Here is a 72,089-nt window from a genome sequence, read left to right as displayed (position 1 = left end):
GGGGAGACCAAGCGTCAAACTCCTGAGGATCCATGAGGATCCGTTCTTTGGAACCATGTTTTTGCACTGTGGTGGTGCCACAAAGTGATGGATGCATGATTTTTGTAGTACTGCCTATAGACTGAGACATGTTCTACAATATGACTGTGGTTTTATTTACTTTCAATGTAAAAATCACATTAATTCATCCGGATCCATTTAAAATACTCTAGCTCTAACTTTTACCCAGTCCCTGTTTAAAGCAGAAACCTTCTCTGGAAACACAATTTCCATAGATTTCTGGGGTTAAATGTTCAAGATAATATAGTAAATGCAGGTAGATAGTCTATTATGTTTTTTTCATGTAATTGGGTTTGAGTAAGAGAAGCCTAGTTGTGTGTCATTTTCTGAGTTTGTATTTCTTGGAGACTTACACTAAAACTGTCAGAGGCTGCAAAAAACGGATGCCATTTGCCTTGCCCTCTGTTTGATGTACTGCATTCTTTTAATCAACTGATTGGCCAGTGGGATTCTTTTTTCTTACTTGAATGTTCAGGGACAGGAATGGGTTGATCAACTAGGCCATGCTCTCCTCTTTCAGAGATCCGCAGTGTTCTTTGAGGAGATAGCCATCTTCTTCACGGAGGAGGAATGGGCTCTGCTGGATCCAGGACAAAGAAAGCTCTGCTGGGAAGTGATGGAGGAAAATTATGAGATGGTGGTCTCTCTGGGTAAGGAACGTTTCCCTTTTATTGTGAACACGGAAGAGAAGGGAGGGGGTGGTGTCTTCCTTTGTCACACTTGAACTTCAGGACACAGGTTTTTTTGCCTCAGAGAAAAGAATGGAGCTTCCCCACCTGGGAAACTTACAGTGCCTGCAAAAGAAAGCATTACTTAGATGCTGTAAAGAGAAATTTGTTGATGAAGAGGGCTCTGGTTGGGAGAGATGGACAATATCCAGTTAGGTTCCTGCTAGCAAATCCCTGCGGCTTCCATCTTCTTCTTCAGCTTTTCTGCTTTGAATTGGTGGCATCATTAGAATTCACCACCACAGAAGGAAGGGTTCTTCGAGACTTCCTGTAGAGTGTTTGGTCCGAGCGCCATTGTTTCCTGGGGGCTCCCAGGAAACACCAAGAGTCGTTTAGATTTGGAGTGCAAAAAGCACTCCAACTCGGTCCTAAACAGTGGATCGGGAAGCAGGAAATTCCCCTGCAGCCTTCAAGAGCGGCTTGGACTCCCATATTCTCTGAGAGAGCTTTTTTAAGCCTCTCGTAGAGTTGGAAGTTGTCCCCGCCGGCATAGGGGCTACCATTGCCACGGACGACTCTTTGGATTATAGGCTTTGACCTCCTGTATACATTAACATCAAATAATCTATGAAAAGAACAAGAAGCCTCACCTTTGGAAGTCAGAGTGAGTAAAAAGACACTTTTTGCCTTTATCTTGATTGAGAAGACCTGAATGACGATAAAAACACCTACGAAAACCGGCGACTCCCTGCCCAGCGTAACGAGATTTTTAAAATAAACAAATGCCATTGAATGAACTGACTAAGACCTTATCAACTTGATCAGTGAGTAGACGCAATAAAAGGGACTTTTGAATGACTTTACAACTACCAATTAAATGCTTTGAGGGGAGGGAGGGAGACGAAAACCTTCCCCCCCCCCACTTCCGGCTCTCTTTGATTCAATGTCCAGCCACGTCGCCTCTTAAGACCGGAAGATAATAAGAAGGGCTTTGTTACCATCGAAAAGACAGGGCAGATTGGAAGACTTCAAGTGAATCTCCCCGGTGTAACCATCAAATCGTTCCTACCACTTAACCACCGAGAGGAGACGACGCAGGGTCTATGATACTGCAGTTTCCTGTCTGCTTTCTTTTCTTTATCTGTGCTGCTTTGAAGCGTAATTGAGGATATCTTGAAAATTACAAAGCCTGCTTCTATATAAGAATACAAGCAGATATGTCAAACAAGAGGATGGAAGAGATGTTACTCAAACAAATGAACATGTTTGCAGTGCAACAAGATTTAGTCTTTGAAAAACAACAAGCGCTCTCACATCAAGTATTTCAACTAGCTGAGGTGATGAATATCCTATTTAAATCAATTAATGGAAAACTGGACACAATTATTGAGGAGAGCCACGATATGAAGACCCAAGATTTTAAAGAGGTAGCTGCAAGTGACCAGCTGGCAATGAGAGAGAGCAACATGAGAGAACTCAATACCTCTACAATCTACTTGTCTGAGTTACTGCCGACAGGAGGAACATTATTATCCCAAGAAAACACTTCCTGGCAGCCAGCGATGGAGGGAGACATGACGAAGGATTTTACCAAGAAGCTGCTGGAAATTTTAACAAGAAGCCAATGGATACAATCACTGGGATCTTCTTTTACATTTTCAGAGGCCAGAATTGCAGCTACTATATTGAAAAACGGGGGTTGGGGATTGGGAAATAAAGAAGGACTTGCAGATCCCCTCCCAAAACAAGATAATGGCTAAAATGATGCTTATTTTTGGGGTGTAAGGGAGCCACGGTGGATTTACTTTGATGAATTTCTAATGGGAAAATTTGTTTATGTATTGATCTAATCCCTTTATTATAGAATAATAGAATGTTATACAGAGGCAATGATGATAATATTATAACTAGGTAGGACTTGAAATTGCTCATAGAAGTAGTATAGATAGCTTAAAGCAAGTCTGTATGAGAGAAAATAAGGATTAGAAATTAATTTGAAATGCAAAAGTGTTAACCAGTAGAATTAGTGACTGAAGAAGATGCGGGGAAGTCACATATAGCAGATAGCATTGAATATTATAGATAACATATTCTCAGTAATAGCAATGAACTTTTTTTGTTACAAGCAGTTATAACTGAATATATTGTTGAGATATGTTTATTTTTGTTGAATTGTAGAAAATAATAAAAATAATTAAAAAAAAAAGAAGGAAGGGTTCTTCTAGTTCTGTGTATCAAGTCTCTGTGTTATATTATATTCTTCTCCTCTGGGCAAAACCTCAAGACTGCATTAAGGTTGAAATGACAGAATCCAAGAATTCATCCTTTAGCAAAAAAGCAATTTAAGGAAGATGTAGACAAGCTGGAATGCATCCAGAGGAAGGCAACAAAAATGGCGAGAGGTCTGGAGACCAAGTCCTATGAGGAAAGGTTGAAGGAGCTGGGTATGTTAGCCTGAAGGGGAGAAGACTGAGAGGTGATATGATAACCATCTTGAAGTATTTGAAGGGCTGTCATATAGAGGAGGGTGCCGAGTTGTTTTCTGACCCAAAGAACGCTGGTGTTGACTGATTTGAAAACCCAGGTACTTGACTTGCTTTTAGGTAATTTAAGCCTTTTATCTAGAAACCCGATAGCTAGTCTTCTATAAAATGGATGGCAGAGGCAGATATGGGTCCCAGGAGTACATATGGGTTCAGGACCATTGGGTGCAGAGTCACTGTGGACCTATTTACAACCTTGAGGTCCTGGGCTAGACGGTAATCCTCAGTCATTGGCTTCTGGACAGGTAGGAGAGGGGTATTTCAGGTAGACTGACAAGGTCGGAGGATGCCATGCTGCAGAAGGCAGTCAAGGTGCTTTTGAATTCCTTGGCGAGCCTTAAAGGGCAATGGATACTGGCGGAGGTGAATGGGTCTGGCCCCTGGCTTCAGCTCAATTATGACTGGGGGGAACATTATGCGCCAAGCCTGGCGGATTTTAAAGGGCAGATTATTACTGAAAAGTGTTATTTTTTTCAGAAAGGAGGGCAAATAGGGTCCATTTTTCAGTCAGTGGCATGGTGAGGGAGCAATTTGCAGGCTTTTGGGACAGAGTTAGGGATGCCGTTCCATCTGGTTCAAAAGTTATGGTAGCCCGCAATTTACTCAGGACATCTTGACCCAAAAGGGCTATGGGACATTCAGGTAAATACAGAAATGAATGAGTGACAGAGTGGTTTCCTAGCTGGCACTTCTGGCTCTGGAGGAATGGACGGACTGCTTTTGCCCCTGTGGCTCCCACTATAGTAGTGCTCCGGTTACTGGGGGGTCCCACTGGTCTGGTTACTACAGAGTGCTGAGTCCCAGTATCAGTCATGAATTTTACAGGATGGCCCCTACAGACATGCAGACCACGGGCTCCTGAGGGCCTAAAGGGATGGAGCCCGGTTGGCTTCAGTCTTGGAACAATGGCTGAAGCCCTTCAGGCGGGGAATACATGTTAGGATTATACTGGTGGAGCGTCATTTGGCCAGCTAGTTCTCTTTCTCGTTCATATCTGTCATTTTCACACGGCCACATAAATTTTTCCTGTTTTCCCCCCCTTGTTTAACACAGGTCAGGAAAAACAGCAATCAGAGCTTTAAGTCAAAAGTATAACATAAAAACCCAGTTTTTACCAGAAAGGGAGGAAAGCATAAACACCACCAGGCTTTTTTTTTTTTTTTTAAGACACCACACATTTTGCTCTATCTTAACCATAATGGATGCTGAAATCATAAGTCTTACAATATATTTTTAACAATTCTATAGGACTGAGCCTGTCTCCGCCAAAACCAGTTTACACATTTTAACCAGAATACAGGAAAACAATGACCTGCCCTTTTAGCTTCATCATTATTATTTTTTTCCAAAGCAAAACATTTTTTACTTCAGTACAACCTCCTCTATCTTCACCACACTTTTTATCCCTCTGTGCACAGAACATCCCCCTTTTCTATCCAACAACCAACTCCTTCCTACTTTACCTGTCTCCCCACTCCTTCAGTTTTCTACTTTCTAAAATCCATTTTTCACACCAGTTTATCACAACCAGAATCTGACAAGCAACTTTTTCCCTTTTCCCTTTTTTTACATCTCTTATAACAATCATATTAAATACCATATACAAAATTCCGTTATTAGCCCCACCTTTCTGCAACACTATCTTTTAGGCGGCCCTTCTGTTTTTCATATTTTTCAGCTTTTGCAGGAAAGAATAGCCAAACCAGTTTTTAGAAGTGAAGGTGGGGGGTAGCCAAAATCTGGCTTGGTGAGGTCTGGTTTGGAAATCCGCCTGACCTAGCTAATATCAAAGCTCTCTTCTGCAGCCATCCCACATTATAAGCCACCCAATATAATTTACAGAAAGCCTATAAAGACTTTGGGTTGCATTAAGGATAATTTTTGTAGACCTGTTTTATTTTTGGACCCCTGTCCTTTTCTATTTTCCCTTGAACACACATGAACACACAAAGCTGCCTTATACTGAATCAGACCCTCGGTCCATCAAGTTCAGCACTGTCCATTCAGACCGGCAGCGGCTCCCCAGGGTCTCAGGCAGAGGTCTCCTCCATTTCCTGCTTGCCTAGTCCCTCTAACTGGAGATGCTGGGGATTGAACCTGGGACCTTTTGCCTGCCAAACGGGAATTCTACCACTGAACCACAGCCCCTCCCCTTCTTTGGTGTAGGCTAAGGGCAGCACAATAAACACTTTAACACAATTCTTTAATTATACAGAATAAGAACACTAGTAAACACAACCCATTTTCCAGTTTTAGCCCTCCTTCTGGGCAATATAAGAGCTTAAACAGAAACTTCTTTGTTTCTGTACAGACCTCCCTTTTTACTTTTTAAAAATCTCTTTAGACACTTAACCTTTATTTTCAAACCAAATAATATTCACAAGACCTCAAATAAGTTTTAATATAGCCTCCTAGCAATATAAATGACTCACTGCTATGGCTGGATATAATTTTTAGAAGGAAGGGATGGTCAAAGGCAGTTGCTTGCCCACTGTCAGACTCTGGGACTCCGTTGCCTTTCAGGAATCATCAACTTCACTCCAGACGTTTGCAGAGAGTTTAAGAGGTTTTATTTAAAAGTAAGAGTACAGTAGTCTTAAAGGGACATAACGTTAGAATGGCGTAATACATTTGGAGGTCAGTTTTATAGGGTGCACAAACTAGAAATGTTTACAAGTAAAAGCTTTGAAATGCAAAACATCAGAGGTCACTCAACATCAAGAGATAGAGGATTCCGGTGAATTCACACCTTGAGATCAGGGCAGAATTACAATAGGGAAGTCACTTTGAAATGGGGATTTATACAGCCTCTGGCTATCGCACCTTTCTCCCACACTGGAGAGACTTTCTCACGGGAAGGAAAGGTGAAAGGAATTTCACGGAGCTTGCTATCCAGGACTCGATTGCATGCCCTCTCTGACACTCCGCCTCCCCAAAGACCCCCCCCCTGGGTTTCCCGGTTTGGCAGGGTATTGGCGATGGAATTCCGCTACTAGGGTGGGGGCTTGTACGTGTACTGCGGACACCCACTCATCGTGACTGGAATTTAGATGTTTCCAATGCACGAGATATTCCAGTCGCCCCCTCCGCCTCCGAGAATCTTAACACCTTGGAGATCTCAAAGTGCTGTTCTCCTTGCACCATGATGGGGTTTGCAGCTTCGGGCTCAGGGTGCCATTCGGGTGCCAGTAGAAAAGGTTTTAACAGACTCACATGAAACACCGGGTGCACCCCTTGTAGGGTTTTGGGTAGTTCCAACTCTACAGTAACCTCATTGATAACTCGGGAGATTGTGAACGGTCCCACAAACTTTTGACTCAGCTTTCTATACGGGCGTAAAGATCTGAGATTCTTGGTGGAGAGGTACACCTTCAATTCCAACTGGGGTGCTCTGTGTTTGTCTGCTTGCATCTTGTACCTGTCTTTTGCCTGTTCCAGGTTTTTTACAAGCCAGGGCCAAGTGTTCCTCACTGTGTGAGCCCATTTAGACACCTCGGGGGGATCGCCTTCTGGTGGGGAGGGTACGGCCCCCAAGGGTCCGAAATCCATCCCGTAGACCACTTTGAACGGGCTTATCCCGGTTGCAGAGTGTACCGAGTTATTGTAGGCATATTCCGCCAAAGGCAGCAGATCAACCCAATTGTCTTGGTGGTAATTAACAAAACAACACAAGTAGCATTCTACCACCGCATTAACCCTTTCGGTCTGCCCATCCGTCTGGGGGTGATAGGCGGAAGACAATCCCAGTTGTACACCCACAAGTCCTAAAAACGCTCTCCAGAATTTAGACACGAACACGGAGCCCCTGTCACTCACCACCTTCCGTGGAAATCCGTGAAATTTGAATACGTTGTGCACAAACGAGCCAGTTTGTGTGCAGGTGGCATTCCTTCGCACGGCACGAGATGAACTTGCTTAGAGAAAAGATCCGTGATTACCCACAGAACTGACTTCCCCTGACTGGACGGGAGATCGGTTATAAAATCCATCCCAATCACCTGCCAGGGTGCCTCTGGAGTTTCTAGGGGCTTTAGTAATCCCGGGGTCTTTCCCATCAAGCGTTTGCTAGTCGCGCACACAGGACAGGATTTGATGAACACCTCGATGTCTTGGCGCATCCCAGGCCACCAAAACTGCCTTCTTATTAGGTGCAAAGATTTCACAAACCCGAAATGTCCCCCCGTAGTTGAACTGTGGCTTATTTCCAATACCTCTCGCCGCAGCTCCATGGGCACGTAATGTTTGTTCTTACGGATACCATCCTTGTCCGTCACCTGGGATGGGAGAGATTCTTCCCCCCGCTCCCGCTGAAGAGCCTCCCCCCACTTTTTCTTGACGATCTCCGGGAGGCTTTCTGGAACTGTCCAGAGGCGGGAGACAGCAGCATCCGACTCTTGCAAGGAGGTGGGTACCGGTCCTTTAGCCTGGTAGAGGGTTCCCCTCCCTCCCCAGGGTTGTAGTCGGAAGTTCCCCGGGGACTGCCGGGGGTGAGGGGGCGGGAGCGACCACCTCTCGAGGGAGACTCGGAGTCGAGCCTCTTGCCGCAGTGCAGGTTTGCGCTCTGGTCAGAACTCCTGCGCTATTCCCCTCCGGAGTCAAGCCCAGGTGTTCCCGTGTGAAAAGAGAACACACCGGCCGCTCAACCTGACACTCATATTGTGGCATACGAGAAAGTCCATCTGCTAGGCAGTTTTCTCTCCCGGGCATGTGTTTGATAGTGAAGCGAAACTTAGAAAAGAAGTCCGCCCAATGCAGCTGTTTGGCGGACAGCTTCCGCTGACCCAAAATCACCTCAAGGTTACGGTGGTCAGTCAAAACTTCAAAAGGCTCGGCCGCCCCCTCCAGGAACTGCCGCCAGACCGTTAGCACATGCTTAATCGCCATGGCCTCTTTTTCCCCAATCGGCTAGTTGAGTTCAGGACCAGAGAACTTCTTAGAAAAATATGCGCAGGGTTTAAGTCTCCCTTGGTCATCCCTCTGAAGGAGCGCGCCTCCCATCGCCTTGTCCGAGGCATCTACCTGCAAGGTGAATGGTCTGGAATAATCCGGGTGAGCCAGAACGGGTTCAGAGGTAAAGCGCTCCTTAAGAGTTTCAAAAGCCGCCTGACACCGGGCGGTCCAAGGCACCTGGTACTGTGCAAAAGTGGCCTCTTGCCCCTTCCCTTTGGTTTTAAGCAAATCGGTAATTGGTAAGGCTATTTGAGCGAAATCTTGAATAAAACTTCTGTAAAAGTTAGCGAACCCTAAGAACTGCTGAACTTGTTTGCGAGTTCTGGGAGGTTCCCACTCCAACACTGCCTGCACCTTCTCCGGGTCCCTGATTAAACCTTGGGGGGATACCACATAACCGAGAAACGACAACTGGTCCTGATTGAACGCACATTTTGACAACTTAGCATACAAATGATTTTCCCTTAAATGACGCAACACCTCCCGCACCAACTCACGGTGCTCTGCCGGGTCCCTGGAGTAAATAAGCACATCGTCTAGATAAACTATAACTCCCTGAAAAAGGAGATCGTGTAGGATCTCATTAATTAACTGCATGAAGCACGATGGCCCCCCAGACAGACCGAAGGGCATTACCATAAATTCAAACAAACCATAACAACAAGAAAAGGCAGTCTTAGCATTGTCCCCCTCCTTAATCCGGACTCTGTAGTAGGCTGCCGCCAGGTCAGTTTTCGAGAATACACAACCCTCCTGTAGAGCACTCAGGAGATCCGGGATTAAGGGAATGGGATAGGCATTAGTCTCTGTAATTGCATTAAGCCCCCTATAGTCTACGCACAGTCTGAGATCAGATGTACCCTTCTTCTTCATGAAGAAACAGGGAGAAGAAAATGCAGCCTTGGATGGCCGTATGAACCCCCGCTTCAAGTTCTTGTCCAAAAATTCTCGCAGTACTGCTTTCTCTTGAGGACTCATGGAATAAACCCGGGCCTTCGACGGTTTAACGTCCTTAATCAGTTCGATGGCACAATCCGTCGTGCGGTGAGGAGGCAACAGGTCACAGTCCGTCCCCTCAAATACATCTGCAAAGTCACAGTATTCTGGGGGTAACATGTGCGCCTCCAAAGCCGTGGCACTCCCCCCCTCGCCTCCGGGTAAGTTGTCCCAGCTGTGCCTCTCGCACTGGGGAGCTCCAAACACCACCTGCCTTTGTTCCCAATCAATGCCCTGATTGTGCCCCGCCAGCCAGTTGTTACCGAGAACCACTGGGTAGGAAATCTTAGGAACTACCGTGAAGTGGATCTATTCCCAGTGGTCTCCCACCCCCAACCACATCTTGCGAGTGCGCAAATGTACCGCCCCGCCCCCCCGCAGGTCACTCCCATCCATTTGATGGAAATGTAAGGGCTGGTCCAGTTCTCGAGTCCCAATTTTCAGACGTTCCACCACTGCCTGATCAATTAGGGTCCGGGAACACCCGGAGTCCAAGATAGCCACGACAGCCACAGGTTTCCCTCCCTGGGGATTTCATAACACAACAGGTATGAGCAATGTCTCTCCCTGGTCACTCACCCTATTCGGAGCAGGTTTGGTTTCTGCCGAGGGCGCCCTCCGTGCTGGCTCCCTCACAGAAGGCCGTCCTCGTTTTTTGCCGGTGAGGGACTTCTGAAAATACCTTGGGTACAAAGGTTGTGGAGATCCGATGAGGCTTCTGCCTGCAGGGCCGCCGTTCCGCGGCGACCGTTCATCCCCTCCGCTCTCCTATGCTCCAGGGTCCGAGGTGGTGTCGACTCCCGCTCTTGGGTCGCTCGGTTGCTCGTCCCTTCTGTCGACATTCTGGTACACTTCGCCGCAAAATGGCCCATCTTCCCGCACTGGAGGCAAGCTCCTTCTCTGAACCGATGTGCTCTGTCGAGACTGGAGACCCCTCGATGTCTTCCATCTCACCGCAGGCCTGCTGCGTTGTCCCCTCTCGCAGGAGGGATGGGGGTCGCCTTCGAAGGATGATCTTTGGAGAACTGGAGGGTGAGCTTGCGATTCTCCACCAAGGCCGCTAAACTTATCCACTCCTCTACCGACTCTGGGTCTCCCAACATCAAGCAGCCATCCAGCACTTCCCACCGTAGCCCTTCGCGGAAGTGCTGGACCTTGGTGGCTTCGCTCCACTCCCGTATTTTGTATGACAAGGATAAAAAGTCCTGTGCGTACTCACTCACTGAGCGGGCCCCCTGCCTCAAACGATGCATGGCAACCTTCGCCTTCTCTCCCCTGTGGGGATCCTCAAAGCGTCGTCGAAGAGCAGACAAGAATTCATCCAAGGATGCCAAAACCCTAGGCATAGTTTCTGCCGCCGTCACGACCCATTCTACCGCCTCTTTCTCCAGAAGGCTGATCACGTACCTGACCCGAGGCAGAGGTCTCTCCCTGATCCTTCATGAAGCCGGAGATTTGGAGTAGGAAATGGGGCAGCTGTGAGCTGGACCCGTCGAAAGACACCTTCAGGTCTCTGGCCGTAGGGTGTCTGGGCATGGGAACCTCCCCAACAACGAGCGGTCCTGTAGTGGGCCGTGAGTCCGCTTGGGGTTGCTGCGAGGGTTGCCCGAGCCCTCTCACCGCCCCTAGAACAGCTGCCAGGTCCCGCTGCAGGGTGTCTAGTTGGGTCTGCAGGCCCCAGTTCTGTAGAACGAGCATCTGGTTCTGTCCGCGTATCAGGGTAGCCTCCACGGTGAGTGTCGGAGTGCGAGCGAGCGTGGGCTCCTTCCACCCTTCTCCCTCTCCATACCAAGCAGTCAGCGGCCCTCGGTATAAGTCGCCTCCTGGTTCCGACGCTGCCCTCTGCTGCCGTCCGGCTCCCGAGAGCAGGGGGGTCCATGTCGGCCTCCCAGGGACATCAGTAGGCCCGGATGGGCGCTGCTCCGGGGTCACTTCTCCCCGGTCAACCTCAATATCAACGAGGGTCTGCCGAAGTTCCCCTCCCGCGTTGAGCGGAACCGAGGGTGGTGCAGACATACTAATACTACTTCTAACACAAAAATAAAAAAGAAAGCTGCGGATTCTAACGTACTGTCAGACTCTGGGACTCCGTTGCCTTTCAGGAATCATCAACTTCACTCCAGACGTTTGCAGAGAGTTTAAGAGGTTTTATTTAAAAGTAAGAGTACAGTAGTCTTAAAGGGACATAACGTAATACATTTGGAGGTCAGTTTTATAGGGTGCACAAACTAGAAATGTTTACAAGTAAAAGCTTTGAAATGCAAAACATCAGAGGTCACTCAACATCAAGAGATAGAGGATTCCGGTGAATTCACACCTTGAGATCAGGGCAGAATTACAATAGGGAAGTCACTTTGAAATGGGGATTTATACAGCCTCTGGCTATCGCACCTTTCTCCCACACTGGAGAGACTTTCTCATGGGAAGGAAAGGTGAAAGGAATTTCACGGAGCTTGCTATCCAGGACTCGATTGCATGCCCTTGCTGACACCCCCCCTTCTTCTGCTTCCCACTCCAATAGTTTATATATGCAGCCAAGAGACAACAGTCTTTTACAATAAAGAAAATAAACAGACAATACTTAATAAAGAAAATAGATCATGAGCCTCTTTCCTAACAGAACAATTTCCCCTTTAGAATAGGAGGAGAAAAAGGAGAGAGAGAGAGGGGCTGATTTATGAAAGAAATGTGTCTAGCCTTAAAAAAACCTGCCAAATTTACAAACAGCCTAACAAGAACCAGAACTTTCCAAAAAAAAGAAAAGAAACAGGCAAACAGCTTTTAAAATAACCTTTTTCCCCAGAAGGGAAAAATGGAAAGAAAAACCACCCAGATTAATAATTTTTACAAGAGCTCTGAAATCTAGCAGGAGGGGAAAAACTTTACTTTTTAGCTGGCTGGCTAGTGGGAGAAACCGATTCCTTCAAAGAAGCGCAGTGAAACTTAATAACTGCAACTAACTTCAGCAGGACAGCATTTAAATAACAAAAGGAGTTCAATATCCCAGCAACATTTCACAGCCTACCCCCTCCATACACCGTCAGCTCCTGCTCCAGGAGATGAGAGTGAGAAAGAGGGAGGGAAAAGAGGAATCTCTCTCCTCTCTTCCGCTGACAGCGTTGGTTGCTGAAGCAACCCTGGCACTTTGAGCAAACAGAGCGGTGGCTTTTTCCACACAGAGAGCCTAAAAGCCAACTGCCTCTAAGCACCTAATTCCCTTGCAACTGTGCGCACACACACAACTCCACACAAAGCACACCTCAGATACAACACCCAGAGCTCTTCCGTTTTCAGCCAACTACCATTTTTTGACGTACTAAGGAAGAACAGGAGACTGATGAGGTCCCCCCAGTACTCTAATTACACGGAGGACTCAAACTAAAAACCGGATCTGTTCATTTCTCACCTGTCTTCAATATATATCCCAAGACCAACTTCCAGAGGCTCATGCAGGGTTCAGGAAGCCGTTGTAGCCACTGACAAGAGCCCAAGCACTCAAGGACGGCCCTCCCTCAACTAAAACTGTCGAGAGGTGCCTTTGGAGAGGAGTCCAAGGGCCCCCGGGCTCTCCAGCCGACTCCAACAACCCTGAGAGATGCAAATCTTGTTTGTGTTTGATCAATCCATCTCCTGCCCAGGGTCAAAAATCCAGGCACGAACCCCCAAATGATATAGCAAGATTTCAAACTCTGCTCTCAGAAGCATTGAAAAGGAGTTTGAAGCATCTTGCAAAAGTGGGTTTGATCTTTTATAACCTTTGGTCAGTTCATTACACATTTTCTAAAATACGTCACCTATACATTATACTAATCATTGGTTTACAACTTTTCTACTTAGCTCATTGGTTGATTAATATGTAGTTTATTGCTAATTGGCTTACCCATACAGACATTTCATTGGTAAATCATAAAGCAGAAATAACATGATTGGTGGAATAAACGGTGTATAGAGTCCATTGTTAAACACCTGGCATTTTATCTAATCTTCCTCCCTAACAATTCCCTGATGCCTTGTCTGTCTTTAGTAACTTCTTGTCTTGTTTTTCAACCTTGAGCTGGTTGAATAATAATGCTTGCTTGCTTGCTTGCTTTGTCTGTTCCTGAACTAAATATATCTCTCTGGCCCCCTCCTTTTGGGGTTACTGTCAGAGGCCTGCTAATTTTCTAAAAGCCTGCTACCTCACCTTCCTTGTTTGGTATGGCTTTTTTTGGGGGGGGGACCTCATTATTACTGTATCTCTTGTTCCACATGCTTTCCTTTTTATTCTTGTAGTGTAAGCCTTCCTCACAGCGACCAGATGTTCTTAGGGCAGAAAGTGTAAAGGCTTTGGGTCGCTGCTGTGAGGTTAGGTTTGTATTGAGCCTAAGGAATACAGAGACCACTAAAACAGGGAGTTTCAGAAAAGAGCAAGGATTTATTTATTGATATACATATGAAGTTGCCCCACAGAGCAACAAACAAACAATGAAACCTCTTCCACATTCTCAAATACTTTATTTATTTTTCTTTCGGTTTGGGTCTTGTTGCAGGGAACTCCATTTCCCAGAAGGCCTTGCAAGCTCCTGAGCGGTCATCCCTGCCTATTGTTGGTGTCCAGGAGGCAGGTTTTCCTCGTGGTGGAGAAGGAAAAATATGGAATACAGAATTCCATGCGGCCTGTCTTCTTTCTTGTTTCCCCCGGCTGGAAGGAGAATTTGGCTCTTGCATGTCTGCAGGGAAGGTGAGTTTAGGATTTCCTCAACATCTCTTGGACAAGAATAGGGGAGGGAAGGAAACCACATATGAACGGGAGTGAAAGAAGGAGAGATGGCTGGAGGGAGGATAGAGAGAGAAGCTTCCTTGGTAAGGTCTGTGCATGTGGGGGGGTGGGGGTTGTGTTTTTACTCTCCTGAATGTGTTCCAGGCAACTAGCTTGCACTTATTTTATTATTGAAATGTGGATGGACCTAAAGCTAGTCTGCGTAAATGCATGATGATATCTTGGAACTGTTAATATAAAAAGGTAATGTGCATGTTGATGTGGGATCGATTGCTGGACCTAAGTTCAATAGTAGAGGAGTGCAGGCACTGCTGCCTTTAACCAATATTTCTTGGAAATCAATATCCCTTATACTGTCATTCAGCGCTAAACTAGCTTTACTTAACCACATAGATTTTTAAAAGGGAGGGGAAGGACCAAAAGTTGTCAATTTCTCATCTGTTCATGGAATTCTATAATCATAAAGTTGGAAGGGTCCAGACAGGCTATCTTGTCCAACCCTCTGCTCAATGCAGGATCAGTCTAGAGCAGAGATTCTCAAACTGGGTCGAGACCCCATGTGTGGTCGTGTAAATTAACGTTTGGGTCGCGAAAAAGCCCTCCCAGGTGACAGCAAAGAGGGAAGTGCCAACAACGAGGAGGAGAAGTGGGGGTGGAGAAAAGAAAAGGATGGGTGGGAGAGGGGAGAATAACTTGCTCATCGCATTGTGAAGGAGCTGGGGGCTGAGCAAATTGTTCTCCCCTCTCCCACCCGTCCTCTTCTTTCCCTCTCTCTCCCCTGCCCTCCTCCCGCCGGACGGAGCAACCCGTGTCGGCAGCCAGATCCCCTGTGGGTTCTCTCCCACCCCCAGGGGCTTTTCCGTGGGCCCTGGCGGCGCCCGGGGGGGATTTCACTTCCCTGCCGCCCTTTCGCTTCCTTCCCCGCCCTTGGGCAGTTGGTGGGGAGGGGGCTGCACTGCAGGGGTGTGTGTGGCTGGTGGGGCGCGCTGGCTGGCTCCCCTCCGGAGCAGGCGAGGGCCTTTCAAGGGCAGCGGGGGCCCTCCCTGCCATACAGCGGGGGCCCTCCCTGCCATCTAGTCCAACCCCCTGCTCAGTGCAGGATCAGCCTAGAGCGTTCCTGATAAATGTTTGTCTAGCCTCTGCTTAAAGACTGCCAGTGAGGGGGAGCTCACCACCTCCCTAGGTAGCTGATTCCACTGTTGAACAACTCTTATTGTAAAAAAATGTTTCCCTAATATCCAGCCGCTATCTCTCTGAGTACAATTTAAACCTATTGCCAGTCCTGCCCTCTGCTGCCAAGAGTAACAGCTCCCTGCCCTCCTCTAAGCCAGAGCTTCTCAAACTGTGGGTCGCGACCCCATTGTGGGTCGCATAAATGCATTTTGGGGTATCGAAAAAGCAAAGCGGGAAGCGCCTACAACGAGGAGGAGAAGTGGGGGTGGAGAAAAGCGCCTACAACGAGGAGGAGAAGTGGGGGTGGAGAAAAGAAGAGGACGGGCGGGAGAGGGGAGGACCAACTTGCTTGTCTTGCTGCGGAGGAGTGGGGCGCCGGGCAAGTTGTCCTCCCCTCTCCCGCCCGTTCTCTTCTCCCTCACCCCTCCGCTGGGCTGCAGTCAGTTTATTGGAACAGTCCATGGCCAGTAAAATATCCATCACATATACAGAATAAAAGGTATTAATTTTTAAAAGGAATTCACGATGATCCAAAACATGTAACAGCGAAAACATTATAAACAATCTTAAACAAGATTAACCATTAAAATCCATGGATAATGATACACTGTAATAAAATTAGAGCTGCTATGGCATTCAACCTACCTGAGGCCTGAACTGTTTATAAGTGATTTACGTTTGATAATCGCAATATGCAGAAATTTAGCCACCAAATGTGATACCCATATACTCTTATCCTCCAAGAGATATCTCAGAAATATGCTCTCTGATTGATGTAAGGAATTTCCAGGTGAGCTAAAACGCCTTAATAGGGGTTCAATTAACCATTTTCTCTCCACTTCATACAAAGCACAGTGAAATAAAACGTGTGGAACTGTCTCAACAATGTCTTCCGAGCAGGGGCAAAGTCTCAAAGACATAGGGGTTCGTTGAAATCTACCATAAAAAGGAGGAGGCTGCAGTGCAGGGGGGCGCTGGCCGGCTCCCCTCTGGAGCAGGCGAGGGCCTTCCGAGGGCAGCAGCAGGGAGCCTGCCCCAAGCGAGGAGCAAGAATGGGCGCTGCCCTTTTGCAGGCCCCCACCTGCTGTGGGTGGGCCCCGCGCTCCCCCCTCACGGCCCTGGGAAGGACAGAAGGGGCGGGCGGAGCAGCTGCCTGCGGGGCGGGGGGGGGGCAATCGCCAGCTGCGTCTCCCGTGGCCGGGATTTTGTGCCTGGCCAGCCCCCACTGCTTAGGCCCGCTTCTGAGCCCAGAGCTGTGGCCTGTGGGTGGCGCCCCAAGGGGGGGGGCCGTGGCGGGGGGGGTCTGCCTTCGCAAAGTTGGCAGCCAGGAGCCCCTCTGCCAGCAGTTGGCCATGCGGCCCCTGCGACAAACGGGAAGGGTTCTCCCGAGGGCCATGGGGTCTGGCCAGGCAAAAAATAATACCAATTCATGGCTATTAGTTAGAATGGATACTAGTCATGCTGCATACCTATTCTCTCTAGTATCAGAGGAGCATGCCTGTTATATTGGGTGCGGTGGAACACAGGCAGGATGGTGCTGCTGCGGTGGTCTTGTTTGGGGGCTTCCTGGAGGCACCTGATTGGCCACTGTGTGAACAGACTGCTGGACTTGATGGGCCTTAGTCTGATCCAGCAGGACCTTTCTTATGTTCTTATGTTGTTATCCACATGTGCCAAGAAAAGGCAAATCAATGAGCGGCACCTTTCTGTCTGCGCCGTTTTGCCGTTTGATCCATTGAGTGGGGGGGGGGGGGCTTTGAGAATCCACCAGCCTTGTCCCCCCACCCCAAGCCTGGAGCTTCAGTCAGCGGTTTCCAGGCTTGGGGGGGTTCGCTTGGCATGGAAGGGACTCTCTGCCAGCCTCCCCTTTGCTGCATCCCGCGGCCTCTCGTCCTGCCTCGCCTGGCACCTCGCGCAGAGGGCTTACCTGGTCACAGTCAGCGCCTGGGAATGGGCAAAGGCGGCGAAACTGCCCCGCCGGGAAAACTGCCGCCGGGGAGGCAGTGCTGGTGCCCTCTGCTCCTGGAGAGCGTGCATGGGGGGCACATTATTGCTGGGCGTTGCAGCAGCATTCTCCTGCCTGTGTTCCACAGCATCTAATATGTTCAGCATGGATAGTCCTCTCCTCCATCAACATGTCCACTCCTCTCTTCAAGCCTTCCAAGTTGGCAGCCATCACCACATCCTGGAGCAGGGAGTTCCACAGTTTAACTATGGGGGTTACCGAACTTTGTATTCCCAGCGATGTATTAAGAGTTTGAAAATGTTATAAAAAACATCGCTTTAAAAGGGTTTTTGGATACCACAGCTTATAAATGGTTGGAAGACGTCTTCACAGCTAAAGGGGCCAAACAAAGTGCGAACAGTATTTTTATAATGTTTTCAAACTCTTAATACATCGCTGGGAATACATAGAAAGTGTGAACAGTATTTTTTATAACATTTTCAAACTCTTACTACATCCTGGAAATACAAGTGCAGTAACTTTGTATGAGTTATGTGAAGAAATACTTCCTTTTATCAGTTTTGAATCTCCAGCTTCAGCAGCTGACTCCACGTTCTGGAATTACGAGAGAGAGGGAGAAAAGCTTCTCCCTATCCATGCATAATTTTATAGACCTCTATCATGTCTCCCCTTAACCGCCTTCTTTTCAAGCTAACAGCCTTAAGCATTTTAACCACTCTTCGTAAGGCAGTTGCTCCAGTCCCCTGATCATTTTGGTTGCTCTTTTCTACACCTTCTCTTTTTTTATAATTTTTTATTTTTTCAAAATATTTAAACAGACAAATCAACAATATTAAAGATCATTAAGATAATAAAAATAAAAATAGTAAATTATTGTTGAAAATACAAACAGATTTAAACTAAACATAAGACTTCCCCTTCATCTCCATCCATCTCAGTATAAATTTGTATACTCTTTTGAATATAGTTCTAATCCTTATATTGTTATATTCATGTAAATATATATTTATGTCTAAATCAAATAAAATATCTTCATGTATATATGTGTTTCCAATTATCTATTATCTCTTTTCTGCACCTTCTCAAGCTCTGCAATATCCTTTTTTAGGTGTAGTGACCAGAACTGTACACAGTATTCCAAGTGTGGTCTCACAATAGATTTGTACAAGGGCAGTATGATACCAGCAGTTTTATTCTCAATTCCTTGTCTAATTATGGCCAGCATGGAATGAGCCTTTTTTACAGCAGCCGCACACTGGGTTGACATCTTCATCTAGCTATCCACTACCACCCCAAGATCTCTTTCTTGGTCTGTCGCTGCCAGCACAGATCCCATCAGTGTATATATGAAGCTGGGATTTTTTGCCCCAATATGCATCACTTTACACCTGACCGCATTGAATCTCATTTGCCATTTTAATGCCCATTCTTCCAGTTTGTAGAGATCCTTTTGGAGCTCTTCAGTCTGATTTAGTTTTAACCACCCTATTTTATATACCTTATATACCTGGGATCCCCTAAAAATTTCTTGGGCAAAAAGGGGTCGCAAGTGGAAAAAGTTTGAGAAGCTCTGCTCTAAGCGACAACCCTTTAAATACTTAAAGAGAGCAATCATGTCCCCCTTCAACCTCCTCTTCTCCATACTAAATATTCCCAACTCCCTCAGCCTTTCCTCGTAGGGCTTGGTCTCCAGGCATCCTCGTTCGCTCCATTCTGTCCGCATCTTTTTTGAAGCATCCAGAACTGCACACAATACTTCAGGTGTGCCCTGATCAATGCTGTGTACAGCAGAACTATGACATCCTGCGATTTGAATGTTATGCCTCTGTTGATGCACTCCAAGATTGCATTAGTTTTTTTTGTCACTGTATCACACTGGCTGCTCATGTTTAACTTATGGTCCACCCGTACCCCAAGATCTTATTCACACACACTACTAACCAAAAGCAATTCCCCCATCCAGTATGCATGTCTCTTATTTTTGTTACCGAGATGTAGAACTCGGCACTTATCCTTGTTGAACTGCATCTTGTTCACATATGCCCACTTTTCTAGTATGTTCAGATCTCATTGACTTCTATCTGTATCTTCAGGTGTGGACACTGCTCCTCCTAGTTTGTTGTCATCTGCAAATTTAATGAGTATTCCCTCCACACACTCATCCAAATAATTTATAGAAATATTGAAAAGTATCAGGCCCAACCGAACCCTGTGGCACCCTACGGGACACCTCCGTCTATTCAGATGAAATGCTATTGACAACTACTCTTTTAGTGCAGTTCTCCAAGCAGTTCCCTATCCACCAAAGTATCCTCAGTCCAGTCCACAGTAGTCCAGTTTACCTATCAGAACATCATGGAGAACCGTGTCAAAAGCTTTACTGAAATCTTGTAAACAACATCGACAGCATTCCCATGACCCATGAAGCTTGTCACTCGATCAAAGAAGGAAACAAGGTGGGTTTGGCAGGACCTGTTGGGGACAAATCCATGCTGACTTCCCTAGATCACCAAGTTGTCTTTCAGATGCTTGCAAACTGATCGCTTTAATATCTGCTTCAGTATCTTCCCTGGGAGAGCCAGCGAGGTGTAATGGTTAAGAGCGGTGGTTTAGAGTGGTGGACTCTGATCTGGAGAACCGGGTATGATTCCCCACTCCTCCACATGAGTGGTGGATGCTAATCTGGTGAACCGGGTTGGTTTCCCCACTCCTACACTTGAAGCCAGCTGGGGGACCTTGGGCTAGTCACTCTCTCTCAGCCTCACCTACCTCCAAGGGTGTCTGTTGTGGGGAGGGGAAGGGAAGGTGATTGTAAGCCAGTTTGAGTCTCCTTTAAGTGGTAGAGAAAGTCAGCATATAAAAACCAACTCTTCTTCTTCTGGGAAGGGGGTCACTGACTGGCCTGTATCCTGTGTCGTCCCTCCTCCCTGTTTTGAAAGTTGGGATAACAGTTCACCCTCCTCCAATCTTATTGGGTTAAGCCAAGTTGGCATAAAAGTGTAATTCATTAGACTGTGAAGAATATTGTTCTGATCACTGACAAACAACAGTCAGATTCTAAATCAAATAGCTGCTGGCCAGGCCAAATGGATAAGTGATGTAAGACCCATTTCTAATCTAAGGGTCACAGAGGGTGCTCACCTGGGCACCTTAAGAATTATTCTTAGGAACTTGAACTGAATTAGTCTGATAGAAGAAGTAGCCGTTTGTACCCAAACTGGAGCTGCATATAGTTAAATTGTAAAACTCCCTGCCCCAAAATGTGGTGATGGCTGCCAATTTGGAAGGCTTTAAGAGGGGAGTGGACATGTTCATGGAGAAAAGGGGTATTCATGGCTACTAGTTAAAATGGATACTAGTAATGGTGCATACCTATTCTCTCCAGGAGCAGAGGAGCATGCCTATTATCTTAGGTGCTGTGGAACACAGGCAGGATGGTGCTGCTGCAGTCATCTTGTTTGGGGGCTTCCTAGAGGCACCTGGTTGGCCACTGTGTGAACAGACTGCTGGACTTGATGGACGTTGGTCTGATCCAGCATGGCCTTTCTTATGTTCTTATGATCAATGGCCATATTCTCCTCTTTCAGATATCCCCAGTGTCCTTTGAGGAGGTTGCCGTGTTCTTCACGGAGGAGGAATGGGCTCTGCTGGAACCAGGCCAAAGAAAACTCTTCTGGGAAGTAATGGAGGAAAATTACGAGACGTTGGGCTCTCTGAGTAAGGAACTTTTCAGTTTTATCATGAACATGGAAAAATGAAGGAGGTGGCGACATCTTCTTTTGGCCTCTTGCATGTCAGGACCCAATCTCCTTTGCCACAGAGGAAGGAATGGAACTCCCACACCAGGGAGTGTTACAATGCCCGAAAATGAAACCACTAAATACTTTCAGGCTTTTCTGCATGTTAGAGAATATCTCTCTAAAAGCTTGGAAGAACGAGGAGGTGAACTTTTTCCTCCTTTGGCCCCCAGCCCCAGACAGGAACCCTCTTTCTTCCCCTCGAAAAACAAAACAGGGCTTCCACTTGTTCAGCTGAAATCTCTGAAAAATTGACTCCCATTTCACTTTTTCTAAGAATTCAAGAGGATCTTAGCTGGATCAGTCCAGTTGTCCATCGAGTCCAGCGTCCCGTTTCACACAGCGGCCGATCAGTTGCCCTGGAGAGGCCAAGAAACGGACGTGAGAGGCCGAGGCCTGCCCCTGATGCTGCCTCCTGGCACTACTCTTCATGAGTTTGCTGCCTTTAAATATGGCAGTTCCCTTCAGTCACTGTGGCTTGTAGCCATTTGTTTATTTTCTACAGGTCTGACCTGCTTTCTCCATTCAACAGCCCTGTGTCTGTCTGTGCTCCTCTATTTTCTGATGATTTCTGCCGGCCACAAACAGGCAACTGTTATTCCACTGCAAACAGCAGAGGGAAGTGTATTATTCGTACCCCATATTCCTCTTCAAAGGGGACCAAAAGCAGCTTACATTGTGAGGTAGATGTGGCTGAGAGGTGTGATTGGCCCAGGGTCACTCAGGTCACTTAAGTCTCTTAGATCCTAATCAGACCCTCTAACCATCCCACCATACCGGCTCTGAGAGCATGGGGGCGTTCTTAAACCCCCTTTGTATGTGCTGCCTTTCTCCTTCATTTGGTACACAATGTGGCTTTGCTCTTCTCCTCCCCTCAATTTCATCCTCACAACAAGTCTGTGAGGTAGGTCTAGCTGAGAGCATGTGACTGGGTGAAAGTCAGCTGGCAATTTTCTGTTCAGAGTGGGGATCTGAACTCGAATCTCCATGATCCCAGTCAGACACCTCCGGGTGGCAGCCTCTACACGGGAAAAATCTGTCCCAGTTAAGCTGTGCCGGGCTAGGCCCAGTTGTACAGTGGGCAACCTGCAAGGACTTGTGGGGACTTTCCCCTGTATCCCATCCCCACGTGATTTGTCTCATCCTGGCAATCCTTGTGTCCTCAGCTGTCTGGGTTTCCTTCTCTAATGCCTACCTTCCCACCCACCCACCAACCTAAAGCCGCTTACAGTTCTCCTTTCCTCCATTTTATCCCCACAACCGTGTGAGGTCGGTTAGGCTGGGTGTATGTGCGCTGGCTCAAAGTCATCCAGTAAGCTTCCACGCAAAAGTGGCAATTCGAAGCTGGGTCTCCCAGAATCTTAGAATCATAGAATTATAGAGTTGGAAGGGACCACCAGGGCCATCAAGTCCAGCCCCCTGCACAATGCAGGAAATTCACAACTACCTCCCCCCTCCACACCCCTAGTGACCAGAAGATGGCCAAGATGCCCTCCCTCTCATCATCTGCCTAAGGTCACAGAATCAGCATTGCTGTCAGATGGCCATCTAACCTCTTCTTAAAAACCTCCAGGGAAGGGGAGTGTACCACCTCCCGAGGAAGCCTGTTCCACTGAGGAACCGCTCTAACTGTTAGAAAATTCTTCCTAATGTCTAGACGGAAATTCTTTTGATTGAATTTCAACCCGTTGGTTCTGGTCCAACCTTCTTGAGCAACAGAAAACAACTCGTCACCCTCCTCTATATGACAGCCCTTCAAGTACTTGAACATGGTTATCATATCCCCTCTCAGTCTTCTCCTCTTCAGGCTAAACATACCCAGCTCCTTCAACCTTTCTTCATAGGACTTGGTCTCCAGACCCCTCACCATCTTTGTTGCCCTTCTCTGGACACGTTCCAGCTTGTCTACATCTTTCTTAAATTGTGAGCCCAAAACTGAACACAGTACTCTAGTTGAGGTCTAACCAGAGCAGAGTAAAGCAATACCATCACTTCGCGTGATCTGGACACTATACTTCTGTTGATGCAGCCCAAGACTGCATTTGCCTTTTTAGTTACAGCATCACACTGCTGACGCATGTTCAGTGTTTGGTCTACTAAGACCCCAAGATCCTTTTCACACACACTACTGCTCAAACAAGTCTCCCCCATCCTATAATTATGCATTTAATTTTTCCTACCTAAATGCAGAACTTTACATTTGTCTTTGTTGAAGTGCATTTTATTAGTTCTAGCCCATTTCTCCAGCCTGTCAAGATCATCCTGCATCTTGGCTCTGTCTTCTACCATATTTGCTACCCCTCCCAATTTAGTATCATCTGCAAATTTAATAAGCATCCCCTCTATTCCTTCATCCAAATCATTTATAAAGATGTTGAACAACACAGGGCCCAGCACAGATCCCTGAGGAACTCCACTAGTCACTTCTCTCCAAGTGGACGAGGAACCATTAACTAGCACTCTTTGGGTACGATCTGTCAACCAGTGGCAGATCCATCTAACAATAATAGGATCTAATAATCTAGTCTGCTGTACACCAGGAACATGCACCCCGTCCTGGGGAAGTCATGAAGTCATGTAATATCACATTGCCCGGCTTATTCCTACACATGAAGCCAGGAGGGTGACCTTGGGCTAGTCACAATTCTCTTAGAGCTCTCTCAGCCCCACCTACCTCTCGGGTGTCTGTTATGGGGAGGGGAAGGGAATGTGATTGTAAGCTGGTTTGATTTTCTTTTAAGTGGTAGAGAAAGTTGGCATATAAAAACCAACTCTTCTTCTACGATAGCTGCTGGGCCTGGCCCAGATAAGTGGCCCCTGAAAGGCCAAAGCTGCCCTGGAAGGGCCCTGTTCCCTCCCTCTGCATATATCTGACAGAAATCAAGGCTGGAAGGCTGTCAATACTTTCTGGTTGCCTAGCAATTGACATTTGGTTCTTAAACCCCCATTTTTAATTTTTTTTACTTCTGATTTTTATTAAAACCTGGTTCATTACCTGAAAATATCTGTCCATGGCTCCAGTCTCCAGATTTAAGTCTGCCCAAGAGCTGGGTAAGATCCGCATATTGATGACATTCAACCCCAAAGCTACAAGTGATTTGTGCTAAGGGCTTTACGTATAAGCATGGGGGATAGGATTGTTCCCTGTAGAACTCCACAGTCTTGGTCCCATGCTGACGATAACTGGTCTCCCACAGCGGCCTTTTGTGTCTGATCCGTGAGGAATGATTTGAACTAGCCAACCCCAAAGCTACAAATGATTCTCCTACATTAACACTAGAGAAAACATTAACCTTCAGAGCCGCCTTCTGCACAGAAGCAAGAAGCCCCCTCCTGTATCTCATTTTCCAAGACATGCAGGTGTGCTGTTAGATATTGTTGAGGTTTCTCCTCGCCCTGGCTCACATCCCATTCACTTTTGACAGTACTTGCTAACTGGTATTTCTACCTTTTCATTCTTCTTTGATTTCTATCTCTCTCCTACAGTTGTGGAAGTGAGGGAGATGGCACCAGAGAAGAAGTCAGGAAGTGTGGTTGTGGAAAAAGACAACAGTCTGCAGGTGAAAGCGAAATGTGGGGACAAAGTGGTAGCAAAACGAGAGTGCAAATGGAAAGGGGAAGCAAAACAGAAGCACAGGAAGAAATTGGCTGGCTGTCGGAGCAGAAATCACCTTCAGGTCTCAGGCCAAAATGAATTATGGAAGCGAAAGAGAAGGCATCAGGGTCCCATCAAAGAGAAAGGATTCAGCTGCAAATTCAGTATTAAAACACATCAAAATGTTACACTATGCTGTAAAGCCTATAAACGCTACAAAAGTGCAAACAACGTTCGTTGCAGTGGTAAACTAAAAACACATCAAAGGGTACAAAGACAGAAGAAGCCATATAAATGCTTGGATTGTGGAAAGAGCTTCTCTCGGAATGGCCACCTAACTAGACATCAAAAGGTTCACACAGGGGAGAAGCCATATCAATGCTGGGAGTGTGGAAAGAGCTTCTCTTGCAATGGCAACCTAACTAAACATAAAAAGATTCACACAGGGGAGAAGCCATATCAATGCTTGGAGTGTGGAAAGAGCTTCTCTTGGAATGGCGACCTAACTAGACATCAAAGGGTTCACACAGGGGAGAAGCCATATAAATGCTTGCACTGTGGCAAGAACTTCTCCCAAAGGCGCGACCTAACTGCACATCAAAGGGTTCACACAGGGGAGAAGCCATATACATGCTTAGAGTGTGGAAAGAGCTTCTCGCAGAATAGCAGCCTAACTAAACATCAAAGGGTTCACACAGGGGAGAAGCCATATAAATGCTTGGAGTGTGGAAAGTGCTTCTCACAGAATAGCCGCCTAACTGAACATCAAAAGGTTCACACAGTGGAGAAGCCATATAAATGCCTAGAGTGTGGAAAGACCTTCTCATGCAGTGGCAGGCTAACTACACATCAAAGGGTCCACACAGGGGAGAAGCCATTTAAATGCTTGGAGTGTGGAAAGAGCTTCTCTTGCAGTAGCAACCTGACTGAACATAAAAAGATTCACACAGGGGAGAAGCCATACAAATGCTTGGAGTGTGGAAAGAGCTTTTCTTTGAATAGATATCTAACTAAACATCAAAGGGTTCACACAGGGGAGAAGCCATATAAATGCTTGGAGTGCGGAAAGAGCTTCTCTTGGAATGGCGACCTAACTGCACATCAAAGGGTTCACACAGGGGAGAAGCCATATCAATGCTGGGAGTGTGGAAAGAGCTTCTCTTGGAAATGCGATCTAACTAAACATCAAAGGGTTCACACAGGGGAGATGCCATATAAATGCTTGGAGTGTGGAAAGAGCTTCTCTTGGAATGGCGACCTAACTGCACATCGCAGGGTTCACATGGGAGAAACCATATAAATGCTTGGAGTAAGGAAAGAGCTTCACAAAGAGTGGCACCCTAACTGAACATCAAAGGGTTCACAGGGGAGAAGCCACATAAAATGAAGTATGGAAAGAGTTTCATTCACAGCCGTAGCCTCACCTCACACCTGAATGTGTCTAGGTTAAGAATCTTAGAAATGTATAACCTGATTTTTTTTAGAAAAACTAAAGTATTATTTCAGCATGCTGGAGAATGTATAAATGCTTAAAATGTGGGAAGAGCTTCTCTTATAATAACCACATAGGTGCACATATAATTGTGAAGCCATAGAAATACTTGGAGGTTAAAAACCAATCAGTAAATAAAGAAACCATTATTTACATAGGTTCTTGTAGGTTGTCCGGGCTGTGTGAGCGTGATCTTGGTATTTTCTTGCCTGCCACAGCTGCTGGCGAAATGTCAGGAATCTTCAGAGGAGTAACACTGAAGGACAGTGTCTCTCAGTGTCAAGGGTGTAGGAAGAGTAATATATAGTCAGAAGGGGGTTGGGTTTGAGCCGAGTCATTTTCCTGCAGAAAGTATCAAAGGTAATGTGCTAATCATTGTCCTGTAAGTATCAAGATAATGTGCTAATGAGGGTGTGGTATGTTAATATGGAACCATTGTATCCTGAAGTGATCTGTTAACATTTGGAATCCAAAGCTAATCAGCATGGCTTTTGTGGACTGTAGTCTTTGTTAGTCTGGAGGTTTTCAGGACAGGAAGCCAAGCCTTATTCATTCTTAAACTCTTCTTTTCTGTTAAAGTTGTGCTGATGTTTATGAATTTCAATGGCTTCTATGTGCAATCTGACAAAATAGTTGGTAGAATTGTCCAGTCTTTCAGTGTCTTGGAATAAGACCCTTTGTCCTGTTTGGGTCAGTCCATGTTCAGCCACTGCTGATTTCTCAGGTTGGCCAAGTCTGCAGTATCTCTCATGTTCTTTTATCCTTGTTTGTATGCTGCGTTGTGTGGTCCCGATGTAAACTTGTCCACAACTGCAAGGTATACGATATACTCCTGCAGAGGTGAGGGGGTCTCTTTTGCTGATCGTAGCATCTGCTGTATTTTCTTGGTGGGTTTAAACACTGTAGGTTATTGTCAGACTTCAGGACCTCGTTGCGTTTCCTGCCTAGGGAACTTCACTCCAGACGTAGTCGCGAGTTTAAAAGTTTTATTAAGAAAGCCAGCGAGTTCAGCAAGTCCAAAGAAACACAAGGCTAGAATACAGACATGGGGAAATACCGATACATAGGGTACATACAATGGGACTGATTATGTTCAGGGTACAACACAAAAGGACGAGGAGTGGCAGAGTTGTCTTGACAGTTCAGATACAAGGAAACAATACGGATGGTAACTGCCGGTAACTACTTAAGAAAACGCATTCAAGGAATTAACATGTGCAATAGCTAGACGATCTCCAGGGCTCCCAGGCATTGTTCCGCGGGACCTGGTATCATACTAGCGATTACTCGGGCAGGTCTCCATTGTAGTGCAGATGCCTGGCGGGGGACAGAATGCAAATGGGGAAGGACGGGGCGAACTAAAACTCCATTTTGTTTAGGTAAGGACCATCTTGTTTTATCCGGGATCGACCGAAAGCCTTAGCTGACAGTTATGTTTTTTTCAAAAGTTTCTCCATCCTATCAGTGACTCCTTTCCTGAAATGTCAGGAAAGAAAATACCAAGACCACGGTCACACAGCCCGGATAACCTACAAGAACCAATGAACTCTGACCATGAAAGCCTTCGACAATATTATTTACATACTTCTCCTACCTCAGTGGTCTCCTTGTTCTATTTGTTCGCCATTAAAACTTACCTCACAGCAGCGAAGCCAAAGCTACTCTGAGAACAAATTGTAACCGAGTGGGTGGTTTATAGTTCTAAACAAACTTGGTTCCCCCAAATCATAAGAGGCTATGTGAGTCCCCTCAGTTGGTAGAAAAGGCCTGTCGCAACATATCTTTTTAAAATATAAGACTTACAAAGGGAAAGACATATCTACAAAAGGAAAGAGGGTGGAGACTAGCTTTAAAAAAATAAAAGCTAGGAATTCAAATAGGCTGATGCGTATGGGCCATAGAAAATTGTTCCCCAGTCCCCCAACTCAGCAGCTTTGGCTACAGAGTGATTTTGGGGGGTGGGGGGGGGCTTTCAATCCAGCAGATATTCCTGCTTGATGAGAATTTGTTACAGGCTTTGACATATTAGAGCACATGAACTATGGAATTAGTGTTGTACCTATGCAGAAATATTCAATGTAAAACCAAGCTACACATGAACTGCAAACTATAAAGCAGAGGCTTCATTTTCCTTTTAAAAGGGAAGAGAGCCTGGATATTCTTTGCCAGAGGCTTATGTTTCTGAATTACTCTTGTCAAAGATTTCAGTGTCAGTGCAGATTTGCTAGCTGCATATTTCGCTTTTTTCTATGACCTTTCCCAGCCTTTTCAATGGCTAGAGAGCAAAGCTTTGCAGCACTGCTACAGAGCTGAGTAATAACTTCCTGCCTTTCCAATGACTTCAAGTGCAGAAATGCTCTCCACTCCAAGGGTATTCTATGCTGACTAAGATGTAATGATGTAATGTAAACAATATATTGTATTTTATGATTTAAACATGAAAACGTGATACTAGAAAGTAATGAATAGGTTCATTCTCAACGTATTTTTCTGGAGATGAGAATGATGATAAAATTGAAAATATAGAGAGATAACAAGACTCAAAACTGACTGTTGAAAGTTTAGCAAAATAGCCTGGTGGAAGTAGAAGTCGTTATATGGCAATCTAAAGGGAAGCCACTGAGCATGTGCAGTACAACTGTCTCCTGCTCCAGCTCTAGTTTCAAGCTCATTGAAGGTGACTGAAACAGTATAAATACAGGCAGGGAGAGGGCTAGAGCTTCAGACCTATAAGGGAGGCTCAGAAGATGTATTGGTATGTATGGCTTTACAAATATATTGTAGAATGTGAATTACATACTTTGAACCAAATCAGACTTCTTTAACTGTTATATTTTAAGTGTTGGATTGTAAAACTGAATAGTATGTAGAACTTGCTTGCTTGACTGTATACATTGTTACTGAATTTTAAGACTTTGTAATAGTTGCATATACACATTTATATACATAATTACATTGGAGCACATAAATAAAAAGACTTACTTTTTAAGTGAGTAAAGTAGTTGAGTCCTGCTTAGTAAGTGACTAACTGAATGAGATAACATAGCACTTCTCAGGTAGGGGTCGATTCTAAGAGCATAGTTACTCGAAAGGCACAGACCCTCTTCAAATTGGTGACTGCAGGACCGTCTGTCTCTGGCGATCTTTGACACCATTTAAGAGTCACATGATACACATGAAGCTGCCTTCTACTGAACCAGACCCTTGCTCCATCAAAGTCAGTAATGTCTGCTCAGACCGGCAGTGGCTCTCCAGGGTTTTAGGCAGAGGTCTTTCACATCATCCACTTGCTTAATCCCTTTAACTGGAGATGCAGTCAGACCAAAGTAGAGATAAACAAAGAACCTCAGCTTCCCTGACCATTAGCGCGTGTGGAGGGGAAGGAGGGTTCTGGATATATGTGGGTCAGGAGATTCAGATTCCCTTCCTTTTTGGCACCATAACTCCTTCAGTAAAGCGGGTTCTTCTCTTCAGCCCTGCATCTGCCTCCCTCTCCTCCCTTTGCCGTACTCACCGTCTCACTTTGTTTATTTGCAGCAGGATCCACAGCAGAGAGCTGTCTGGAAGCCCTTCAGAGTTTTGGTTATAGCAAAATCATATCTCTCTGCTGTTCTCTCTCTTTGGTGTTGATGAGCATCCCCCTCCCAAGTGTGAACACTCATTTTCTGATCTTTTTGGAAAGGTTATATTCTCAGCACTTTCAAAAGATGTGCCTAGTTTATACTCGAGATCAGGGATGTGTGGGCCATTGGATCTGTCTCTGCCGACCCAGTTGTGAGAGTGGTGAGAGCTTTATAAAATGTAAATGTTTTCAGTGGCTTGTGGCATAATTTTACAAAGAGCCTGGAGCTTTGGCATGCTCTGATATAGACCCCTTGGTCTGCCCTCACTCCTTTCTAGCTGACATGAAATGTAAAAGCTTGAATAGTTCTATACTGAACCAAACTGTTCCCATTCAAAGAGCTCAGCTTTATAACTTGGTTCAGACATTGCAGGAAACCACTACATGATTAACCATGCTTCACGTGCTCATCTGAATGCAGCTTGCTCCACTATCAATGATGTGTCCTTTGGCTTAGTTTCAGTTCAGAGAGGGGATGAAAGTGTTGTAATGGCAAAAGGAGCCAACCCACCGCTGAGGCCTTCAGAGCAAGGTGCGCAGGAGAAGGAAAGAACTCCACACTAAGAGGGCGGCAATTGTGGTTTGGTCTAAGGGCGAGAGCCAGGTTTTTGCCAGGGAAAGGAGAATGAGGAGTTACCCAAATGGCCTACACATGTTTGGCCCCCAACATTTGCGTGTTCAGAACACACACGTGTATCTGGGTACAATTAAATTATGGACCACTGCCTCTGTATAAATAATGAAAATATATAATGTATATAATTTATTAGAAGCGCTATGTCAAGATTAAAATTATTTTAAAAACGTTAAAACAGTCCAATGGCATTTCCTAAGGCTGATATCTATATATGCCAAAAGTGTTTCGGCCTTCATGGTCTTTCTCGGTGGTCTATTTGAAACCCATGTAAAACATGCACACATTTACAGATATATATATATATATACATATACAGGCAATATAAAACAGACCAGGCATGTAATAGGTTGTATATATTACCAATTAAACCAGAATCTGGTAAGATTGTCATACGTTTTTATGCTGGGCTGTATGTGTCTCCCATATAAAATGCGTGCGAATATCAACCTACTCGGGCCCAGATATCTGAGGGTCTTGTGTTAAAGCTACTCAAGGGCAACAGCAAGGAAGTTTGGGGAAATGGCTGCGACTCCCAGGACCAGACACCCATTTCAAGGCACCAACAAGAGAGCGTTCCTGGCTCTGCCGCCTCTTTTTCTCTTGTAGGCGCAGAAAGGACAGTCACTCTCACCTTGCTCAGCTGGAAAGGAAGTCTCCTCTCCAGCGCTTCTTCAGAGGCAAGGCCTTCCTTTCCCCTCAAGGTCCCATTACTTACGTGAGGGGGAGAGAAAGAGGAAATCTGTGACCCATCAAGAAATACAATGCAAGGAAGGACAGGAGAATATTCTTCTAAGAGGATTTCAGAAAGACATGGCCCATCTCAAGGACCACGATCGGACCTAAACAGAGATGGTCACCTGTTGTTCATAGGTGAAATTAAATTTTATCCCAATTCTCAGACCCTGAAGGGTCTTTCTCAACATCCAAGGGAGTACCTGCAAGTAGCTCTATTCCCTTGAAGTCCTGGACAAACATTTCCTTTTTCTCATGAGGTCATCTTTGGGAATCAAAGATTCTTCAGCAGTCTCTTATAATACTAGAACGCGGGGTCATCTGCTGAAGGTGGAGAGTGAGAGAGTCAAAACAGATAAAAGGAAGTATTTCTTCACACAACACATAGTTAAACTGTGGAACTCCCTGCTCCAAGATGTGATGGCTGCCAAACTGGAAGGCTTTAAAAGGAGAATGGACATGTTCATGGAGGAGAGGGCTATCCATGGCTATTAGTAAAAATGGATACTAGTCATGATACATAACTATTCTCTCCAGGACCATATTATATTAGGTGCTGTGGAACATGGGCAGGATGGTGTTACTGCAGTTGTCTTGTTTGTGGGCTTCCTGGAGGCACCTGGTTGGCCCCTGCATGAACAGTGTGCTGGACTTGATGGAGCCTGGTCTGATCCAGCAGGGCCTTTCTTATGTTTTTACGTTCTATATAGTTTGCAATAACGACAATCTGGGTTGTATGCACTTGAAGCACAAGGAAACTTTAGCACCTCTATAAATGTTGCAATTGTAAGGAAACCTGTTAAAATGGAAGGGGTGTTTGGATTTTCAGTTTGGAAACTACGGAGGTGGTGGTGGTATTGTTATTGTTAGTAACAACAATAAACTCAAGCCATGTTCAAAGAACATGCAACCTGGAAACCACTCTCCAGTCAGCCCGTATGATGGCTGCCAACTCCACAGTGGGAAATTCCTGGAGATCTGGGGATGGAGCCCAGGGAGGGGCATCAGATCAGAACAAAGCCTCACACAGCCCACAACCCGAAGCAGCCCTTTTCTCCAGGGGAACTGATCTCTGCCACCTGGAGATCAAGTGTCATTCCTGGGGGTGTCCAGGACCCACCTGGAAGTTAGCAAACTTCAGCTCCTTCCCAGTCACTGGTTCATCTCACATGTATTTTCTCTCCTCCCCCCTTGTTCCTCCAGCTATTCTTCCCAAGATCTCTTCGGGGAAACCGAAACCCACCTTTCCCCAGAGATGCAAAAGCCAAATTCTCCCTCCAACCAGAGAAAAGGAGGTTCTCTCTTTAATCCTGTCTGATCTCTCCCAACACTGGAGGGGGGGGAAAAGCTTCAACCCACATGTCAGAGGCTCCCTGTCACCTCTACAAATACATTTACCCCTTTTGTGAATGCCTAGAAAATCCTGGCTGAGCCTCTTTGGGGCTCGCAAGCACATTTGGGAAGTGTAGTTCCCAGTAGGAGAACAAAGCGCAGTACCCGACTGAAGGTTGGGGGGGGGGAGAAGGGTTTCGTCTTCCCATCGCCTTTTGCACCTTTTCCCCAGGAACCGGCCAGCGGGTCTCTCTCCTGCAACCGGGGTGGGGGAGGTGGGGTGGGGAGGGGCACTGTCGTGGGAAGCCACAGCAGCCACGGAAGAGCCACGAAGGAAGCCGCTCTTTGCAAACTCTTCTCCTCCTCTTGGGCAAGAATAAGGGAGGGGGGGAAATGGGAGTGTGAAATGGAGGGGAAGAGGTGGCCGGAATGGAGGAAGTTTTCTCTGCAACCAGCCATGGCTGACTTTGTTCTTAAAAGCCAAACGGACCCCTGATCTGATCCACCGGGGTTCGTGGCCCGTTAGTGGCCCCCGTGGCTCGATGCACTGGTGTGTCACGGCCATATGTTGGTATTTGTATTTTCTGTGCATACTGTTGTAGGATCCCAATGAGCATCATCCTGAAGAAGATCTCTGAACTGGCAACTGGTCTGAAGCTTTGTAAAGGAGGGGATCTGATTCACACTCCCTGCCTGTCCGGCCTCCGCCTTCCTGGCCTCCCCTGAGTGGTGCATCACTCCCGCTGCAAAATATTAGAGGGATTCTCTGTTGTTTATCTGGGCCAAGATGTTTCCATCCCCTGGGTTTTTGGCACTGGGACTCCCACAGTCATTCCGATACTGGTGCCAATTTCGAGTCTCGTTCTAGATAAGAATAACCTCCCATTCAGTAAATCTTCTGCCATGTATAAATCTTTGCTCGAAACCATTTCCGCTGTATGAAATTCTATATTTACTGAGACGATGCAGTAGTTTACTTCCAGTTTAAAGGTGTTTAGTACAAACTGCAGTCATTCCACAGAGCATAAATATCTGAAAAGATCTCCGAGGTTTGTGCTGGGTGTTCTTGACCCTGCATCTCTCACCTGCCAAGCCCTGAGGATCACACGGCCTGGGATAGTTAGGGGGGAAAGAGAAGAAAAGACAGGATGGCCGTAATTAGTCCACTTTTTGTTTGTAGAGCTGGATGCAAGTTTAAGAGTAACACAGAACACCTCTGCAGAAAACTTTGTTTAAAGCAGAGACCTTCTGTGGAATTACAGTTTCTGTGTATGTCTGCAGTTACACATGCAAAGTAATTCAGTTGTTGAACCCACTATACAGTCAAATGGGGCGGGTGGTTCGTTTGTTTTTCATTTAATTGAACTTGACAAAGAGAAGCCCAGTTCTTTGCAATTTTCTAAATTTGTATTTCTTGGAGACTTTCAGTATATTCTACTTGTCAGAGGGGGAGGAGAAGAGCGAAACCACTTTTTAAGCAGTTGGCTGGTCAATAGGATTCTTCTTTCTTTCTGCCTAGGAGCAGGAATCATTGTTCAACTGGGCCTTCTTTTCCTCTTTCAGAGATCCCCAGTGTCCTTTGAGGATGTAGCCATGCTCTTCACGGAGGAGGAATGGGATCTGCTGGATCCAGGCCAAAGAGAACTCTTCTGGGAAGTTATGGAGGAAAATTACGAGACTATGGCCTCTCTGGGTAAGAATTGTTTCCCTTTCATTATGAACACCGAAGAGAAGGGAGGGGGTAGCATCTTTCTTTGACTCTCTTGAACTTCCGGACACACTTCCATTTGCCACAGAGGAAAGAATGGAGATCCCGTACCTGGGGATCTGAACAGTGCCTGAAAAAGAAAGCACTAAATACTTAGATGCTGTAAACAGAAATCTGTTGATGAAATGGGCTCTGACTGGGAGAGATAGAGGATATCCAGGCTTGGCCCTGTTTGCAAATCCTTGGGGCTCCTTTTTCAGCCTTTCTACTTTGACGCAGAGTGGTTCTTTGTTTGAGTGGCTGAGCTGAAGGGAGGAGAGGAGGGATGGCCTTGTTGATGTGACTGGGCCAGAGGAGGGGCCCTCGCTCATTGGCAGAGCTCCTGTCCTGCATCTCAAAAGTCCAGAGTTCAGGTATGGCATTTAGAGTTAAGGCAGGAAGATTTTGGGTTGCAGGGCTGGGAAAGGCCCCTGCCTTAGACCCTCCTTGGAATGGAATCAGCTGGGCTGGATGGAAAGTTGCAGGTAAAATCTGGGCAGAGGGAAAACGAGAGTCGTCTGTAAACGCTTCTGTTTTGTGAGAAAGATGGTGAGGGAGGAAGGTGGTATGTGGGAGAAGCCAAGCAATAGATACCACAGCCATGTTCCAGGAGACGCCCATGGATATGGAAGTCGAGTTCTCTTTGTAATGTTCTGCTGTTCTTTGTCAAGCTCAGAGCAGACCCAGGGGGAGCCACGCCAGGCACAGATCAGGCCCATCATTTAATATTGTTAACAGAGACCAAGATGGATTTCGGGGTGGGGTGGGGATCCTTTCTCTCATCTCTGCTCTGCAGTTCAGGGAATATCTGTCTGGAAGTTTGATAGAACAAGGAGGTGAACTTGTCCTGCCAAGAGATTCCTAAAGTTGATGGCCAAGTTTCCTGAGGAGGTCTGGCTGCCACAAAAAGACTGACAGGCAGGTCCCTTTATTAACTTGACAGCAAAAGATTCACATGGGAGAAGCCATATAAATGCTCGGAGTGTGGAAAGTGCTTCACTTGCAATGGCTCCCTAACTCAACATCAGAAGATTCACACAGGGGAGAAGCCATATAAATGCTTGGAGTGTGGAAAGTGCTTCTCTTAGAATGGTGTCTTAATTGAACATAAAAGGGTTCACACAGGAGAGAAGCCATATAAATGCTTTGAGTGCAACAAGTGCTTCTCAGAATGGCCACCTAATTATACATCAAAAGGTTCACCGAGGGGAGAAGCCATATAAATACCACTGAATACCAGTGCCAGGAACAATGAAGGAATTTGATTGATTTGAAATGTGGTGCTGTTCGAGAGTGTTATGGATAGTGTGGAATGCCAAGAAGAAGATTTGGTTTATACTCCAATTTTCTATCTAGTAAGGAGTCTCAAAGCAGCTTGCAATCACCTTCCCTTCCCACCCCCCCCCCCAACAGGCATCTTGTGAGGTTGGTGGGGCTGAGTGAGATCTGAGAAAATGGTGCCTAGCCCAAAATCTCCCAACAGGTTTCATGTGGAGGAACGGGGAAAGCAGTCTGGTTCTCCAGATTAGAGACTGTTGCTCTGAACTTCTATACCACACGCTAGGTTCTAGATCAAATCAAGCCTGAACTGCTCCTAGAAGCTGAAATGACTGTGGCTATTGTACTTCGGCCACATTATGAGAAGATAAGCGTCACTGGAAAAGACAATTAAAAGTTAAAGGCAGTAGGAAAAGAAGAAAGCTCGAGATGGATTGGGTGTATAGCAGAACATTCCTCTTGCTGGGAGACTCTCAAAGACCTATGGTTCCTTGGAAAGCACACTGGTCAGCAGCCGCCACCACTCTGGGACCTCCTGCGAACATCTAGACTTGGCCTGCTGAGAAGGCATCCTTCTAGCGCAGGGCTAGATCAATAAGAAAGTGACAGGGAAGAAACACTAGGAAGCACCTTATAATCAACATTGTAACGCCCATGCCGTACAACGTGGGGAAGAGGTTCAGAGAAATAGAAGTGTGTGAAGTGAAACCAAAAAGGGTTTTATATATTTAAAAAGGTTTATTATTAAAGAGAGAGAAAAGGGGGATTGGATTGAAAAGGGGTGGGGAAAGGGCAGAACAAAATAGAGTTACACCCTAGAACACAGCGCACAGAATTCCAAAATACATAGCAATACAGTTGAACTACAACAGCTAAGCCTACTTGACCTCAGCTGTAACAGGTTCTACAGAGCATGTACCGAGTTCCTTGCAGTCACAAATGTTGGAGGAATCCTTGCCTCAGGGGAGAATATAGCCTTGGATACTTACCGTGAGGGCTTATTCTCCTCTGAGGCGAAGGGCATCCTGCCCCACCCTTATTCTCTTAGATGTTAGGGTCCATGACTTTAACTGCTACCAACACGGAACAAGCGAAGAACCACATCCTAGGCAGACATAGTCTTTAGCTTCCTGGTCTTTCCTGTTGAATTCTGTTAATTTTTAAATTATAATCAAGTTCTATTGCAAGTTCATTTCATCGCTGTCTACTTAGCTAGTTTAGACGGTAACTGGCTTCCTCAGGTCGTTTTCCCGCCAAGGGGATACAGGAAGTCAGAACATTTTTTGTCCTGCCTACCCGGATGGAGAGGAAAACAACCCACAGCTCAGGATGCCCTTCGCCTCAGAGGAGAATAAGCCCTCACGGTAAGTATCCAAGGCTATATTCTCACTTGAAGTCAAGGTGGATGACGCACAGTAAATCAATACAGTCAACAGGATGGGACATACAATCGTACATTGCAATAGGAATCAGGGTTGTAGAACCAACCAGAGGTCTAAAAACAGAACTGCAGCAAAGCATAAGTATTAACACAAATGGGGTGTAATGTCATGAAGTCCCCCTCCAAAGGAACCATTTTTTTCAGGGGAACTGATCTCTGTCACCTGGAGATGTTTTAATAGCAGATCTCCAGTGTCCCCCTCCCCATAGCTTGGCAACCCCAGATGGGGACTGAAATGGCTCCCACATCTTGTCAGTGCAATGAGAAGTTCTCTGTGGGTTTCATGCTTGGTGCTCACTTTTAAGTCGCCCGGCATCGTATTGGCCCGGGCCTGGCTGACCCCAAGAGCAACCCTGGGAGTTGGGGTGACTGAGACATGATTCAAGCAAGATCGAGGCAAACGCTTTTCCTTCCAACGTTGCCTCCCTCACAGGCAGTGGAGAGGTGCTGCTGAGCTGTGGTCTTTGCAGAGGAGTGGAAACGGCTACTGCCCCCCTGGTGCAAGTGGGGAGACATGGGCGGGGGGGGGCACCCACTAACCCCATCTTCTCTTTTCAGAATGGAGCTGTTTCAAGGAGTCCAAGCAACATGTGGTCAGGTAGGAGCTAAAGACTCCTTTAACATCTTGTTACTGCAAGGACTCCTTGGTACACGCTCTGGAACCTGTTATAGCCAAGGTCACGTGAACTACTTTGTTGATGTAGTTCAACTGTCTTGCTTTTTAGTTTGGGATTCCATGCGCTGTGTTCTTGGGTGTTATTTTTCTGGTATTTTGTTCTGCCCTTTTCCCACCCCCTTTTCATCATCATCATCATCATTTGTTTATTACGGTCAAAGACCAGTTTGCACAAAAAGAGATAATAATAATTAAAAACAAAATGTCTGATATTTGCTGAAATAAATCGTAAATTTAGTTACAACAACTCTTGGTAAAATAGTCTGTTTGACGTCAAAGTCATTTTAACAGCTTCTTCTGCCTTATTGCACATGTCCTAGCACAGAATCTCACAACCGGATAGGTAACATCTTTAACAGTATCATCTAATAGTAAGGTGGTATAGCTAACTCTGTCTCTATCTGGGATGTTAGACAAAACTGGATCAATGAGCGTTTTACGTATGTCTTGATAAAATGGGCAGTGTAATAGAACATGTTCAATCGTTTCCACCATTCCAGATTGGCATGGACAGAGGCGGAATTCGTAAGGGAAACGGGCATACCTCCCATTAAGAAGAGAAGATGGAAGGGCATTAAAATGTGCTAAAGTGAAGGCTCTCCGATGTTTAGGGTGATCTAAGGTATAGAGATAATTTGGAGGGGCCGAATATTTTTTACAGTTCTCCACTACTGGGACCGAGTAAGCCCTTGATCTGACATCTTGAAGGGCAATGTCCCAAAACCTCTGTTTGGCTATTGTTTTTGTTCCTTGATAGCCAAGATTTAGTAGAGTTGTACTTGATAAACCTAAACGTTGGAGTTTATCCTCGATTAGGTTAATCCATTTTGAGGAGAAATTATCTGCAAAGATTAGGGGAGTTAAACCAGATGAGGACAATTTCATCTTTAACCAATAGGAAATGGCATGGTACCAAGCTTGTGTTTCTAATGGCACCCCCTTGTCAATCCAACCCCCGTTTCTTTTTGCTCTAATAATAAACCTTTTAAAATATATAAAGGCTTTTTGGCTTCACACAATCTGTTTCTTTGAATCTCTTCCCCACATGCTGTACAGCATGGATGCCACACAGTTGATTATAAGGTATTTCCTGGTGTTTCTTCCCTGTCACTTTGTTATTGATCTAGCACTGCGCTAGAAAGATGCCTTCTCAGCAGGCCACGTCTAGATGTCTGCAGGAGGTCCCAGAGTGGCGGCTGCTGCTGACTAGGGTGCTTTCCAAGGAACCTTAGGTCTATGGGAGTTTTCCAGCAAGCCAGGACACCATTCCCCACTTTCAGGGACAGATCGGGTTTTCCAACCCTCCTGGGTGATTCAATCGCCCTGTCCCGAACCTAGAACCCTGGGATTAATCCCCTTTAAGATAGCTCAACCGAGGCTGGGTAGGACTCTTGCATACACAGTAAACCATACCAATAAAAAGCATTAGGTTTTATTAAAAGGAATATTAAAAGGCCCAGGTAGGTGCAGTAAAATAAAAATGTCTAACTTCCTAGCGTACACGAAGATAGGAAAATCAGCATAAGTGAAGCATCAGGAGGGCAATTCTGGCAAGATGGTTCCCATCTTTTGCTCTTCACAATGATGCTACGGATCAGGTTAAAACCCGTTCCCTGTGTGTGTGTTTTTTACGTGGTAGTATTTCCCACCTTCCCTTTTTGTTCTGCTGGCCCTTTCCTGGCTTCTCGTCAGTAAACCTTTACTTCCATTGCAAACACCAAAATGATCTTCTGCAGCTAATCTGTGCCTGGAAGGTCCGGTTCCCTTCACTGCTGGTACTACGTATCTCACCATCGCCCAGAAACAGGTGGCCAATGTTGAGGCTCCTAGCTTTAGTTTCAGATGAGTTATACCATCCATAGAAAATCATAGCTTCCATGACAAAAGAGTGTGTGTGTCTGGAAGTACCGTAATCTTGGCTAGGATGGTCCATTTTGGACACAGCAACTCCTGTCATCATCCTGAAATGAGAGGCCACTTCTGAGGAGTTACGCCTGCTCAGATAGATGGACGGACAGGCTGATCCTTTTATTCATGCAGATCAGTGGTTCCCAAACGTTTTGGGCCACCGCCCCCTCGGTTCCACAAACTCAACCCCAGGGCCTCCTGCCCTCTCCAACAACACAGTCGAAGGGGCCCACCTCTAACGCCCCCTTGCCTCTTAGTGCCCCCCTAGGTAATCCCACTGCCCCCCGGGGGGTGGTACTGCCCACTTTGGGAACCACTGAGGTAGATGCAAAAACGGGAGCAGTATGTCTTCTAAAAAAAACCCCTTCTGCCATGTTAGTGTTTTTCTCTTGGGATCTGTCAACATTGCCAATGACTTCTGCCAACACATACATTTTTGGTATGGCATGACATTTTCCGTCCCAAGATACCTTGGAATTTGGCTTGGGATAGAAATATACTGCCCAGGAAATACTTTTCATTTGCAATTACTTGCAAACACAGGGTAGGGCTGCCAGCCCACCAGCAACCTTCATTACCCAGGAGAAAACACAAAACAGCGTCATCTGTGCCACAACGTCACTTCCGGGGAAAACCATAGCTTCCCTGCAACTCCTAGAGCTACCCAACATAGGTTCCAGGTTTTCCCTGGAAGTAACACCCTGGTGCAGATAATGCTGCACACAACCCCATGCCCCTTCCCCTGAAGCTCCCAAATATTGTGCATTTCTGATATAGACTGTAACAAAGCAATTCAGTGTAACAACGTTTTGGGGGTTACCGCATTATTTATTCCCAGCGATGTATTAAGAATTTGAGAATGTTATAAAAAAATACTGTTCGCACTTTGTTTGGTCCCTTTAGCTATGAAGACGTCTTCCAACCATTTTTTAGCCGTAGTATCCAAAAACCCTTTCAAAGCGATGTTTTTTATAACATTTTCAAACTCTTAATACGTCGGTGGGAATACATAATGCGGTAACCCCCATGGTCATAACAATTACTTTCAACCATTTTATTTATTTGTCATTTACAGTCCACCTTTCTCACATCTACATGCATCAAGAATCGGAAGTAAATTAGCAGTGGGAATTAGCAAATACCAACGGCTGATGGCAATGAAAGAGCAAAATAACAATTGATAGTAGCATACCCACCCCAGGGCCCTTTGGGCATCCCACCCAGGTCTTCCATCACAGACAACCCACAAGCCAGAGAACTGCAGAGAAGCCGCTTTAGCTGCTATCTCATCTGGCACCACAGCCAACTCTTGCCACGGACAGTCCTGCTCCAGCCAGAAGGCCCGTTCTCCCATTTCCTCCTCTCCGTGCTTCAAGGGCTGCTTCAGGCAGGGGCCCTTCCTGTGCTCCTTTTAGGCGCAGTTTCCAGTCGCTGCCCCCTTCCTGCAGAGGGAAGCCTTGAGGAGGCTGGGGTCTCAGAGTCCCCGGAGGGGCTACCGACTGTATTCCTGGGCGGGGATCCTGCCTGTCTGGTCTCACTGGGATTATAATTCCTTCAAGGTGCAAGGACTCCCGGCTTAAAACAATGGAATTAACAAAAAAAAGGGGAGGGGACCTCAACCTTAGCAAGACAGACAGAGAACCTAAAAGTTGAGCTGCAAATTTATACAAAATACTGATATTGTTTATTATGAAGCGAGCACGCAATTAAAAACACTAGGTCTAAAAATTAGACTGGTCAATTAAAAGATTCTAAAAAGATAATTGCTAATTTACAAACATGGTTGATGATCATAAATATATGCAAATGACCAAGACAACCAAACACATTTCGGCCTATGGGGCCTTCTTCAGTGGCCATACATACATTTCCACATATCAGAAACACATCCTGAAATACATATAAAGGTATGCTGATAAGTAACTGTCTTCTATATTGTGTGGCCTGTTGTCACTTACTAGTGTAAAGCCTGGAATAGTCACCGTTTAAATTGGCTCACACTGAGGTCTAAACATCAAAAGATGTCCATAAGTAAAGTTTTATTGTGTGTGTGTGTGAAGTGCAGTCAAGTCGCCTCCGACTCATGGTGACCCTATGAATGCAAGCCCTCCAAAATGTCCTATCCTTGACAGCCTTGCTCAGATCCTGCAAATCGAAGGCCGTGGCTTCCTTTATTGAGTCAATCCATCTCTTGTTGGGTCTTCCTCTTTTCCTGCTGCCCTCAACTTTTCCTAACATGACTGTCTGACTCTTGTTGTCTCATGACATGACCAAAATATGATAGCCTCAGTTTAGTCATTTTAGCTTCTAGGGTCAGGTCAGGCTTGATTTGATCTATAACCCATTGATTTGTTTTTTTTTTCCGGCAGTCCACGGAATCCGTAACACTCTCCTCCAACTCCACATTTCAAAGGAATCTATTTTCTTCCTATCAGCTTTCTTCACTGTCCAGCTTTCACACCCATACATAGTCATAGGGAATACGATGGCATGAATTAATCTAGTCTTGGTGGCCAGTGACACATCCTTACACTTCAAAATATTTTCTAGCTCCTTCATGGCTGCCCTTCCCAGTCTCAATCTCCTTCTGCTTTCTTGGCTGCGGTCTCCCTTTTGGTTGATGGTGGAGCCAAGGAATAGAAAGTCTTGAACAATTTCAATTTCCTCAGTGTCAACCTTCAAGTTGTGTAATTCTCCTGTAGTCATTACTTTTGTTTTCTTGATGTTCAGCTATAGTCCTGCTTTGGCACTTTCTCTTTTAACTTTCAGCAGTAGTCCTTTCAAATCTTCACTATTTTCTACCAATAATGTAGTGTCATCAGCATCTCAAATTATTAATGTTCCTCCCTCCGATTTTCACCCCACCTTCATCTAAATCTAATCCAGCTTTCCTAATTATATGTTCTGCATATAGATTGAAGAGATAGGGAGATAAAATACATCCTTGTCTGACCCCTTTGTCAATTGGAAACCATTCCGTTTCTCCATATTCTGTTCTAACTGTGGTCTCTTGTCCAGAGTACAGGTTGCGCATTAAAACGATCAGATGTAGAGGCACACCCATTTCCTTTAAAACCAACCATAGCTTTTCATGATCCACACAGTCAAAAGCTTTGCTGTAATCTATGAAACACAAGCTGGTTTTCTTCTGAAATTCTCTCGTATGCTCCAGTAACCAGCGTATATTTGTAATATGATCTCTAGTGCCTCTTCCTTTTCTGAAACCAGCTTGAACATCAGGCATTTCTCATTCCATATATGGTAACAGCCTTTGCTGTAAGATTTTGAGCATCAGTTTACTTGCATGAGAAATTAATGCGATGGTCTGATAGTTGCTGCAATCTTTGATGTCTCCTTTCTTGGGAATTGCAGTGTAAATGGATCATAAAGTTTTCTTATCAGTTCTAAAATCATAAATATTTCCCCACAAGAAACTTACACTAAGGTCCATATTTTAAAAGCGAAATTAAAAACATATCTTGTAATGTATTTCCTATTTCGTCAGGATGTGTCTATCATCAATCAATGATAAAGCATATTGGCAACAACATTTAGAAAAGTCCAGCTAATATACATTACTGTGGGATGGTGCAATACAGTCCATGTAATACGTCTTATAAGGAAAAAAGAGAGGGAGGAACTGTGATTGGTTGGCTCTTTGCCTGTGTGAATCTTGTGCTGTAAGGTAACACTTCGACTCTGACGGAACCTTTCCACACTCCAAACCTTTATATGGCATCTCCCGTGTGAATCTTTTGATGTTTAGTTAAGGAGTCATTCCGAGAGAAGCACTTTCCACACTTCAAGCATTTATGTGGCTTCTCTCCTGTGTGAATCTTTTGATGTTCAGTTAGGTAATAATTCCGAGAGAAGCACCTTCCACACTCCAAGCATTTATGTGGCTTCTCTCCTGTGTGAATCTTTTGATGTTCAGTTAGGAGGTAATTCCGAGAGAAGCACTTTCCACACTCCAAGCATTTATATGGCTTCTCTCCTGTGTGAACCCTTTGATGTACAGTTAGGGCAGTATTCTGAGAGAAGCACTTTTCACACTCCAAGCATTTATATGGCTTCTCTCCTGTGTGAATCTTTTGATGTTCAGTTAGGTGGTAATTCCGAGAGAAGCACTTTCCACACTCCAAGCATCTATGTGGCTTCTCTCCTGTGTGAATCTTTTGATGTTCAGTTAGGTGGTAATTCCGAGAGAAGCACTTTCCACACTCCAAGCATTTATGTGGCTTCTCTCCTGTGTGAAGCTTTTGATGTTCAGTTAGGTGGTAATTCCGAGAGAAGCACTTTCCACACTCCAAGCATTTATGTGGCTTCTCTCCTGTGTGAATCTTTTGATGTTCAGTTAGGAGGTAATTCCGAGAGAAGCACTTTCCACACTCCAAGCATTTATATGGCTTCTCTCCTCTGTGAACCTTTTGATGTCGACTTAGGTCACAATTCCAAGTGAAGCACTTTCCACACTCCAAGCATTTATATGGCTTCTCCCCTGTGTGAATCTTTTGATGTGAAGTTAGGAGGCTATTCCGAGAAAAGGACTTTCCACACTCCAAACATTTATATGGCTTCTCTCCTCTGTGAAGCCTTTGATGTATAGTTAGGACAGTATTCCGAGAGAAGCACTTTCCACACTCCAAGCATTTATGTGGCTTCTCTCCTGTGTGAACCCTTTGATGTGCAGTAAGGTCGCCATTCAGAGAGAAGCACTTTCTACACTCCAAGCATTTATATGGCTTATCCCCTATGTTAATCTTCTGATTTGCAGTAAGGTGGCCATTTTGACAGAAGTACTTTCCACACTCCAAGCATTTATATGGCTTCTGTATTGCTTCCTTTTTCCTTCTGCAGCCTCGCTTTGGAACTTCTTGATCCCTAGATTTTCCTTCCACCTGCCAACCATTGTCTTTTTCCACAACTATCCTTCCAGATTCCTCCTCAAGCACCTTCTCTCTCACATCTGCAACTGCAAAAGAGAGGCAGATATCAAATGAGAATGAAAAGATACTAATACCAGTTAGCAGGTGCAGTCAGTGGTCAACGGGTTTTTCCACAATGAAAGTGTGGGGCCAGGAAAAATTTCAGCAAAGTTTAACCATACACCAGGATGTCTTGTAAAATGAGAAATGGGTAACCAAACTAAGAGGGGGGAGTTTTGTTCCAGTTGCAGAAAGGTGCTCGAGACCACCTTGAGGTTAATATGTTTTTTGGTATTTATTCAGTGAACACAGAAACAGAATAGGGAAAGAAATTTTTTTCAATCTTGAATGTTATTGAAATAATTATTGTTAAAATAAAATTAATAAATAATAAACTATGGACACAAATCTAGAGATTGGCGACTTGGACAGATAATACAGAGCTTTCTAAAAACCTGTAATTTGACCCAGGCTTTCAGAAACTCTGGGGCAAAAGTACATTGGGCAGTTATAACACCCCACAATAATAGAAGCTGTGCCTGTAACATAAGAAACAAATGCCTTCATTGGCCATTGCTGGGCCACAACACAGTATTGTCAGCCTTCAAGCCTTGGTTTCTGTATGTTTGAGGCAGGGTCAGGCAACAGTGCCCTTTTGAAGGCTGCTTTGGCCTTTGAGGCCCAGTACCAACTGCAGCCAGGCAATGTGACACTGCCAAAGCCAGTTTCAGACTAGCATCTGGGAGACTCAGATTTAATCCCCCTTCTTCTCTAGAAGCTCACTGGGAGACTTTGGACCAATGGCACACACACAGCCTAACCTACTCCACAGGGCTGTGGTGAGGATAAAATGCAGGAGCAGAGAATTACGTTAGCTGCTCTGAACCTCTATTGAGAAGAACAATGTTGTGTAAAGCAAATATATCCTCAATACAGATGAACATGGGGTGCAAGTTGGTGGGTGGGAAGGCGTTACAGAAGAAACATGGAAAACGGAGCATGTGAAGGCTGCCAGCATGAGACAGGCAGTGCAGGGAGGGAGATAAAGGGGGAAATAAGCCACTCCCCACAAGTCCTTACAATTGCCCCACTCTCAAATGGAGCCCAGACCAGCCAGCACCACTTCTACGGGTCCACCCTAGCGGCTGGGCTGGCACATCATAAGTGGGTCAGATTTCTCCCAGGTAGAGGCTGCCAGGGGGAGGCAAGGAGGCAAAGCTGAAGATGGGAGAAAAGTCATTTTGGTGGGTGGGAAGGTGAGATGAATAATGGTGAGGAAATTGAAATTTCCATGAGGAAGAAAAGAGGTAATAATGTGGGAGAAGGGATACAGTGGAAAATGAGTCGCTACCAGAAGCTTTGCCAACTTTTCCAGGAATTGGAAAACCCTGGACCAAAAAACCCCCATAATCCCCCCCATGCCTTGTGCCTTTTGCATTCAAACCTATGGTTGACGGTGGAAGGAATAACAATAACAATAAAGCTACGTGTCTCAATATTGACCCCAGGCTTCAGGTTAACAAGCAAGACTTGCAGTGCCAAAAATGAAGGGGATCAGACCATCCAGGGCACAGATTTGCTCTTCGACATCCCTCTGCAATGGGAACAAACGTTTGCTCATGAGAAGACAGGAAACTGCCACAGCACAGACAGGAAGGGTGGAAAATATATCCCCTTTACAAAACAAACGGGACTCAGCAACTTCCCTGACCTATCAGATCCAGCACAGTGTGGGGTAGGGCTGTCAATTCGGTTCGGCCCGAACTGAAAATCAGCCGAATTTCCCTTGATTCGGCGGTTTTTAGTTCGGGAGGAACCGAACTCAAAACTGGCGGGCAACCGGGGGGGCCGAATTCAGCGAGTTCAGGAGTTTGCGAATAAATTCGGCCAATTCGGGGCCGTCAGTAAGCAGCATAACCTTCAGTAAGCAGCACTCTCCTCCCCCGGCCAATTGGTGGCCAAGCTGGGTCTTCTTCTGGCCAATCAGTCAGGATTGAGTACTGGAGGAATCAGCTGATGTGCGGCCGGCCGGGGAAAGAGATAGAGAGAGGGAAATCCTCATGTGTGTGTGAGGGGGTGCTTGTGCACATTCGCTCCTTTCCGTGGCTGCAGGGGGTGCATTTTTTGGGGTACAGACCCCAAACTTTCAGGGGATATTCAGACAAGCCTTCTTAAGAGACCACCCAAGTTTTGTAAACATTGGGTCAGGGGGTCCCGAGATATGGGCTCCCCCCTTTTTCTTTCCATGGCTGCAGAGGGCGCATTTGTGGGTGTGCCGACCCCAAACTTTCAGCGGAGCATCAGACAAGGCTTCTTAAGATACCCCCCAAGTTTTGTAAACATTGGGTCAGGGGGTCCCGAGATATGGGCTCCACCCCTTTTTCCTCTCCCCCCTTTTCCATTTTCGTGGCTGCAGGGGGCGCTTTTTTGGGGGTGCAGCCTCCAAACTTTTATCATAGCTTCAGAGAATCCCTCTTAAGAGACCACCCAAGTTTTGTAAAGATGGGTTCAGTGGGGGCTGAAATATTGGCTCCCCCCCTTTTCTCTTTCCGTGGCTGCAGGGGGCGCATTTTTGGGTGTGCCGACCCCAAACTTTCAGCGGAGCTTCAGAAAAGGCTTTTTAAGAGACCACCCAAGTTTTGTAAACATTGGGTCAGGGCCCCCCGAGATATGGGCTTTCCCCTTTTCCCTATTGGGATGAATGGATCACCCTCGAGAGATGCATACATATGGATCTTATATTGGATACAAATGGAATCATATTGGATTACCCAGCCTCCCAGCCCCTCCTGCTGGAACAGAAGACAGCCACAGTAAGACCCCTTTGGGGGCTTTAATCTATAATTTTTCTTTTCTGTGTGTGTGTGTGGGGGGAAAGCAGAGTCTGTGTGTGTGTGTGGGGAGGGAGCAGTTTCTGTGGGTGGGGGGGGAAGCCAAAGGGGGCTTTTGCCGGTTCTGCCTGGGGTGTGTGTTCCCCCTCCAGTCTCTCTCTCCCTGGTTTGAGGGGGGGCTTCATTTTTATTCTTCAGGTTTTTCCTCATTCATAAGATCAGTTAGGTTATTTTGATGCTTGCTCAAAACTGGTTTTCAAATGGTGACTTAAAGAATGCATCTTCCTGGTCCCAAGTCCAATGCAAAAGGAGAAATTCCACCCCCTCCTGCTCATTATGCATAGCTAGCTGCCTCTGTCCCTTTCCATGGTATGCAAACTCCCAGGTGTCAGGTGTTGCTTTGCACTGTTGCAAAGGTGTTGCATTGCGTGCTTGTGTTGCTTTGCAGTTGTATTGTTTTGCAAAATTCTTCACACCTGCCCCGCCCTTTGCATGTTTGCAAAGGGGTTGCTTTTCAGTTGTGTTGCTTTGCAAAGTTCTTAGCACCTGCCCCGCCCTTGCTCTCATCAGCTGTTTGTCGGGGCTGGGAGCTTTGTGCCTGGGCGGCAAGCTCTGCTGAGAGATATACATTAAGGGTGGGGGGGACCCCTTTCAGGGCCCATATCTCAGCCCCCCCTGACCCAATCTTTACAAAACTTGGGGAGTCTTTCAATATACGTAATTTGAAGCTCTGCTGAAAGTTTGGGACCTCTAAGCCCAAAAATGCCCCCCCCAGAGCCGCGGAAAGGCGCGATTGTGTTTTTAATGGCTTTATTCGGCCGAATTTTTTTTCCGAACTTTGAATTCCCGCCGAATTGAACGGATCCGAAGTGGGGGAGTTCGGACTTCGGCACGTACCGAACCCACAAGGGCCAAATTCGGCCGAATCTGAACTGTACCGAATTTTTTTTTTTTGACAGCCCTAGTGTGGGGGTTGGAGTATCCAACTTGGATCTAAGAGACACGGGGACCTGGTGCCAGTCACACCCTCTTAGCCAGACCTACCTGGCAGGACTGTTGTGAGGATCAAATGGAGGAAGGAGAACAACGAAGGCAGCTTTGTGCCCCCATAAAGAAGAAAAGCTGCACAGGCAGAAAATATTCCCTCCTTTACAAAACAAAGGAGTTTGAAGAATTTTTCAAGGCGGTTAGCTTTAGTGGGTGGAGTGATTTGACATAAATCTAATTTTTCCTACAGTCTCCCAGTGGGAAATTCACTCTCTGGCCTTGTAAAATCAACAATGCCATTCCTCCTCACCTCCCATCAGCTTCTGTCACTCAAACAACGGACTGTGGTAGAAGCACTCTGCCTCAAAATGGAAAGGCTGAAGTAGAAAACGGGAGCTACGGGCATCTGTCAGTTATCTGATAGAGAACTTGGTGATCTGGGGGAGTCAGCACAGATTTGTACCGAACCGGTCCGGCCAGACCAACCTCGACACCTTTTTGATCGAGTGACGAGCTTAATGGATCATGGGAACGCTGTCGACATTGTTTACCTGATTTCGGTAAAGCTTTTGACAGGGCTCTCCATGAATTTCTAATGGGTAGCTGGAGGACTGCGGACTGGACTTAGGATAGTTAGGGGGATAGGGAACCGGTTGGAGAACTGCACTCAAAGAGTAGTTGTCAATGGCGTTTTATCTGATTGGAGGGAGGTGTCCAGGTGGGTGCCACAGGGATCCGGTTTTGGGCCTGGCACTTTCCAATATTTTTAGAAATTTGCACAGGACACCAAATTGGGAAGAGTAGCAAACAGAGATAGAATTCAGTGAGATTTGAACACACGGGAAGAAAGGGCAGATGTGAACAAGATGCAATTCAACAAAGATAAAGGCAGAGTTCTACATCTGGGTAACAAAAATGAGAAACACGCATACTGGATGGGCAGCACACTTCTGGGTATCAGTGTCTGTGAACAAGATCTTGAGGCGGGGTGGCCTGTAAACTAAATATGAGCAGTCAGTGTGATGCAGCGGCAAAAAAGGCTAATGCATTCTTGGGTCTATCAACAGAAGACAACATCTAAATCTCAAGATGTGATAGTCCTGCTGAATACCCCATTGGTCAGGCTGTATCTGGAGTACTGCGTGCAGTTCTGGAGGCCTCAATTAAATAGGGATGTGGACAAAATGGAATGGGTGCAGAAGAAAGCAATGACGATGATCAAAGGCCTGGAGACCAAGCCCTGCAAGGAAAGGTTGAGGGACTAGGGAATCTTCAGTCAGGAAAAGAGGAGACTGAGGGGAGAGACGCTTGCTCTCAGTTTGAAAGGCTGCCGCTTAGAAGAGGATAGGGAGCTGTTAATGTTGGCAACAGAGGATAAGACTTGCAATAATAGTTACATATTACGGATGAAAAGGTACCAGCTAGATAGTAGGGAAAAAATCTTTATACAATCAGAGTAGTCCAGCAGTGGAATCGGCTGCGGAGGCAGGCTCCCCCTTGCTGGCAGTCTTCAAGCAGCGGCCAGACTAGTACTTGTCACAGATGCTTTAGGCTGATTCTGCATTGAGCCTGTATGGCCCTTTCTAATTTTTTCATTCTAACCCAACTAGATAGTCTCCCTCTCTCACAATCAGAGCCTTATTCATCAACACATTTTTCTAAACAGTATAGAAATAAGTAATGGTTTCATTTTCAGGCGTTGTAATATCCGTATTTGTGGGAATTCCATTATTTCGTCTGTGGTGAATTAAAGTGTGTTCTGAAATTCAAGAGGGTCAAAGGAAGATGCCACCTCCTCCCTTCTCTTCCCAATTTATAATAAAAGGGAAAACATCCTTACCCAGAGAGGCCACCGTCTTGTAATTTTCCCTCAACACTTCCCAGAAAAGTTTTCGTTGGCCTGGATCCAGCAGAACCCATTCCTCCTCCGTGAAGAACACGGCTACCTCCTCAAAGGATACTGGGGATCTCTGAAAGAAAAAAATATGGCCTAGTTGATCATCGATTCCTGTCCCCGAGCATTCAAGAAAGAAAGGAGGATCCCATCAGACAGTCAGCTGATTAAAATAATGCAATACATTAAGCCAACAGCAAGGAAAATTGCATTCTTTTTTGAGTCTCTGACATGTATAATATACTGAATGTCTCCAAGAAATACACATTCAGAAAATTGCAGAGAACTGTTCTTCTCTTGGTCGAGTCCCATCAAATGTTTAAAAAGGTTCCCCTATTGTTGATCTACCATTGTCCACTATGCCATTTTGCACATTGAACCCCAGGAGTACCCAGAAAGTATGTTTCCAGAGAAGACTTTTGCTTTCAACATTTTTGTCTGCAGAGGCATTATGTGCTGTTACTCTAAAGCTTGCCTCCAGCTCTCTAAGTATAAACTGGCCTAATTAAGGCCATCGTGTCTTCGATTTTTTCCTAATGAACCCAAGGCCTATTCACCCCAGGCCGCGTGATCCTTGTGGCTTGGTGGCTTATAGATGCAGGACACAAAACACCCAGCACGAACTGGCAGCCTCAGAGACCTTTCCAGACACTTGTGGAATGGATGCAGCTTGAACAACACACCCGTCAACTGCAAGCAACCTGCTGCATCATCTAAACTGATTTTGGATTTCACATAAAAGCAACGATGTATGGCAAAGATAAACATCTTGAAGAAAAATTACTAATGTGTGTTTTGGGGGGAATATTCTTATCAATAATAGTAAAATGAAAGCTAGGAGCCTCAAAATTGGCATGAGACTCAGGATATTTGTGGGAATTGTGAAGCGAGAAGGAGAGTTCCAAGAAAGATGGTAGCACTTGGTTGACCACTGTATGAACAGACTGCTGGACTTGATGGACCTTGATCTGATCCAGCATGGCCTTTCTTATGTTCTTACTAGTAACCTTGGAACTCAGCTGCCTGCTTGAAACTCATGAATCCTTGTAACGGGCATGCACAATTGTGCAGGATCATTGCAAAGATTCATGGGAAACTGAATTTTCAAGCAGGCAGCCATTACAGACTGTGAAAAATAAGTAATTTTAAAATTCTCCCGGGGGGCATTTTTTGAGGGAGCTGCAAGGGACTCTCGTTGCATGAACCCCAAAGTTTGGTAAAGTCTGGGGCAGGGGGTCCGATTTCATGGAGTCCCAAAGGGGTAACCCCCATTCCCCATAGAAAAACATTGTAAATTTTACTATGCATGGAAGAGGGGGGGTGACCCCTTCTGGACCCCATAAAATTGGCCTCTCTGACCCAATATTCAGCAAACTTTGTGGTTCATGCAAGGAAGCTACCCTTGAAGCTACCCTGAAAATCTGGGACCTCTGCTTCCAAAAATGCCCCCACAGGAGCTTCGGGAAAAAAAACATAAAGTATAATGGACCCGAATTTTTCGGTAAATCTGGAAATAAAGCCGAAATACAAATTTACTGGTATGGGTATTCAGCTTATTCTGGGTTTACTGACAAAATCGCACCCAATAAACCCAAACTCGAAACATATATATGTATGAACATCTATCCATCTATCCATCCATCCACACACACACACACACACACACACACACACACACACACACACACACATATATATATTGCACAATCCTAGTCCCAACCAATGCACCCAATGTAGATCAAGAATCTTTTCCGACCTACCGATGACCACTCTGGTCTGAGAAACTGCAGCAACCATGTAAGAAATATTTTACTTCTGATATGGCATTACAGCTTCGAAACGCCGTGACTTCGGGCAACCCAACAACCTGAGTGATTACGTTACACCAGCGTTCTATCTCCGGATGGACACAGATCCTTCTAAAGCGATCACAGGACAGCAACATCCAACTGTTCAGGAAAAGTAAGTCAAAGAGTTGATTTGATGCAGACTGCTACTCTGCAAAAAAGCAATCTTGTGACAAAGTAACACAACTGAAATCCTAAAACAGCACTACAAAAATCTCCTAGTCATAGAATTAAAACCCCAACAACACAGACTAAGTAACATAACCAAAATTCCTCCAGAGCTCAAAATCCTAAAACAGTGCTACAAAAATCTTTTAGTCGAGAAAAAAACAAAGAGCACAAAGAGACTCTTGGTCTCAACTGATCCAAGCTTCCAAAAGCACTCAACAACTTTCTGGCACCCTAATTAAAGCTGACCTCCACACACAGCCCCCAAATGTAGGCTGCTACATCTCCCCTCGCCTTTGGGAATCTCCTTTCTGCACACTTTTTTCATCCACAACAGATTGCCATTCTTTCCTGAAGACCCAGTTACAAAGCTTTCCACAACAGACTTCAGTAACAGCTAAAGAAGTTAGAAACTAATAAACCAACTAAGACCTGGTAAGGCCCTTGGAAGTGAAATGATAACCCCAGAGATGACCAATATAGATTGGTGGGCCCAAATGCTTGCAGGCCATATTTACCCGTCAGCCCTCATCTGACCGGACTGGGGACTGGGGACTTGGAATTATTGTCCCAATATACAAAAAAGGAGAAAAATTAGATCCTGCCAATTATCTAAAAGCAAGATATACCTCTCAAGATCATCTCTCTAACAGGATCCCACTTGACTCCTTTATCAAGCAGGGCTGTATTTTAGCCCCCTTACTTTTCAACTTCTATATTAACACCTTGGCGCAACAGCTAACGAACCCAAGCTTCCATCCACCAGAGCTTGCCCACAAAATGATTCCTGCCTAATTGTATGGGAATGACACAGTTATCTTGTCTCACTCACAAGTGGCCCTTATAAGAGCCCTTCCTGCCTTCGCCTCATACTGCAAAGAAGAAAATCATACGATAAACTACCAAAAAATGAACGTCCTTTTCTTCACTAAAAACATCGAAGTCACAGATGGCAATTTGAAGACCATAACACTGAACAAAACAAAATGTTTAAATATCTTGGTAGCAGATTCTGATTATAAATCATCTTCTGCAATATTAAAATTCTACTTTATTATCTCCTTCTCCATCCCTGCAGCACTTAAAATCTTCCAAGGAAAGGTCATATCTCAGCTTTTGATATGGGTCCCAGCTTTGCATCTATAAAGACGGGTGCTCACTGGATATGATTCAATCCAAGTTCCTGCGAAAGATACCTGGAGTTCTGCGATGCACCCCAAATGCCCTCTTCTCATTAGAAACCGGCTTGATTCCCTTGGAGACCCATATGTGGATCCGTGCATTCAATTACTGGCTAAAACTCATATTTTACCCTACCGGCCTAGTGCCTCTAACTCTTGCCCCGATAACCATCCCTCAACCTGGAAAAGCGCAATCGAGAAGGAACTTCAGAAATATGGCCTCTCTCCCCAAGGTAATACAAACATCAGAATAAATGGCTAGATAAAAACAAACATACTGGAAAACATCCAGGCAATGGCTACTAATAATAATGATTTTACTAGTAACTCATAACACCCTTGCACATTTCAGTGTTCTACCTTCAGCCCTCCTGGATGGCAGATTCCACCTCATTCCTCTTTCCCAACGACTTTGTCCATGTGGAACAGGGAAAGTGGAGACTATAGAACATGTCTCACTGCACTGCCCTTTTTACAACAATATTAGATCTCAGTATGTTGTCTCCATTCTGTAAACCTTTCCCAGAAGATCTGAAGAATGTTATGTTTCCCTTCTTGTCGCAGATACTTCCCCAGGAGCGAACCTTCCAAGTAGCCAATTCTGTCTTTGGTCGAGGGGGATACATTAACGGCTAACTGAGACTAATAAGCCTATTCCATAGATGGCATCACCTTCCCATCAGGAAGCCAGGAAGGTGGAGGGCAGCACAGACAGAGAAGGTGAATTAGATCCCCTCTGTTACAAAACAAACCTTTGGACCAGTTGCCAATTCAGAGATCTTCTTCAGGAAGATGCTCATAGGAATCACATTCCACAGGAAGCAACGAAAGGTATTTAAAATACTTCCACAAGAGGAGTAAACTATGGCCAAATGTCTGTTTGGGGATTAGCCTGTGGAACGTGCAAAAAGCAAAATTGCGAGCATAATGACATACAGGGGCTAGGAGGAACAGACAATGAACCCAGCTGGATCAGACCTGGAGTCCATCTAGCTATAAACAATAAAATAAACCCATGCTGGTTGGATGGAACACATTCAAGCGAGTGAAAACAGAATCACCCTCCCCAAACACAGATCTTGCCCAGGAAGCCGCTCTCAGTGCCTCCTCCTTAAGAACATAAGAAAAGCCCTGCTGGATCAGACCAAGGCCCATCAAGTCTAGCAGTCTGTTCACACAGTGGCCAACCAGGTGCCTCTCGGAAGCCCACAAGCAAGACCACTGCAGCAGCAGCATCCTGCCTGTGTTCCTCAGCACTTAAGACAATAGGCATGCTCCTCTGATCCTGGAGAGAATAGGTATGCATCATGACTAGTATCCATTTTAACTAGTACCCATTAATACCCCTTTCCTCCATGAACATGTCCACTTCCCTCTTAAAGCCTTCCAAGTTGGCAGCCTATGTGTACAAGGGCAGTATGATATCTGCAGTTTTAGTCTCAATTCCTCGTCTAATTATGGCCAGCATGGAATTTGCTTTTTTTACAGCAGCTACACACTGGGTTGGCATCTTCACATTGAGCTATCCACTACCACCCCAAGATCCCTTTCTTGGTCTGTCGCTGCCAGCACAGATCCCATCAGTGTATATGTGAAGTTGGGATTTTTTGCCCCAATATGTATCACTTTACACTTGCTCACATTGAATCTCATTTGCCATTTTAATGCCCATTCTTCCAGTTTGTAGAGATCCTTTTGGAGCTCTTTACAGTCTGATTTTGTTTTAAACACCCTAAATAATTTGGTGTCATTTGCAAACTTGGCTGCTTCGCTGTTCAACCCCAACTCCAGGTCACTGATGAACAGGTTGAAAAGCACCGGTCCCAACACAGATCCCTGAGGGACCCCATTGCTCACATCCCTCCATTGGGAGAATTGACTCTTTCACTCCTGTTCACACAGACTCCCTCTCCTCTCCCCATGATGTTGATGAAATCTTCAACTCACCTTTCCTGCAGAGGTGCAAGAGCCAAATTCTCCCTCCAGCCGGAGGAAATGAGAAAGAAAAGAGGCCCCGCAGAACTGCTTATTCCATACACTTCCTTCTTGGCCTTGTGGAAAAACTATTCCATGGATACCTAGGAAAGGCATGGATGACTTCTCTGGTGCTCGCAAGGCCTTCTGGGAAATGTAGTTCCCTGCAAAAAGACCCAAACAGAATAAAAATAACCTGAAGTTCTTGGGAACGTGGAAGAGAAGGTTGCATTGATTGTCACTGTGAGAGACAGCTTCACATGTATACCAATAAATAAATATTTGCTGTTTGCTGAAACCCCCTGCTTCAGTGATCTCTGTCCTCTTCAGGCTCAATACAAAACTTACCTCACAGCAGCACCCCGAACCCTGTATACTTCCTACCCTGAGCATCTTGTCACTGAGGGGAAGCCTTATATCACAAGAACAAGACCTGCTCATAGACGACTTTCGTTTTCCCTCTGCACAGATGTTGACTGCAAGAATCCACCAAGCCCAGCCGATTCCACCCCGAGGGGGGTGCCTCAGGAGGGCCTCAGGCAGGGGACCTTCCCCAGCCCTGCAACCCAAAATCTCCCTGTCTTAACCCTTTTTCAAGTGCCATCACTGAGCTCCAGACTTTTGAGATGCAGAACTGGAACTCTGCCACAGAAAGCCCGAAAAAGGAGTCCCAGGGACTGGCTAGCAGGTCCAACACTGGATAGCGTCTGTAACCGGCAAGTATAAAAATATAGAAAGCTTGTAGAATTTTTCTATTTAAAGTCCCAAAGCACTGTCTTGTTTAGAGGCTTGACTTCCTTTTAAAAGTGAAACAACCCTAGACATTCTTTGTCAAGGACTAATGTTTCAGAATTACTCTGTCAAGGACTTAAGTGTCATGAAGAAGTGCTTTTTGTACTCTTTGCCCTTTCAATGGCTGTTACCGCACTACGTATTCCCACCGATGTATTAAGAGTTTGAAACTGTTATAAAAAATACTGTTTGCACTTTGTTTGGCCCCTTTAGCTGTGAAGACGTCTTCCAAACATTTTTTAGCTGTGGCATCCAAAAACCCTTTTAAAGCGATGGTTTTTATAACATTTCCAAACTCTTGATACATCACTGGGAATACCTAGTGCAGTAACAGCCAACGACTCCACTTGCAGAAGTGCTTTTTGCACTGACCTTTCTTTCTCCTCTGATAATATTTGTGCTGACTGTGAGCTAATGATGTAATGTAATAATATAATGTGATTTTAGATTGAATTTTAAGTCTTAGAAAGTAAAGGAAAGATTTATATTAATCATGTTCTTCAGGAGAAGAAAATGTTGGTAAAAGCAGCTTTCATAGAAACATAACAAAGACACAAACTGACTGTTTAGTACATGTGGCTATGGTCAGCAAATGACCTGCTGTGGAAAGGAACTCCTTATATGGTAAGTGCAGCAGAATTGCTGCCCCAGGTAACATACAGTTCAAATGCAGGTTTGCACAAACACACTCTCAAGATCAGATAGACACTGATCTTGAAGGATATAAAAAGAGGAGCTTCCTAGCCAGGAGTTAGAATGGATCTGGCCTGAATGGATCTCTCCACCCCTAGCATGGGATGTAGGCTCTCAGACCTTAATTCTTGCATAGGTTGAGGCTCTTACACCTTCCATATGGGTTAAGACTTTCTTGCCTAAAAAGTCTCTCTAAGTGTTTAGCCCTTGCGTGTTCTGAATACTTTCAGATTTCTCCAACATTTACAAGTCTTCCTATAAGACTGGTAAAAGGTAAAGGTCCCCGGTGCAAGCACCGGGTCATTCTTGACCCATGGGGTGATGTCACATCCTGACATTTTCTAGGCAGACTTTGTTTACGGGGTGGTTTGCCAGTGCCTTCCCCAGTCATCTTCACTTTACCCCCAGCAAGCTGGGTACTCATTTTACCGACCTCGGAAGGGTGGAAGGCTGAGTCAACCTTGAGCTGGCTACCTGAAACTGACTTCCGTCAGGATCGAGCTCAGGTCGTGAGCAGAGCTTTGGACTGCATTACTGCAGCTTACCAGTCTGCGCCATGGGGCTCCTGGACTGGAGAGCTCCCTAAACTGAGGATTCTCTCTAGATATCCAGCCCTTGCGAGGACAGGGTGTCTGGACTGAATGCCTACAGACTTCTATATCTTTCATATAAGATGGGAGCTCTTGGAGTCCATCAACCCTTGTGTGGATTCTTGGAGCTTACCAGTCCTCATGGACTGAAGGAGCTTAGATTTCTCCAAGTCTTTGCGTAGACATGAAGGTTCTAAGAACTCCCTATAGATCTCTCCATCCTTTGTATGGAGGCACTGAAAACTCCTTAAATACTTGCATGTATTGAGAAGTGTTCACTAAGATCTATCCAGCCCTTAAAGAAATGGAAGTTCTTAAGACTTCTCTCAGACTAAGGTCTTACACACCTATACATGGCTTTAAGCTTTCCATAACTTTCTAGTTCTGGCAAAGCTACAGATGGCACACACACACACACAGATCTCCCTGATCTTAGCATAAATCAGAGGGCTTTCATAGGCTGAGAACACTCAGAGATTTCTCTATGGTTTCATTTACCTGGTCCAGGCATGGACTGAAAATATGCTCTAAAGACTTCAGTTCTTACATGAACTCATGGAACAATCAGAGATTTCTCTAACCTTTGCATACAGCAAAGATATTTAAAGACTAAAATAACACAGATAGGACCTTAAAGGTCTATTCATCCTAAACATGGATTGGGAACTTTCAGATCTCTAATCCTGCTGTACTGGGGAGGTTCCCAAATGACATGTTTGGGTAACTTAGGCCTATATATTTTATGATATTCTAGATACTTTGAATTAAGATGCCTTTAACTAAATCAGAACTGCTTCATTGCACTAACCGGTTTTTACAAGATTTCTGTAACTGTTATATTTTCTGAATGAAATATTATTAATGTTTTAAGGTTTGAAACTCTCATATAGAGGTATAGAGATTGTTTAAGATTGCTTGCATACATGAACATGTTTAAGACTCATAATGTCTGAACTCTGTAACATTTGTAAGACTTTGTAACCATCTACATGCATACATACTATATTATATAAACTGTACATACATTTACATCTTTTTCATATTTTTGAAGCAATTCAATAAAAAGCTTACTCAGGTAATAAAGCAGTTGAGTCCTGCTTAGTAGGTGTCTAACTGAATAAGATCACATATTTTTTCTCAGGAAGGGGGTCGATTCTAAGAGCATAGGCACTGAAACGCATTGACCCGCTTCACTCCTAGTCAGAGCCCTCTTCATCAACAGATTGCTCTTTAGAAGCATCTAAGTATTTAGTGCTTTCTTTTTCAGGTGCTGTTAAGATCCCCAGGTGTGGGATCTCCATTCTTTCTTCTGTGGCAAATGGAAGTGTATCCTGAAGTTCAAGAGAGTCAAAGGAAGATGCTACCCCCTCCCTTCTCTTCTGTGTTCATAATAGAAGAAGGTGGTTTTTATATGCTGACTTTCTCTGCCACTTAAGGCAGAATCAAACCGGCTTACAATCACCTTCCCTTCCTCTCCCCACAACAGACACCTCTGTGAGGTGGGTGAGGCTGAGAGAGAATGACTTGCCCAACGTCACCAAGCTGGCTTCGTGTGGAAGAGTGGGGAAACAAACACAGTTCACCAGATTAGCCTCCGCCGCTCATGTGTAGGAGCAGAGAATCAAACCCGGTTCTCCAGGTAAGACTCCACAGCTCCAAACCACTGTTCTTAACCACTACACCATGCTGGCTGGAAGCAATCCTTACCCAGAGAGGCCAGGGTCTCGTAATTTTCCTCCATAACTTCCCAGAAGAGTTCTCTTTGGCCTGGATCCAACAGAGACCATTCCTCCTCCGTAAAGAACACGGCTACATCCTCAAAGGACACTGGGGATCTCTGAAAGAGGAAAAGAGGGCCCAGTTGAACATCGATTCCTGTCCCCGGATATTCAAGAAAGGAAGAAGAATCCCATTGACCAGCCAACTGATTAAAAGAATTTTAATACATCAGACCCACAGCAATGGGGAAAAAAACACGCCCCATTTGATTGTATAGTGGGTTCAACAGCCAAACTACTTTGCATGTGTGACTGCAGACATACACAGCTACTGTAGTTCCACAGGTTTCTGCTTTACACCAAATTTTCTGCTGAGGCGTTCGGTGTTACTCTTAAACTTGCATCCCGCTTTACGAACAGAACTGGCCTGATTACAGCCATCCTGTCTTTTGTTCTCTTTCTCCCCTAACAATCCCAGGCCGTGTGATCCTCAGGGCTTGGCGGGTTAGAGATGCAGGGTCAAGAACACCCAGCACAAACCTCAGAGATCTTTTCAGATATTTATGCTCTGTGGAATCACTGCAGTTTGTACTAAGCGCCTTAAAACTGGAAGTAAACTACTGCATCATCTCAGTAAATGTAGAATTTCATACAACAGAAACTGTTTCGGGCAAAGATTTATATATGGCAGATTTCCTGAATCGGGGGATTATTCTTATCTAGAAGATGAAAACTGGGAGTCTCGAAATGGGCACCAGCGTCAGAATGACTGTGGGAGTCCCAGTGCCCAAAGTCCAGGGGACGGAAACCTCTTGGCCCAGATAAACAACAGAAAATCCCTCTAATATTTTGCAATGGAAGCGATGCTCCACTCAGGGGAGGCCAGGAAGGCGGAGGCCGGACAGGCAGGGAGCCTGAATCAGATCCCCCTCCGGCTCCTTTGCAAAACTTCAGACCAGTTGCCAGTTCAGAGATCTTCTTGAGGATGATGCTCATTGGGATCCTACACCAGAGAAAGCAAGAGGATGCACAGAAAATACAAACAGCAACCTATGGCCGTGACACACCAGTGCATCGAGCCACGGGGGCCACTAACGGGCCCAAACCCCGCTGGATCAGATCAGGGGTCCGTTTGGCTTTTAAGAACAAAGTCAGCCCAGGCTGGTTGCAGAGAAAACTTCCTCCCTTCCGGCCCCCCTCTTCCCCTCCGATTCACACGTGTCTTCTCTCCCCCTCCCCGTCTTCTTGCCCAAGATCTTTGCTTTATGAAACCCTCGACTCACCTCCCCTGCAGACGTGCAAAAGCCAGATCCTCCCTCCAGCCGGGGGGGACCAGGAAGAAGAGAGACCCTAAGGGGCTCCATCTTGCCCAAATCGCCTTCTCCCTCGCCCCCCCTCCCCCCACATTCCTGAAAAGGTAGGATGACCTCGATGCTTCTTGCAAGGCCTTGTGGGAAATGTAGTTCCCTGCAACGACCAGACCCAGAGGGAGGAACAGAAGTCTTTGCAATACTGACCCGCTGGGTTGTAAGCACTTGAAGCACAAGGAAACTTTAGCATCTCAAGAGATTTTGAAATTGTAAGGAAAACTGTTACAATGGAAGGGGGGTTTGGATTTTCAGTTAGGAAACTACGGGGGTGGTGGTGGTGGTACTTTTATTGTTAGTAACAACAACAAACTCAAGCCGTGTTCAAGGAACAAGCAACCTGGAAACCGCTCTCCACTCAGCCCGTACGATGGCTGCCAACTCCACGGTGGGAAATCCCTGGAGATCTGGGGATGGAGCTCAAGGAAGGGGCATCAGATCAGGACAAAGCCTCACACAGCCCACAACCCGAAGCAGCCCTTTTCTCCAGGGGAACTGACCTCTGCCACCTGGAGATCAAGTGTCATTCCTGGGGGTGTCCAGGACCCACCTGGAAGTTAGCAAACTTCGGCTCCTTCCCAGTCACTGGTTCATCTCACATGTATTTTCTCTTCCCCCCCCCCTTGTTCCTCCAGCGATTCTTCCCAAGATCTCTTCGGGGAATCTGAATCCCACCTTTCCCCAGAGATGCAAAAGCCAAATTCTCCCTCCAACCAGAGAAAAGGAGGTTCTCTCTTTAGTCCCGTCTGATCTCTCCCGACACTGGAGGGGGAAAAAAAAGCTTCAACCCACATGTCAGAGGCTCCCTGTCACCTCTACAAATACATTTACCCCCCCCCCCCTTAATTGGTGAATGCCTAGAAAATCCTGGCTGAGCCCCTTTGGGGCTCGCAAGCGCATCTGGGAAGTGTAGTTCCCAGCAGGAGAACAAAGCGTGGTAACCGGGGGGGGGGGGAAACAGAAGGGTTTCTCCTTCCCCATCGCCTTTTGTGTCTTTTCCCGCAGGAACCGGCCAGCGGGTCTCTCTCCTGCAAGCGGGGGGTGGGGGTGTGTGGAGGGGGGGCCGGCGCTGTCGTGGGAAGCCGCAGCAGCCCCGGAAGAGCCACGAAGGAAGCCGCTCTTGGCAAACTCTTCTCCTCCTCTTGTTGTTCCGGGGGGAGTTAACAATTCCCAGAAGGCCTTGCGGGCGGGGAGCTGTTCCGGGGGCGGAAGTGTGTGTGTGTGGGGGGGAGATGGAGGTCCGCGCGGCCCCCCTCTTCCTCTCTTCTCCCTGCCCCCGGCTGGAGGGAGGCTCTGGCCCGTCCGCAGGAGAGGCGAGTTCGAGGCTTCAGGAAACGGTCCTCGGGCAAGAAGAGAAGAGGGGAGGAAAAATGGGCGTGGGAAATGGAGGGGAAGGGGTGGCCGGAGGGAGCCCCGAGAGAGAGGGGGGGGGCTTCCCGGGGCAAGGTCTCTTCGGGGGAGTTGCTTGTGCTTTTTCACCCCTCCCCCCCCTTGAATGTCCTCCCTGCAAGCAGCCTGGGCGCTTTTTCCTCTGGGCGCTCAGAGGGACCCCCGGTCTGATTCCCGCCCTTTTTCTCATTACTGGGCCCCCTCTGGCAGTCGCCGGGTGATCCTTTGCAGGCGCCAGGGGATCCCTCCCTACAGAGGCCTTTGGCCGTGTCTTCTCCTTGTCATTGAATTCTCAGTCCATGCTGTGGTTTTCTCTGGCTTGTGATCCCGAGGACCTCCACCTCCCTCCTGAAGCAGATCTCTGAATAGGCAACTGGTTTGAAAGTGATACGGCAAACAAGGGTTCGTGGGGGGGGGGGGAGAGGGAGACCTGTGATCATTATTCAAGAAAACAGTTTTATTTGCAGCTGCTGACTCAGAGGCCCTAATGGGCAGAAATCTCTGGGCCCCGATCATACTGAGGAAGGGATATTTATCCAAATTCAAAATATGACAACCCATCAACATTCAGGGTAGGCTGATAACACTCCAGACATCGAGGCGGCAGTGGAGTAATAGTTTCACCCAGTTCTTGTTATGGTTTACTGTAACCCTCCATGACTCTTACCCCAGTTACTAGCTCACAGACACACAGGGATATTCTGCCCAGCAACAAGCTATTCCCTGGCTGCCCTAATACATTTTACAGAAAGGAAAAGAGATTATTACAAATTGCTAAATCAGTGGATCTTCCATAGTCAGGGGAAGTCTACCTTGCTGTCACATTCCCCCCTTATGATACAAGACATACATATAAGGCTTGTCAATCATTCCTGTATTCCATTTCATCAAAGGTTTCTGAAGGAGGGGATCTAATTCACTCCCCTGACTGTGCTTCCTCCTCTTTCCTGGCTTCTCCGGAATGAACCATCACTTCCCTTGCAAAATATTAGAGAGATTTGCTGTGGTTAATCTGGGCCGGGATATTTCCATTCCCTTTCATTATTGGCAGCCGAACTCCCACAATCATCCTGAAGCTGGCTGCCCGTTTGGAGGCTCCTAGCATTCATTTTGGTATTATAGATAAAAACAATCCCCCCAGTTTAGTCATTTTTGTGCAAGTTTAGCTTTGCCTTAAAATTATTTATGTTGTGTTAAATCCAATGTCTGTTGAGGTGATGGGGCCGCTCATTTGCAGTCGAAGGGCATGTTGTACAAACGACAGTCATTCGCCCATGCGCAAATGTCTGGGAAGGTCTCTGAGGTGGCAGGCTTGTGCTGGGTGTTTTTTGCCGTGCATCTCTCACCCATGAAGCCCCAAGGATCACACGGCCTGGAGTGAATAGGATTTGGGTTTGTTAGGAAAAAGCATAAGACACAGTGGCTTTAATTGAACCAGTGTATGTTTCCAGAGCTGGATGCAAGCTTTAGAGTAACACAGAACGCCTCTGCAGGCAAACATGTTTAAAGCAGATTTCTGTGTATTCCTGCAAGATAGCGCAAGTAAACAATGTGCAGTAAATTAGAATTTCTTGTTTTTTCATTTAATGGGACTTAACAAAGAGACCCCAAGTTACCAAGACCACGGTCACACAGCCCGGATAACCTACAAGAACCAACGCCCAGTTCTGTTTAATTTTCTGAGCTTATATTTCTTGGAGACTTTCAGTGGGTGATAGTTGTCAGAGGCTACAGGTCTCCTGTAACTCCTTGCACTCGCCAGAAAACACTGGATGCATGATTTTTATAGTGCAGTCTGTGGCTTCAGACGTGATATTAGATTGTGAGTCTGGGGTAAGCCAAGGCAAACATCCTGTGGATCCAGGAGAGTCCAGGCTCTGGAACCATGTTTTTGTACTGGGGCAGCGCCATGAAGTTCTGAATGTCTGGTGTCTGTGTTGAAAGCTTTTACTGTGGGCATGATAGGTGATTTGATGGTGAGTTTGGGGGAGACCAAGCGTAAAACTCCTAAGGATCTGTGCTTCAGAACCACTTTTTTGCACTGTGGTGGTGCCACAAAGCGATGGATGCATGATTTTTGTAGTACTGCCTATAGACTGAGACATGATCTACAATATGACTGGTTTTATTTACTTTCAATGTAAAAATCACATGAATTCATCCGGATCCATTTAAAATACTCTACCTGTAACTTTTACCCAGTCCCCATTTTAATCAGAAACCTTCTTTGGAAACACAATTTCCATATATTTCTGGGGATAAATGTTCAAGATAATGTAGAAAATGCAGGTAGAGAGACAATTAAGGTTCTGTGTAATTGTCTGAGTTTGTATTTCTTGGAGACTTATACTAAAACTGTCAGAGGCTGAAAAAACGAATGAAATTTGCTTTGCAATGGTTCTTGTAGGTTATCCGGGCAATGTATTGCATTCTTTTAATCAACTGACTGGCCAATATGATTCTTCTTTCTTACTTGAATGTTCAGGGACAGGAATGGATGATCAACTAGGCCATGTTTTCCTCTTTCAGAGATCTGCAGTGTCCTATGAGGAGGTAGCCGTGTTCTTCACAGAGGAGGAATGGGCTCTGCTGGATCCAGGCCAAAGAAAGCTCTGCTGGGAAGTGATGGAGGAAAATTATGAGACAGTGGCCTCTCTGGGTAAGGATCTGTTCCCTTTTATTGTGAACATGGAAGAGAAGGAAGGGAGTGGCGTCTTCCTTTGACACGCTTGAACTTCAGGACACAATTTTGTTTTCCGCAGAGGAAAGAATGGAGCTTCCCCACCTGGGGATCTTACAGAGCCTGCAAAAGAAAGCACTAAATACATACATGCTGTAAAGAGGAATCTGTTGATGAAAATGGCTTTGGTTGGGAGAGATGGACGATATCCAGTTAGGTTCCTGCTGGCAAATCCCTGCGTCTCCCATCTTCTTCTTCAGCTTTTCTACTTTGAATTGGTAACTTCAGTGTTCAGCACCCCAGAAGGAAGGGTTCTTCTGGTTCTGTGTCTCGAGTCTCTGTGTTATATTATTTTCTTCTCCTCTGGGCAAAACTTGAGAAGACTGCATTAAAGTTGAATCAACAGAATCTAAGAATTTATCCTTTAGCAGAGGAAAAAAATGGCAGTTTGGGAGCTTGAGGAAACAGTTAAGGATATTTCTACAGTAAGGGAAACGTCTAGCTCTTTCTAGATAAGACAAGCAAAGTTGATGCAGAGAAGTTAAATCTATCAAGAGTTTGTCATCTGAAGGGGATGTCATCCCCTTAGAAGTCATAAGTTTAGAGAACCAAGGTTAGCACTTTCCTGGCTTCTTGTGAATAAATATTGTCGAAGGCTTTCACGGTCAGAGTTCATTGGTTCTTGTAGGTTATCCGGGCTGTGTGACCATGGTTTTGGTATTTTCTTTCCTGACGTTTCGCCAGCAGCTGTGGCAGGCATCTTCAGAGGAGTAACACTGAAGGACACTGTCCTTCTCCTCTGAAGATGCCTGCCACAGCTGCTGGCGAAACGTCAGGAAAGAAAATACCAAGACCACGGTCACGCAGCCCGGATAACCTACAAGAATCTTGTGAATAAACTTTGCTTTCCTTGCAAATAGTGGAGGGATGTCATAGAACTCTGCCCGGATGGTCTGATTAAATTCCTTTTCGGCACTGCAAGTCGCATCATCATCATCCTGAAGAGGATGGCCAGTTTTGAGACATCTGCTTTTCTTTATTGATCAGTTGTGTCTTCCACCATCAACCGTAGCTTCCATTGCCAAAAGCTGGGGGTGGGGTCTGGGGATTACGATTCCTTCCATGTGTGGCATGATTTTTTTTGGGGAGGGGGGCACCTCATTATTATTGTATCTGCTGTTTCACACTCTTTCCTTTTTGTTCTTGTTATATAAGCCTTCCCCTCAATGACCAGATGATTTTAGGGCAGCAAGTATAAGGGCTGTGGGTTGCTGCTGTGACGTAAGGTTTGTACTGAGCCTAAAGAGTACAGATGTCACTGAAACGGGGTTTCAGAAAAGAGCAAATATATATCAACAATGAACGAACAGTGAATGAACAATGAAACCTTCTCTTCCACATTCCCAAACACTTCATTTTTTTTCTTTCCGTTTGTGACTTGTTGCAGGCAACTACATTTCCCAGAAGGCCTTGCAAGCACCTGAGCGGTCAACTCTGCCTATTGTTGGTGTCCAGGAGGCTATTTTTCCTCGTGATGGAGAAGGAAAAATATGGAATACGGAATTCCATGGGGCCTCTCTTCTTTCTTCTTTCCCCCGGCTGGAGGTAGAATTTGGCTCTTGCACATCTGCAAGAAAGGTGAGTTTAGGATTTCCATGATGTCTCTTAGGCAAGAATAGGGGAAGGAGAGAAACTACATGTGAACAGGAATGAAAGAAGAGATGGCTGGAGGGAGATTAGGGAGAGAAGCTTCCCTGGCAAGGTCTGTGCAGGAGGTGGGGCAGTGCTTGTGTTTTCACTCTCCTGAATGTTTTCCAGGCAACCAGCCAGCTTTTATTTTATTATTAAAATGTACATGGGCCTAAAGCTAATCTGCGTAAATGCATGGTGATATCTTGGAACTGTTAATATACCGTGTTTTCCCGAAAATAAGACATACCCATAAAATAAGCCGTAGCAGGATTTCCAAGCATTTGCGCAATATAAGCCATACCCCGAAAATAAGACATAGTGATAGGTGTGGCTATGCAGCGTACCGTACCGGCGCGGAGTGGTAAAGAAGACGGGCAGCCCTTCTCATCTGCCCCATCGTGACAGCTGCTATCTCAGAGGTGACCGGAGAGGTGTGGGCAGCCCCATCAACAAGGTCGGCTCCCCCTGTCAGTTCCCGGTCGTTCTGTGCTTGTTGCAAGCTGAGGCATAGAGGGAGACGTACCGGTAGAAACTGAAAGTAAAAGTCTCAGTGAAGTGAGGAGCAGGACGCTCTGCTTTAGGTATTGTGTGTCCTCAGGGGGAAGAAGTAAAGCTGTGGCTGCCGTTTTACTCAGCACTGTGGGTCTCTCTCCCCCAGCACCCCTGGTTTGGGGGGGGGCTGCAGTTGTGCAGTTGTGCATTTGCCTGGTCCCGAGTCCTATGCAAAAGGAGAAATTCCACCCCCTCCTGCTCCTTATGCATATGGTAGCTACCGGTACTTGCCTCTGTCCCTTTCCATGGTTTGCAAACTCCCAGGCGTCACGTGTTGCTTTGCATGCTTTGCATGGTTGCAAATGTATAGCTTTGAATGGTTTGCATGGTTGCAAATGTGTTGCTTTGCATGGAGCCTTTTATTTAGCTGCCTTTAGGCCAAGTTATTAAAGTTAGTTCACATGCAGGGTAATCTGTTTTTCTCTTGAGTGAGCTCTGCATTTGAAATTCATTGGGATCCATGTGTTGGGGTTAATGATATTTGTCTTCTGCACCTGTTGGATTAATTTATTTTCTTAGTCTGTGGCAGAAAGGAAGGCAGAGGCTTGGATCCTTTCTTTCCTTTCAGCTTACAGAAGGCACTTCCACCAGGCAAAGTTAGGCAATTTCCCCTCACACTGCATGCCCCTTTCCATGGTTTGCAAACTCCCAGGCGTCAGGTGTTGCTTTGGATACTTTGCATGGTTGCAAACGTGTTGCTTTGAATGGTTTGCATGGTTGCAAATGTGTTGCTTTGCATGGAGGCGCGGAAAGGCACGAATTTTACCGATTTTTTTTTCCAACAGCCCTAGTCTGTGGGTCTCTCTCACCCCACACAAACACCAGGGGATAGGGGAAAAGCTTCAGCAAGCAGTCTTTGAATAAATGTAGATTGTTGTACCATACTTAATAAAAATAAGACATCCCCTGAAAATAAGCCATAGTGTGTCTTCTGGAGGAAAAATAAATAGAAGACTGTGTCTTATTTTCGGGGAAACACGGTACATAGTTAACAAGCATTTTGACGTGGGATCATTGAACCTAAGTTAAATAATAGAGGAGAGCAGGCACTGCAGCCTTTAACCAATGTTTCTTGGAAATCGGTACCCTTTATACCATCATTCAGCACTAAACTAGCTTTAATTAACCACATGGATTTTTAAAAGGGAGGGGAAGGACCATAAGTTGTCAATTTCTTGTCTATTCATAAAATCATGGAGTTGGAAGGGGCCATACAGGCCATCAAGTCCAACCTGCTACTCAACGCAGGATCAGCTTACAGCATCTCTGACAAGTGTTTGTCCAGCCTCTGCTTAAAGGCTGCAAGTGAGGGGGAGCTCACCACCTCCCTAGGAGCTGATTCCACTGTTGTTGTTTTTAAAGATAATAACATTTTCAAAAGAAAAGATAACAAACAAACATACATACGCTTCCATTCATACATTTTGCGCTTACTTCAGGAATCAGTTTACATAAACATTGTTCTATTGTTATGATACTTACTTAACCATTATTGAACTTGTCTATGTTTATGCTCTAAATTTATCTTTATCTATACCTTGTTTAAAATATGACTATTATTTTCTATCTCTGTTAAATTTTTATTCTACACTTTCCAATTATTATTGACTATTATTTTCTATCTCTGTTAAATTTTTATTCTACACTTTCCAATTAGCATGTTAAAAATAGCATTCCCATTTCTTCTGTGAGTCATCAATCGTTCTTTCTTTCAGGATGTTGATTAGTCTGGCCATCACTGCAAATTCTTCCATTTTTGGTTGCCACTTTTCTAAGTCCGGAACAGTCTCTTGTTTCCATGATGCTGCCAATACTATCCTTGCCGCAGTTGTGAGATAATCCAAAAAGTTCTCTATGATTGTTTTCCAAATTCTCTGGTTCTATCCCCAGTAACATAATTTCCGGATTCATTGGAAATTTGATCTTAAGAATCTTTTGCATTTCTTGAGGAATCTGTATCCAATATATTCTCACCTTTTTACAAGTCCACCACAAATGAAAGTAGGTTCCGTCTTTATCTTTGCATTTCCAGCAGTGGCAAGCACTAAGTTGGCAAGTTTTGCTATCGTCTTAATATCCATTGGTGTGATATACCACCTGAAGAATTGTTTGTACCAGTTTTGTCGCAGATTATTACTGGCAGTAAATTTAATTGACTTAGTCCATAGTCTTTCCTATTTCTGCATTGTTATCACTTTCTTAAAATTTTCCATCCATTTAATCATGCATACTTTAACTTGCTCTTGTTCTGTTTCAAATTTAAGCAATAACTTGTAGATTTTTCCCAAAATATGTTCTGTCTCTTTATTGATTAGATTTTCAAGTTCTGTATTTTTGTTTTAGTTTAGCCTGTTGATAACAGTCTTGTCGTAATTTCATAATCATTTGATTGTAGGTTAACCAATCTACTTTTTTACTGCGCTTCATCTCATCCCACTGTTGAACAACTCTAAGTGTAAAAATGTTTTCCTAATATCCAGTTGGTACCTCTCTGCCTGCAATTTAAGCCCATTATTGTGAGTCTTACCCTCTGCTGCCAAGAGGAACAGCTCCCTGTCTAAGTGACAGCCCTTCAAATACTTAAAGAGAACAATCATTTTCCCCCCTGAACCTCCTCTTCTCCAGACTAAACTACTCCCTCTGCCGTTCCTCATAAAGTTTGTTCTCCAGGCCCCTGGTCATACTTGTCGCTCTCCTCTGCACCCACTCAATTCTGTCCAAATCCTTGTAGTGAGGCCTCCAGAACTGCACACAAAGCCCCAGGTGCGGCCTGACCAAAGTGGTGTACAGTGGATCTATGACATCCTGCAATTTGGATGTTATACCTCTGTTGATGCATGCCCAGATCGCATTAACTTTTTTCCCCACTGCATCACTGGCTGCTCATATTTAAGTTATGGTCCACTCGTACCCCCAGATCTTGTTCACACACACTGTTACCCAGAAGTGTACCCCCATCCAGTATGCATGTCCTTCATTTATGTTATCCAGATGTAGAACTCGGCAATTATCCTTGTTCAACTGCATCTTGTTCACCATCCACTTTTCCAGTGTGTTCAGATCTCATTGAATTCTGTCTCTAACTTATGGTGTGTTTGCTGCTGCTCCCAATTTGGTGTCATCTGCGAATTTAATGAGTAGTCCTTCCACACTCTTATCCAGATCACTAATAAAAATATTGAAAAGTACCAGGTCCAGAACCGAGCCCTTTGGCACCCCACTGAACACCTCGAAATGCCATTGACAACTACAATAGTTGACCTACCATTCCTGAATCCTCATTGCTCTCCCTTTATTATGGATAAAGATTCAGCCCAGTCTGATAGAAGCCTGAGGAGATATAATACATCAAGCTTCTGTATATGGAGGTTTTTTTGGGGGGGTTATCTTAGGTTGAGCTGCGTTACTCTGCTGGTGTGTGTGTCGTGGGGTGTGTGTGTGCTGGGGACCTGATGTACAGGACAGATGCCACCAATCGGGTCAGTGCCATGGAGGCTGAGCAAGGAGGCTGAACCAAACTGGGGAGGAGAGGGATGGGACTAGGCATATGATCTGTCAGTCAATGTTTTTCCCCCCAAAACCTCTTTAAAGATACCATATGAGAAATGGGAGGCTCCTGATAGGAACAGGAGACCCCTCAGATGGCAGCCAACTCTCACACTGCTGAGATCCATTCCCCTGGAGACCATGAATGCTGTGGAAGGTGCCCCACCAAGATTGGCGTCCACTCCAGGTGGCATCCCCCAGATCCCCAGGGATATTTCCACTTGCAGCTGGCAACCCTTCCCCCACTATCCTGACCCCCTTCCCAATTGTGCAGTCCTGCCCAAGTCCCCTCAAAGTGGGATCTGCACAGCCTGGCAGCAGCCACCCATAGAAGCTGTGGGGAGGGGAGTAGGAAGGGCAGATGGGAGATGTGGCCCTCAACCCTCTTAAGGGTGTGAGGCAGCGTGGCCAGATGTCGCCCTCGGAGCGGCTTCCGGATGCCCTGTGGGGATGGCCATGGGTACCCCTTGGAGGCGGAGAGAGGAGCTTGCCAAGGCCCCCTCCAGAGTGTCATCTTCTGTTGTTTACTTACAGTTGGTTCTGCATACTTACATACAGGTTCTGCATTCCTGCATACAATCTTCTGAGGGCTTTTCTGCCAGCATTCTCATGGGGATGTCAGGCTGACTTTTAGATTCTCCATTTGCCTCCAGCTTCAAGGTTGTTTACCAGAACAGCCTCCAGCTGGCATAGCTTCTCAGGGCCTGGGAGCTTTGTGGGAGCCTGGTAGTCTGAACTGTATTATCTTGTTATGACTGTATTGTCTGGGTTTCTCCATATAACCAAGTGTACACCCTTCCCCCTTCGTTCCTGCCTTTTGATTTCTAAGCTCTGCATACCTGTTACCAATAAACCAACTCTTTTGGACTACCTGTCTCTTGATGTGGCTATTGGACTTTCAGTGGACACAAGTGCTTACAGGGGAGGGGAATCTCCTCTTCCCTGGACTTCAGTGTAGCAGCTCCCTTTGTGGACTTTGCCTTAAGACTGGCTGTAGTCAGGCTCCTGGGGCCTAGCTCTCTCCACAGCTATTCAGCCTTCCCTGGTCTGCAGCTCCCTCAGCTCTCAGGCTCCTTCCACCCCTGAGGGAAGCCTCTGCCGCAGGTGTCTGGATTTCAGCTGTGTCCCTGTCTTCTGAAGTCCTTCAGAGTTCTTCCTCTGTCTGACCTCTTGCTGATTCAGCTAGTTCTACTTACAGTTTGAAGGGGGATTGGAACATCTGACTTTTGATTGGCTCCTGTTGAAGGATACTAAAAGGGGCCAATAAGAGTGGTACAGTCTCCCTGCTGCCTGATTGGTTCTTTTCTTACCAAGTTAAAGGGACCGCTACAACAGCTCTATTTTCCCTCCTTCTCTATAGGTTTGCTTTGACAAACCCTGTATTTGCATGATTGTTCAGCTTTCGAGCGTACATAAGGACCTTAAAGTCATTCTAATCCATATACTTTTCTTTTTACAATCATCTATATACATGGGGTTTTGTTTGATTTCTTCATGAGGATTTGAAATGCTTTCTCATCCCTCTCTCCCCCCCCCTACTCCACTCACTGCAATGGCCTCTTCTGTGGATCGTTCTCCCCTGGCCCTAGTGTGCCTTCTCCCTTCACACCCCCATTCTGTTCTGGGTTTCTGCCCCCCCCCCGATTCCTGCCCCCACCTCATTCAGCGCTGCGGCCCCTTCCCTTGCTTGAGAACCAGGGCTTCCCCAGGGCAACACTCCACCCCCCGGGCATTTATGGGCACCTCCAGGACTTTGGAAGGTGTCTCACAGGACGGAGGCGGGGGTGGCCTTGGGATCCAGTGCCCATCTTATCTTGGGACCATCAAAGGAGGGGGGGAACCTGCTTTAACTAGGCAGGCAGCTTGCAGCGCCTGATATTTGCGCTGGCCT

At 45.7% G+C, this 72,089-nt stretch overlaps 1 protein-coding gene across 1 annotated transcript; it reads left to right on the top strand.

Moving 5' to 3' along the window:
- The first annotated feature begins 24,415 nt into the window (after window positions 1-24,415).
- On the top strand, window positions 24,416-55,883 carry LOC130489962 (zinc finger protein 664-like). The gene is made up of 5 exons (XM_056863785.1): window positions 24,416-24,499; window positions 24,944-25,439; window positions 25,524-25,592; window positions 51,842-51,971; window positions 55,778-55,883. Exons 1-5 carry the CDS (start codon window positions 24,416-24,418, stop codon window positions 55,881-55,883), a joined length of 885 nt encoding a protein of 294 aa, XP_056719763.1.
- The last annotated feature ends 16,206 nt before the right edge of the window (window positions 55,884-72,089 follow it).

This window comes from Euleptes europaea, chromosome 1 (genome assembly GCF_029931775.1).
Source record: "Euleptes europaea isolate rEulEur1 chromosome 1, rEulEur1.hap1, whole genome shotgun sequence".
Lineage (NCBI taxonomy): Eukaryota > Metazoa > Chordata > Lepidosauria > Squamata > Sphaerodactylidae > Euleptes > Euleptes europaea.
The sequence above is the reverse complement of the archived record's forward strand: the minus strand, read 5'-3'. Positions and strand labels throughout refer to the sequence as shown.

Excerpts from the sequence above, each read along its gene's own strand:
- LOC130489962 (XM_056863785.1), top strand. The coding sequence starts at position 24,416 with ATGGCACCAGAGAAGAAGTCAGGAAGTGTGGTTGTGGAAAAAGACAAC. Across the intron at positions 24,500-24,943 it reads CGAAATGTGGGGACAAAGTG|ATTCACACAGGGGAGAAGCC; the intron begins GTAGCAAAACGA and ends AAACATAAAAAG. Across the intron at positions 25,440-25,523 it reads CAGTAGCAACCTGACTGAAC|ATCAAAGGGTTCACACAGGG; the intron begins ATAAAAAGATTC and ends ATCTAACTAAAC.